The sequence below is a fragment of the Epinephelus moara genome, chromosome 21 (assembly GCF_006386435.1).
Source record: "Epinephelus moara isolate mb chromosome 21, YSFRI_EMoa_1.0, whole genome shotgun sequence".
NCBI classification, from domain to species: Eukaryota; Metazoa; Chordata; class Actinopteri; order Perciformes; family Serranidae; genus Epinephelus; species Epinephelus moara.
The window spans coordinates 12,169,290-12,241,378 of record NC_065526.1 but is presented as its reverse complement, the minus strand read 5'-3'; the positions used below and the strand labels follow the sequence as shown (position 1 = coordinate 12,241,378).

The 72,089-nt window shown below is 43.3% G+C and overlaps 1 protein-coding gene across 1 annotated transcript; it reads right to left on the bottom strand.

Annotated features, from left to right (window-relative positions):
* Positions 1 to 20,134: 20,134 nt before the first annotated feature.
* On the bottom strand, positions 20,135 to 68,427 carry LOC126382555 (potassium/sodium hyperpolarization-activated cyclic nucleotide-gated channel 2-like). Its single transcript, XM_050032485.1, has 8 exons — positions 67,238 to 68,427; positions 62,947 to 63,370; positions 59,376 to 59,537; positions 44,692 to 44,910; positions 25,256 to 25,402; positions 24,675 to 24,915; positions 24,410 to 24,574; positions 20,135 to 22,852 (listed from the first exon to the last, which is right to left on the bottom strand). Exons 1-8 carry the CDS (start codon positions 68,425 to 68,427, stop codon positions 21,903 to 21,905), a joined length of 3,498 nt encoding a protein of 1,165 aa, XP_049888442.1. The 3' UTR covers positions 20,135 to 21,902.
* Positions 68,428 to 72,089: the final 3,662 nt, after the last annotated feature.

Genomic DNA, 72,089 nt, shown 5'->3' with positions numbered 1-72,089 from the left:
CAATTGATATAAAAGTGTAACAGCTGATTCAGTCGATAAGGAACTGAAGCCTGTCCTGTGCAATCAACCTGCAATAACCAATTTTTTGGGCCACTTGGGGGAAGTGGAAATAAGTCGCACACACAACGCTGACATTTAAGCACCTTTTAATGCTGCATTTCTACTGCATGGTACAGTACGGCTGTACTTAACTCGCTCTTCTTTGGTTTTCCATCAGCAGAAGTTTTTTTGTTACCACCTTGGTTGAGGTTCAAGTGAGCTGAGCTGATATTTGAAGGTAGGGTTAAAAGGTTGCAGCCCTCTGATTGGTCTCTTAAGTGACACACAACAGCGTGCACAAACCAAGTCCCAAAGAACATTGACATAGTGGCCAAACAGTGGATTTACGGGTCCAGCACGTGTTGCCATGGGGCCCAAAAAGACTTCCAGTTGCAGACTTACATTGGGAAATATGTGAATACATTTTTGAGCATCACAACCCCCATGAGATGACTTATTTGAGTGCTGGGAGTTAAATGAAAATGAAAAATGTCCAAATTTCTCAGCTGGTCATATTGCTTTTGGGGAAAACATGCTTTTCCAAATTGATTTGAAGGTGCATTTACTTGCCACTCCTATCCCAAGTGACTGAAACAAATGGGAGGGGTTTAGCGTCTTGCTCAAGGACACTTCAACAGGACTCTTTGTTATTGATGGACAGAGTAGCTGTGGTGGAGATGTAATCTGACACTGTCTGTTTACGCAACCATGAGGCGGCCACCTCAGAGGACACAGACGTTTGTGCTTTTCCTCGTCACACTCTGAGAAATGATTTGAGCTTTATGCTCCCCTGCTGTGATAATAGACCGTGCTGACTGTATTGATCACTTCAGAGGTGTTACTGCTTCTAATGTTGATGTCAGTTTATTTAGATGAGTAACAACGCTGTGTTACTCTCTGTAGTCTCTCCAGCGAGCTACTGGACTTAGTGGACTCTCTATCTGTCTGCCCACGCCTTCTCTCCCTTGTTCTTCAATCCTTTAATCTCTGCATAAACCCACTCTGACTTCATAGCCCTGAGTCATACTGTATCACATCAGGCTCTCCTCTCCTCTCCTCTCCTCTCCTCTCCTCTCCTCTCCTCTCCTCTCCTCTCCTCTCCTCTCCTCTCCTCTCCTCTCCTCCCCTCTCTCGTTTTTTTCCACAGTATATTTTTGTGTTTCACGATATGTGTGTGATCTTCCCATCACTGTTACACAAACAGCAGGGGGTGCTGCTCTATCTATCGATTGCTCACGCTGCTTGCTGATTCCATAGGAGCAAATCCAATGGCTGTATATACAAAACCCTTACTCTTTAAAACACCAAAGTCACGCAATAACACAAGTTAACTAACTGATTGAGGCCGTGGTGGACCAGCAACTCCCGTATTCAGCAAAGTGACATTAGTCCATCCGTCCATTTTCATCTGCATATCTGGGGCTGGGTCGTGGGGGCAGCAGGCCAAGCAAAGCACCCCAGACGTCCCTCTCCACAGCAACGCTTTCCAGCTCCTTCTGGGGGATCCTAAGGCGTTCCCAGGCCAGATGAGATATGTAATCCCTCAAGCGTGCTCTGGGTCTGCCCCGGGGCCTCCTACCAGTGGGACGTGACACCTCCATTGGGAGGCGCCCAGGAGGATCCTGATCAGATGCCCGAACCACCTCAACTGACTCCTTTCGACGTGAAGGAGCAGCGGCTCTACTCTGAGCTCCCTCTGGATGTCCGAGCTCCTTACCCTGTCTCTAAGGCTGAGGAAACTCATTTCAGCGGCTTGTATCCGTGATCTCATTCTTTCAGTCACTACCCAGAGCTCATGACCATAGGTGAGGGTTGGGACGTAGATGGACCAGTAAACTGAAAGCTTTGCCCTCCAGCTCAGCTCCCTCTTCACCACGATGGTCCGGCACTGCACCTGCATCACTGCAGATACCACACCAAACCACCGATCCATCTCACGCTCCATTTTACCCTCACCCGTGAACAAGACCCCGAGATACTTGAACTCCCTCGCTTGAGGCAGTAACTCTTTCCCATCCCAGAGGAGCCAATCCAACGGTTTTCCGGCAGGGAACCAGGGCCTCAGATTTGGAGGTGCTGACTCTCATCACGACAGCTTCACACTCAAACTGGAGTTTTCTTCCCAAATTCAATTTAAATGGGGGTGAGTAATTGATATACAAATGGTCTTTTGGGGGTTAAGTATTCCTTTAAGTACAGTATTTGAGTAGATATACTTAGTTACATTCCAAGACTGTAAAACCATGGCTTTAAAAAGTGTTGTAACTGCACCAATACACAGCAAAGATTTGTTAGCACTACTCTTGTTTTCATGAGAAGTCACAGTTTGCTGCCGGCCATTCGAACTTAAGCAGTGTCTTTTCTTCCCAGCATGCTGCTGTTGTTATATATTCACTGCTGGCAAGTACTACTATAAATATAATCCATCCTGACCAATCAAATAAATGCTTTCTGCCCACTGAGCAGTGTAATAGATAGGATTATCAAGCTTTGCCAATCACTGATTTGCACACACTAATTTCTGCTCCGGAGGGCTGTAAGCTTTCCAGTAAGTGGAGCATGTGAGTTTGATTTTTAAACCCTGTCTGAGGTTTTGTAGCCACAGCACAACATATGGGAAAGATACATCGATCGAGGCAAATTTCATATGCAACAGCAATGTGGTCAGATCTACAAAATGCCATCTGTGACCGGAGGCTGTGGCTATTAAAATGGCAATACATCTTCAATCTGCTTTTTGTTTCTGGTGATGCTAGAACGAGAAACAATGTGAAGCTCATGTGTGAATAGAAAAAGCCAGTCAGATGATGTCACATGTACGTCATGTGATTGAAAGGCCTGCAGTCTGCTGCTTTAGTTTTTGAATAAATGTTTTTGTTTTCCTGTTTTCTGCTTTGTTTTCATGAGTCCGTATGACGAAAGCAAAGCTGGTAACGATACTGCAGGATTGCCGTAGAGTAACAATATACCTCATCCTCTTTCCTGAGCCCATCGCTCTCTTGGGTTGTGAGTGTGCGTAAGTGTGTATTCGGTGGTGACGGTGGTGGGGACAAGCTGTGTGTCTTGGTGTGGGGCTTGTGGGTGAGGAAGAGACAGGAGGAGGAAGAGAGCTGGTCTGCAGCTTTACCCTTCCAGTGACTCAGCACTTTCAGAGATGATTTTTTTTTTTTTGGTAAATAATCCCCTCTTCTCATTTCTGCTTCCTTCACTCCTTATCCCCTTTGCCCTCTTTGCACCCCATCACCACCTCTTCCTTCCTCGCTCCCAATAATCATTTATGTCTCATTACTTAATTGCTTTTGTACATAAAAATAACATCCCATCACTGTAATGACTCTCAATTAGAGAAAAGAGGGACGACAAATTTGGGAACTCATCCTCACACATCCATTGTCTTATTATCGTTCCTTTCTAGAACGGTAGGAAACATAATCTGGTGAAATTAAAAAAAAAAAGAAAAAAAAGGCAAAGTCATTATTTAGATTCTGTTGGTTTGCGGTAGGATCTTCAGATGAACACCCGTCACTGACAGCCCTCATCTGTTTAGTGCAGAGAGAGACGTCAGTGGCACTTTGCTGAAAGCAGAGAGACGCAGGGACAGAAATAGACCATACTGGGATATCTGAGGAGAGGAGGAGAGGGGAGAGGCCCTGGGTATTCTGCCATCCTAGATAACACCGACTCTCTCCGGCATGGTGGGATGGAGAGACAATGAGGAGCATGAGCGTGCACTGGGTCACACACTGGACATATGTGCGTGTGAGCCATGAGGTGGTCACAGCAGTGGTGGTCTGATGGAAGACAGAGAGAGGAAGGGGAAAGGAAATGAGCTTCCAGTTAGATTAGGAAGAGAGTCTACAAGAATCACTGGAGAATGTTTGTAATGCAAGAGAGCACGTGTCGTGAAAAATGTAAAGTCAGCAGAAGATATTGAGCATTTCTTTAATGCTCATTTGCCAAGTTGGTATCAGTTATCAGCACATTTTGGAGACTGACTTGACGTTTGACTCTTAACCTGAGTAACGTGTTTAGTTTTACATCATTATACAGTTTGACATTGTCTTCTTCTTTGACCGTTTCTGTTCATGAGGGCAGTGACTGACGCATCTTCCGTTTGGTCACAGTTACTTGACGCTTTTAACGCAATGTTTTTCACAGTTGAATATATATATGCCAATTTAAGAGTTATCTCTCTAAGCTGATTTCCAACAACACTAAGAGTCTACAGCCATGCTAGCGGCTCTGTAGGCTGTATTTATAGGTATAGTTGTTGTGGCAGTTCACTTAAAAACAGAGCAGTCCAAATCCACAGGCTGAAGACGAGAAGGGCTGGACATGGCTAGTTATAGTCGAGGCTGGCGTGGTGATCCTGGGACACAGAACCGAGTCCAAAAAGTACAAAAAGACAGAGTGTCAAAGAAGTTAGAGTTGGCCTTGGCATCTGTGCTGCAGAGGTGACTGAATGATCTGGCAGAGTCTGGATGTCTGAGCCGGGGTTTTATAGTGTGGTGGCTTGATTGTAGATGAGCTTCAGGTGTGCAGGTTCAGCAGCTGCTGGCACTCAGGAGGAGAGAACCAGAAGGCCAGCAAACACACAGAGGCAGACTGAGGCCATGTTTACGTGAAAATGATCCTCTGCAAATGGAATCCTTTCTCATTTTCGTTTTGAAAGAAGTTCCACGTACAGACAACGTTTGATAACAATCACCGTGCACACAGATCTGCAAAAATGACCAAAAAGCTGCAGTATACATGCCAGGCCAGTAGGTAGCAGTGTGACTTTGTAATGAAACAACACACGCCTGCACACATGCGCTTCCCTCTACAGAGGGGTGATGTATACACAAACAAAATGGCAACCGCATGAACGTTTGTCTGGACGGACGATGAGGTGGAGTTGCTACAGTAAATCTACACACAGTAAATCTACGCCATTGTTGTGATGATCGACTTTCTCGTACATGCCTAATGACTGGAACCATAATGCGCATGTGCGTTAAGTCTCCGCTTTCAGAAGAACTGCATATTGCAAGTTTACATGACAACAAAGATGATGCTGTTTCAAAAAAATTGCTCTCTGGAACCTGTTTTCAAAACATTGCGTTTTCAGGCACCCAAAATGCAACTAAGGTTTAGCGTTTTCGGTTGAAATCGTTGTCGTATAAACAGGACCTGACAAACAAACACAAGACATTAGGAAGAAGAAACAGGAAACACAAGGGAGAGGCAAGGCCGAAACTCTGATAGTGATGCTTTTAAATAAACGTCAGCGTGCTCATGCTAACATGATACTCAAAGGTAACAGTAACATGCTGATGTTGAGCAGGATTTTCCGATGTTCACCAGCTTGTTAACGTGCTAACATTTACTTATTAGTACGAAACACAAAATACAGCTGAGGCCAAATCCAAATCAATAGGATTTTGGTCGAAACTAGTACTGGACAAATTTGGATCTAATGATTAGGGTTGGGCAATATGACGAGATTATCAGTCAACACGTTGTCGGCTGGCTATGAAAATGGTCCTTGCATGTCCATGATTACAGAAAGATATTGAACCATGTGTAACGAGTGGTATTCTGACCCAATTTAGGCACAAAGGAGACCAGGAACAGTTGGTAATGATGTTTACTGTTGTAATTCAGCAGATACAGGGCAGGACTAGTAACCAGACCACAATGCAGTTCAGAACTCCAACAAAGTCTCTCCACAAAGTCCTTGGCAGCCCGACTGGTTAGGCAGGAGTGAGCGGTGGCGTTAGTCCAACAGGAAACACAGTTCAGTTCAGGAATAGGGAATGGTACCGTGGAGGAGCCGGCAAGGGACATTATCGGGGAGGCAGAAAATCTGGAATCAAGTACAGGTGCACAGTCCAAACACACGAACCGGAAAGGAGCAGGCAGACGGCAGGTGGAGCCCAGGCAGAGGCCAGGTGGAGGGTCGAGTGGCCAGCAGGTAAGTGCTCTCAGGACGAACACACAATGGCGAGTGTGGCAACATGGTGAGGGTCTCTGGACCACAGGAAACCATAGGTAAGCAGACTGAAACACTCATTGTCAGATGGTAACGCCAAGCAGCCACAGGCAAACAGGAACCAAGGATGCAGATGCAGGTCTCGTGGTCGGGAACAGAAAGTTGATGCATGTTTCAGGAGTTGGACAAAGCAGGCAGGTCAAAGGCAGGCAGGGTCGGCAACGGAAAATCAGTCTGGAATAAAGCACTGGAGAGTCTTGCATGAGCGGTGAAGAGCAATCTGGTGACGAGTCACTGAGATGCTGGAGTATAGAGTGTAATCAGGAACAGGTGAAGTGAGTTGACTTGATGAGGTGGGCGTGGGGGACAGGCAGGAGCGGGAAAAGTCTAGGCAGGTGATTGGTTCCACTTACAAGTTTTCCTTGAGATAGCTTGTAAAGAGCACACAAATGAAAAACTCACACATGTGGACAGCAGTTCTGAGGTCTGGAACCAGGCTAACCCGGAAAGTCTTCATGACCACAGCTGTGGACTGTCATGACGACACTAGTGAGCTGGGCTCATACACCCACCCAGCGCCATACAATTGGAAATGATGTCTCTCTGCATTCCCAAAAATCAGTGGGTTTCTCACATCAGCCACTTCAGATCGAACAAAGGGTCACCATGACTGTATTTGACTTTTCCTCAAAGCTCACTGCGCCCAGGACTCACTCCCACTCATTCCCATTACTCACCACTTATTAATACTGGTATGACTTATCACATGAAGGCCAGATATGATTTACAGGACTGTGCATGCCGTATCTGGTTCTCTCTGGATAACATGGGTTACAGAACATGATGACTAATGTGCAAATAAAGTGGTATTTTGTGGGTTTAACATCTCTTTCTCATGTTCGTCATGGCTGGCCTTAATAAAATCTGCTGAGCATGAACACAACCTTTAGAGACATCACTCAATTTTTGAAAGGTAACACATCAATTTGATTTATTTATTAATCTTGTTTGTTTTGGTGTGAGTTGCCAAGTGTTGGAGATATTGACAGTAGAGATGTTTGCTTTCTCTTAAGTATAATGGAACTAGATGGCACTTGACTTGAGGTGCTTAAAGTACCAAAAAAGCAATGCAATGTCAGTAAAGCATATTTTAATGTTATTGCAGGTGGAAATGTGCAAAAAAGGCCACGTTCATCTATAGTTTGACCTTACATTTATGTTTGCACATGTGACTCAACTGTAGTCCACTCCCATGCTTATAGCAAAACACTTGATTCCCCAAACTGGAGTAGAAGCTCCCACATCTTAACTTGTGTGGCTGTGGGTTAGACCAGGGCAGCGGCCTGAATAAAATGTTGGCATTGTACGTTTCTGCCAACCTGAAATGTGGCGCTTGGGCAGTGACTTGCAGCATCAGATACTGTCAGAAAAAGCTGTTCTTTAATGTCAGCATGATATGCGGCCAGTCACTGTTATAGTTTAATGGTGGTTGGCGGCATCAGGGTAAATGTGGCGGGACAAGGACAAAAGTTAAGGCAGCGAAAGTCCGACTAAGGCGGGTGGCAGGGATGGTGGATGGGTCCAACAACCACCTACTTTCACCTGGGAGAGCAGTGTTCACGTCCCGTAAGATTCTAAAGCCAAAAGCCAAGTTATTTTTTCCTAAACCTAATCACGTGCTTTAGGTGTTGGAGGAAATAAAAATCAATTTGCATTGTTGTGCATTTATTTTGAAAGAGACTGTATTCAAACAGTAAATTTCATGTGAAAATAGAAGTGTATTTTGAATGAAGACAATGCATGTAACAGGCAGAACTTGATGCAGTGTCCCAGAACGTCAACAATCAACGCACCCAGGGTACCTTTCACGTCGTATCTGGACGTGGAAAGTCCATGACCAAACATCAAAACAAAAGCAAGTATTTTTTATACTTACTTATACACTTACTTTCCAGCCATGTATTTGGCGATTAACTGGGTATTTTTTTAAGGAGACGTAAAGACATTTCCAGCCCTGTTTGTGGCGACCAAAGCAGGTATTTTAAGCCAAAATATGATGTATTCCAAACCCTAAGCAAGTGGTTTTTGTGCCCAAACCTAACTGCACTTTAACCACAGCATTATCACAACCTAAAATTTAAATATAACGAAACAAAATTTGAAATTTTAACAACTCCATGGTTTGCAGAGACGTACAATGCCTTCATTTATTCTGGCAATCGGGTTGGTTAGATGCTAAAAAAAAAAGTAAAAATCTTCCTTGCAACAAATAAAAATAAAGATGTCATGGTGAGAAACAAACACATGCACCATAGGGCAAACAGAACAGGCTCATTAAACACTGTCTAAGGCACAGAGCCTTTTGGTACATTTCTATTGCATTTGTTTGTCTTAGCGGGACTCACCCGAGGTCTTTTTGTTCCCAGGTGAGAGATAGAGACGAGGGCGCTGTTAGGACCCAGGGGTGCTCTGTGTGAATGTGATGGATGCTGTGGGGTTTCTCTATCCTCCTGACAATTAGACCGTCACTGCTGTTCCCCCCTCACGCCCAGAAACAATGGCCTGCTTGAGATGCCTCAGCACACAGTAATCAGTCTTTACTAAGGCCACTTAAAATCACTACCAGAGATTATGTTTCTGCACAGAGTGCTGGATTCCACTAGAAAATGCAAAGACCCCGCAGCCGTGTATTAGCGATTATGGTCACAGCACAATGACGGAGCAGAACAGACTGGCCCCTGGGCTAATGCTCGACAACAACTAAAAGCCCGACACCGTCAGAATTAAATAGCTCGGGTAAAGGGTCACTATCTTGTTTATAGTTTTCCTCTGTTTTCTGTCACATCCTCTTTGCCTCCCATCACGTCATCTCTTAGTTAATAGTTTTCACACAAACAATGGATCAGTACCAACTTGGAAACAGGAAAAATGGCCCTGCAATTTCTGCAAAACTAAATTTGTGTTGCTGTTTATTTCGCTGTGCAAGTGTGACAAAGTGAGAGAAATGAGTTGCTCCCGTTTCAGTTTGAATATCGTTGAAAATATATTACATATAAAAGCATTTCACCTCAAATTTGACCCATCACAGCCTGCATTAAAGAAAGAGTCTGGTATATTTCAACCTGGATCTGGAGATTTTTCCTCCTAACAATTTCCAAATGAACTTCAATATTACATAAATCATTCAAACAGCTTGTAGATGCCCATGCAGTCACCTACATTATGCTTTCAATATGCATTTTTATTTATTCATTTTACTTATAAGGGACAGATACATGTTACCATTTGATGAGTTGTACCACAGTGAGAGTAAAGCTTGTTTTCATTTGCCGTCCCTTGACAGGTGATAATTAAGCAGAACTGAACAAAAGACAAAACACACAATACAAAAGAACTCACAGCAGTAGCCGATATCACACACACACACACACACACACACACACACACCATGTCAGCAGTAAGTGTGTGTTGGACAAGTTAAAAGCAGGAATATTTGTACATAAAGCAAAAACTTGGAACCAGACATTTAAATTTGACTTTAAAGCTACAGATAAAACTGCAGCTGCAGCTGGTGTGGTTAGCCAGATAATTTCTGTGCTTACTTTCAATAGGACTCACCAACCAGCGTTTAAATTACTTTTTTTTAAAGAAACAGTTCCCCCAAAATTGTACATCTACTCATGGATGAGAGGCTCACGATAGCACGAGATGTAAACATTGATGGCGTCCACCTCCACTGAGCTGTTATGTTAGCTAGCTCAGTATTGCTAGGTGAGCTAGCAGTAGATGCACGCTTCCTTTTGCAAAATGATACAGTTGGTGGGTGAAGTTTGGTAGAAAGAAAATAGTTCCTACATGAAACTGCTCACAACAAGGTCTGTGGATTATCTTGAGTAACCGGGTCATGATTTCTGGGAAGAGATATTGCTGTTGAGATTTTCAGATGTATTTGTGTGGCGCTTTGAGCACCACAAACTGAGTGCCATCTAGTTCCATTATATTGAGGAGAAGGCAGACATCTCTACGGCCGATATCTCCAACACTCAGCAACTCACACCAAAACAATCTAGACTGAAAAATAGGTCGCCTCAGGCCTAACATAGGTTTCAGTGTACTTCCTTCATCATAAACCCTTTGCAAAGGCAATTTTTGGATGATTTTAAACCCTGCATTGTTAACAGCCATTTGTATTTGGGTATTTACTAGCAGTCTTCCTCTACACTGCCTTTTTTGGCACGTTGCTACATCTCTTGGCATGTTACTGCCACCTGTAGATCAGTGGAATAATTGCAGGAACGTGTATCATGTCACCTGCGTCATCGTGCGTATGCATGATACAAACAAATCAGGGACATGCTCATTAAAGCATTGCTCCTTAATCCTATAAGGCCCCAATCACACGGAGCATGTTTTGCAGGTTTCACTGTGAAGTAAACTCAAGAATTGTACCTTTAAATCTGCAGAAAAAGGGCACATGGGGACTGGACACAGGGAAATGGAGATCTGTATAGGTACATGAGATCCTCAGAAAGAGGAGAAATCACAGGGATTACCAAGCTTCACCTGGATGATGATCAGTTCAGGGCATATTTTAGGATGAGTCGAGGACATTTTGACAATCTGCTGTGAATCGTCAGACCCATGTAGGGTTGGAAATGTAAGACAGTAGTTGAGGCTACAATTTGTTCAGATATGTCTTGCAGCTTGCCAGGGGCGATGATGAAAGCTAGCTAACATTAGCATAACACTGTACACTACCACTTGATGTCATTACCACTACAGGAGGCCTCGCTCTCAATTCATCTGATTGAACAACTGGATAAACACCAATGACGTTGGGCGCTTTTTCCACTCTAAGTTGAAGTTTTTCAGCGTGAGGCGTCACGGCGCTCCTGCAAAAACACGAGCCACTCAAGGACATAAAAGCAGTGAGCAAAACGTTTCACTGTCAACGAACACAGTTACAAGAAGCTGCCCCAGGCTGTCTAAATGTGCTCTGTCTGACAAGGTGCCTTTAAATTTAAAAGATACACGTCTGCAATGACTTAATAACACACATATAAAGAGAGTGTGGTGACTTCAGTGGGTGCTATTTCATTCTGAATGTCTGATTGGTTAATAAAAGCTTTGCAATGAGGGGCACACTCGGATGGTGAATATTTTTGTCTGTCACTGTGTGTGTGTGTGTGTGTGTGTGTGTGTGTGTGTGTGTGTGTGTGTGTGTGTGTGTGTGTGTGAGACGCAGCGTGTGAATGTGTGAGCGTGTCTGCTCTGATGAATAGCCACAGTGTCACTGAGTACAGACCTTGACAGAGCAGAACAGATGAGATGATTCAGAAGCCAAAGCATTGTCCTGGCTCTCATCACTTCACTTGGCGGCCCAGAGCAAATATTATCGGTGGAAGTGGATGATGGAGTGAAAACAATCACAGCTGAAAACAGCCTAAAGACCTGGAGGAGATTAAATGTTTTGCAAACGAAACAAAGTGCTCCGAGAGAAAAAAAGGTAATAATATCTGCCAGCAGATTTTTTTTTTTTTTTCATTTTTCTATGAATCATATTTCCTTGCATATCGCTGCTTCCCTTTCTGCAACCTTTTTTTTCTTTCTGCTTCATCCTCCCTTTTGGCCAGAGGGTTCATGGACGTTTCTGGGTCGTCTGTAATGGGAAGTGTTTAGCGGAGCAGATGCATGGAGTGCCGCTCAGGCCAGCTGCTCACAGAGAGCCCAGCAGCCAACAACCTTTCAGCTCCTCCTCTGCTGCTTTTCTCATTTTAAACAAAAGCCGCAAGAGTGTAAACTTCAGAAAAAATAGTTGCTGAATTATCGTTTTACTTCGAAAACAATACTCAGGGACTTTCACAGGAAGCCACATTTAAACGGCTCATCATTTGCATAAAACATTGTATGCATGAGCTGCACACTGCATGCAGGATGTGCCCTTGTTACTGCCGTTGTCCTCCTCCTCCTCCTCCTCTTCTCCCCCAAGAGACACACTGCTCATTACATAATTTGTTGCTGTAAGCACATATACAGTACTCGATAAGAAACAGTGTTAAATTCTCGACTCTAGCTGCCAATTGTACATCACAAGTCTAAATTCACGTCTCACTATTCAGGAACATTGCATAATAGGTTGTGTAAATCGAAGGTGTATGAATTTTAAACCTCTTAAAGGAGATCTGTATGATATTTAGAGCAAATCTATAATGAAGATTGTCTGCACATGGCTCTCAACATGGAGGCTGAGCTGGCAGCTAGCAGCTAACAGTGTTGACAGAGCTAACAGTGTTAGCCGGGGGGGAACTGGAGTGTCAGTGCTGTGATATGAGCGTTAACCACCACATGAGCGCAATACAGAGCAGCAGCAATTAGCTAGCCAGTAGGATACACTCAAAGGACTCACAGGCACTCACATGCAAGCACAGCCAGACTGTCTACCACAACAAAACCCGGATTACAGCACACACACAGAGAGAGTAAGACTTCATTCTCTGCTCAGGACACTGTTACTATACCTGCCAGCCCTCCTGATTTTCCTGGGAGACTCTCCTTCTCATTGCCCTCTCATAGAGTCCCAATTATCCCACATTTCTCCCCATGTGCGACAGACCTTTTTTCCCCTTTTGTCACCACAACCCCTTTCTAGCGTGTAAAAGCCCTACAACTCTAAAAGTCTACTTCTTCCTCCCCATTGGCGCTTCCCCCTCCTTACTCCGACCCCCGGGCTGGAGAGAAGTGCCACTAGGCCTGCTGGAGTCGTGCACTCCGCTCTTAAACGGGGTTTGAGGGCAGTCTTGGGACTTGGGGCAAAGCTGGCTTGACCTCTTTTGCCAAGTTGGGGTAATCAGCTGTCTTTCAAAAAATCTAAGCCTCCAGTTCCGCTTTGCCTCAGCATCCAGGACCCAGGCGTGTGTGGGCCAGGAGAAGACAGCCGACTGTGGGTCCCTGGCACGGGACAAACCTGGCCTGCCTTCCTCCTCCTGGTGCTCTGCTGGAGTACCAGGGGCATGAACCAAAAACTAAACAAATTAATAATATTTAACATAAAACTGCTGCTGCAAGACAGTTATCATTTTATTTCATTCATTAAAAGTCACCAGAATGAAGGACGGACATCCAGACCACCCACTTTGGTTTTAAGGTCTTAGGGTTGGCAAGTATGGCCATGTCTCCCACTATATCTTTACATAGTAAATAGTTATTTGCTTTTGTTTTGTTTGTTTTACAGTTATTTCTATATTCATGTGCTGAAATATAAATCAGTGTACAATGCAAAATTGATGAGAAGTAGCCATAATCATAAGAAATAGGTAATAACAATGGAGCTTGGCCACATTTCAGTAATTGGTTTTAAGTTTAATGAGTTGTTTGTTGCTACAATCTGAGAAATCATATTCACTTCACAAAACAATTATAATACAGCTGGAATTATGTGTACAGTATTTCATACCATCTGTTTTTGACTAGAGGTTGTATATCAGAGTGCACACTAATCATAAATTCTTGAATTACTCAACTCTGTGCCATTTCTGTCTCTTGATGTATGTGTGTAGTAAGTGTGCCTCTGAATGACAGACTGAATTACCACTGGGTTAGGGTCACGTGTTTTATGAGACATGTGTCCTTGGATGAAGGCTACATTGATCAGTCAGAGGAACATCTCCCGTTTTGTCTAAATGAGGAATAAAGTCAAACAAACTCCCTCAGGGACTGAAGATAAGAGGACTAACAAATTAAATTTAAATAAGATGACATAGCTTGTGGAAGACCACGTGACCGTCCCCTCCTGTCGCTTACTGTGTGTTTTTCTCTTGATCACTTCAGCCTGACGCACTTCTCACTTCCTCCCCGGCCCACTGTCCAGCAACTGTGATGTTGCTGAGGCTGCCTGCGGCTGTAAGATGATTTACTGTATCTCTCTCTCCCTCTCTCTTTGTCTCTCTGTCTCACTCACTGACTCATTCATGGACTCAGAGCTTGGACCAAATGCTAATCCTGGCATTCAGATTTTAGCTGTGTTCTCTAGATGCTGCCCGGTGCAGAGAGACGTGGCCGAAGCAGCTTCAGCGGGGAGGAAATGTGAGGGCAGAAGGGCGAGTATTTGTGCCGCTGTCTTCTTTCCAGGCACACACATATACTCTTTTCCCACTGACATTAGTGTGTGCACGTGGGTTTTTTAAATGCATGAAAACCTGTTAAAAATAGGCGACAGACTGCTTTCACATTGCCAGTAGACCAGAGCCATGTATAAGGCTCTGCAGCAGACATGTTGTTTTTTTTCTGGTGTGTCACGTTTGATATCATAGACGGGCCAGAAGTAAACCGTAAAAAGGACCATGGAGGCCACTGAAAATGTTATGGTAATAATATTACTATATTAAGCCGAATATTTGAGGCTTTGACTTGACGCAACAGGACTCAGGTTATGGGGTTATATTCATATATACTGATCAACCACCAGAACCTGACCCAACTTTTATAGGACTTTGCGCTGCTGCATCTGTAAGTTGTTAATAACTCGAATGCTGCGGATTGAGCTGCATCACTAGATACAAAGCAACTGCTTTACGGACAACCGTCTGCAATTTGTTTCACCTTTTCCTTTTCCTCATAGGACAGCCAATTTAAATGCTTGATACAGGCATCAATGACAGCACTGAGGACACTGACCTCATCGGTGTCTGACATCTGCCACCTCCTTCACGTCTTCCGACAGTTTGTTGGTGAAAAAACACACAAATAAAAAACAAACAGCATTGGAATACTGATTTAGACGTCGATTATCATGGCAACAATGGACGCTTTGAAGCATGCAGGTGCTGGCAAAGGGGCTAAAATCAGCACATCTACTTGGGTAACATATTCCTATCACTGACTTTCGGTGATGATTGAAGTTGGAGCCGATAAATACCCATAACTACTGCAGAGTCATTTGTCCTGGAAGTAAATACAGACTGTAACCTTTCCCATTAAATACAACGTCAGATTTTAGTGGGGGTGGCACAGTGGGCAGTGGTTAGCACTGCCGCCTCACAGCAAGAGTTTCTGGTTCAAACCCAGGGTAGGGGAGCCCTTCTGTGTGGAGTTAGCATGTTCTCCTTGTGTCATGGTAGGTTTTCTCTGGGTACTCCAGACATGCAGGTTAGGTTAAGTGGTGACTCTGAACTGACCATAGGTGTGAATGTGAGCGTGAATGGTTGTCTGTCTCTATGTGTCAGCCTGGCGACCTGTCCAGGGTGTACCTCGCCTCTTGCCCAATGTCAGCTGGGATAGGCCCAGTCCCCCTGCGACCCCCAACAGGACAAGCAGTGTTGGAATGAATTATTAATTGAATTGATTGAATTTTTATGAATGAATAAATGAAGATTTTTGTGGGTGTTTTTTTCTGTCCAGTGAGAAAGGGACTATAGTTTCCTGTGCACATCCACACCTGCGACAACAATAACAAGCCGCACCTGTCCGCATGAATCACAGTTGCCGAAAATGCTGATTGTGCTTGGAAAAACCCCGGGGACACAAATGTTTTAGCCTCTAAAAACAGGCAAAACAGGACGTTTACGTTCAGTCAAGGAGCAGTGCAAGGGAACTAGAAGGAGATGGATGGGAGGGGGACGAGGATCCCAGTAAGCAGCTAAATAAGCAAATTGCCCTCTGGAGGTAAACAGCCAGGGGGGTAGTGCGGGAGATGCTGATATGATTAATTGAAGTAGGACAGCCAGGGACACAGTAGAGGACCAGCACTGCAGAGGAAACCAGGTAGAGGACAATCTTTGGCCTTATACAGGATGAAACTATACACCCAGACTACATATAGCTTCACAACTTGGTGTAGTATCTGCCTGCAGCCACTATCAGTACATTGCTTCCTCATTGAATTACAATGAAATGGATAGAGAGGGAGAGGGAGTGTGTGTGTGTCAATAGAGCGGACGAGAGAGAGGACATTATGTCACGTCAAGGTAAAACTACGTACACGCACTGCGGATGGCCTCACCCACATTTGTACCAGCCGCATGTAGATCTGAGGAGGCAACATGAGTGGTGTAAAGCTCTGTGTCGAAACCTCACCTTGCATGTAATTTTAATCTTTCTATCTCAGTGTGCCATGCATAATCACTGAGGATCCAGACAGCAGTGTGTGAGTGCGTGCGTGTGTGTATGCAGGGAAAGGAAATAGACAGAGAGGGAACGGGTGGGAGCTGCTCCCAGGCTGCCAGAGGAGTGTGTCCTTGGACTGCCCTCATCTCTGACGCACACACCCACCCACCCTTTCACGCACACACACACACACACACACACACACACGTACATACACTCCTGCCACTGGTTCATTTACTCTCTCTCCGTATCAGACAAATACAAAACTAGGGCTTGCATGTGCACGCACGCGCTCCTAGGTACAGGAATAAATACACTTGCTGGTATGCCGTATACACACACACACACACACACACACACACAGTGGAAGCTCTTAGACTGAGCTCAGACATCTCATCAGGGATGCAGCAGAGCCCCTGTCTGCAGAGAGAGAGATCTCATCTGATGTGGGGTAGAATGAGGGTGGAGGGGTTGCTGGCTGATTTACAAGGTTGAGGTGTGTGTGTGAGTGTGTGTGTGTGCAGGTACCGATGGTACGTTAAACGTTCTGTATCCAATGCAGCATGCCGGCCAACAAAGACCCACCAATGAATAAAAGTCCACACACAGAGGTAAGTATGCCAATGCGCTCATCTTTTTATTGCACAACAATGTATCGTCTTTTTACGAACGCTTAAACGACATTGCCACTGACTGACAGACCAGCTTATTGAGAGAGACCAGGGTGTGGCTCTGTGTTCTCGGCCAGCAGAGGTGGTGGACAAGACAGCCTTTTGGACGCAGGCTCAAATCAGCCCCCGCGCCCACTGCCGCCAGCTGTGCATCTCAGTCTGAAAGGACTGGATGGCGACAAAACATCGCCAGCATCGCAAGTACAGTATCCCCCTGATCCTTTGAGATCGATTTGGAAGTGCTGCGGCTCGGGCCGGGAGCTGATTTGCCCCTGGACTGTAGACATCAACTTAGACAGAGCTGGAGTTCTGAAATACTTGAACCTTTTCATTAAGAGCAGAAGCAGAGCACAGCCTGAGATGGTTGCAGATTGGCCTCCAGAGAGAAAGAGAGAGAGGACACATGCTGTGTCAGATATCTGTGCTGTTGTCTACATGGTGCTGGTAAAGTGTGTCTGGATGCCCACACCGAGCTCCTCGTGCAGGCTGTGGAATGCTACTAAGTCTAGGGATGTGCTGAAGTCTTTTCTAGGAGCATTACAGTGTTGTTGTTTTTTTTTAAAGAACAAGTGAAGTCGTGACCGTGTTAACACTTTTCCAGCTTGTGCTGGCGTCTCTCTCAGCCTCACATGGGTTTCAAACCCCCTAAATGGCATCATATTCTCAAGTGGGACCAACATTATAGAAGGAAAGGCACAGGAACACACACACGCACACACAAACTCAAGCACACAATACACAGAGTCCTGAAGCAGAGAGAAGGCTTAGGTAAGCTAAGCAGGCTACAGTAGCTACGACACAAAGGTTTAACTGTTAGACTAAATAAAATCATTGTACAGTAGTTGGTACACGACAATGTCTAGATTTGAAGGTCCCACTAAGAATTGTACACAGAACTCTGCTTAGATAAGAAAAAACACAAGCATGCACTCTGCTGTTATCTGTCAAGGTAGCTCAACCCGGGAGTCGAGCTCGTGACTGCTGAGCCAAATTCAGCCTTGGAGAGATCTTTTTTATTTTTAATGGTAAACCAGATCAGTGTGCAACCAGCGTCGGAGTTTAAAGACCTGTGCAGCATTATGGTTTGGGAAAAACTATCCAGCATGTGCACAGTTTTTGTTTCGGTATTTATATTGTGCAGGCGTCTCCACAGTTTTCTTATTTTCTTTGTCATTTTTGTGTGCATCAAGCAGGTCATCTAAGCTAACGTCTAGACTGCCGATATCCACCAGAAGCCTGTCAGAGCTCACCCTCTCACTGTAGAAAATGTTTCTTATACAGCAGGTTGTGGTAAAACACAACAATGTGCCCCACAGCTCTGTGTATACCATATGTACAGAACATGAAAGTACAGAGTACAGCGCGCATGGTGTTGGAAGGCTCAAACCAACAAAAATGTGCAATTTTGTGTTTCCCAATCAGGGAAAATTATATATACTGACATTGTCATTTTAATTCAGCAATACTAGTCTTCATCTACGTTTTTTTTTGTTTGTTTTTTTTACATATATTGCAAGTTGAAAATAAAAACACGTATTTGCATTTTTACAGGCACATACATACCACAAAAATAGACTATGTGGAAACTAGATATACTAGGCACAAGGTATATACAGTCCGTGTGCATGGGGCACATTGCAAAAACAATAACCAAACAAAACAAAGTATACTGATAAATCAAAGACACTTTTACAAACAAAAAGAATACCCTGATTTGCTAACATATCAACACCAAGGCATTCGGTACCCTTAATATCTGGTACAGCAAGAATGAGAGGTTTGAAACTTAGAAACTCTCAATAATTGTCAGTCAGTGTCAAACATGTATGAGGGATTTCAATCCCACTTCACAGCAAGGTCCAGAAGAAGAACCATTAAACAATCGCACTTTGAACCCCCCGTCATCAGGCAAATACAGCGCTATATCACACACACAGCTCGACGGTGGCTGGGCGCCAGCTGACTGAACACACTTGTGACACAGACACATAACAGATAACTGACAGAAGTATGTGCTTGGCCAGAGCTGTATCGGCCTCATGGCTGAGGGTTGAAACAAGAGTGGTACTGATCAAAGTGTCTGGGATGCCATCCTTTGAGTGGGAGTGAATTACACACTACAGTATCTTACTGGATGGATGCAATGAAACAGAGACGGTGTCTGATATTGCCTGAAACATTAGCTCTTTAACTCTCTTTCCGTCTTGCTCTCACTGACTGTGGACTCATTCAAATAATATCAGCACAGTCCTGATAGCAGCTTAATAGGGCAAACTCTGGTATTAGCACAAAGGAATAGGGAAGAGGACCAATTGATTGCACTGGAACAGTATTGAAGCACACAACAGCTCGAATGGACTCGATTCATTCACAATTGTATTGGCATTTTGGCATGTACCTTTCCCATAGGAAAAAAAAAAAAAGCAAAACAAAGTTCCCGTGTTGCTGATGGAGCGGGCTGCAGCACTGTGACCCGGGTATGACGAAGAACGAGGTTTAGTGCACGTAACTGATCAAATGGAAAGCGGGGGTGTGGCTGCTCTACAGTGACAATGAGCCGGGGTTTACAAGCCATGTAATGAAGCCCTTGGATAAAAACAATCACTTGCTCCTTGTTTGAAACAGCTCTCAAGTGATCAAAACAGAACGGCAGCGAGTTTTGTTAATAACAATCCGAGGGTTATGACTCCACTCCATAGATCCTCCTTTTTTCTCAGCCAATCAAAATTCAAGGGGAACCTTTCAGCATGGTTGAATCAACAAGTTGATTATGGGAGGATGGGTGAGTCTACATAAATCAATGGACAGCCACGCTGCGGCGATCAATACATCTCTCTGGAAAGGTAGCAAACCTGAGTGAAATGTCCATCGCATTGATTTTACAGTTTGGCTCCGGATCGATGCTGGGAGCTGAAAAAAGTTGGACGCGGTGTTTATTTAACACGTTGAATCAGCTGCCTGTTTTCTCCCCCAATTGGATTCACTTTTCGTCCTTTAACCGGATAATGGGTCCAGGATGAGTACTGTAACCGTTTTGAAAGAATAGAGCATCGATTTTCATTTTGATTACAAGGTCGAAGTGCAACACAAGGTGCTTAAACTGAATGTCCTCAGTGCTCGCTTTGGACCGAGGAGTTCAAAGTGGTTACGACTCGCTCCCGTTCACGCCCGCCTCAATAAAGAAACTAAAAGATAATGGATCCTCTCTTGTGATAGATCTGGGGTGTGTGGGGGGGGGGTTGTGGAGAAGGGGAGGGGGGGGGGGGGTAACATATAGGTTAAATACAGCAACGTTCTACCCAGAGAAGCATCATCAAACCTAAAAAGATCGCACAGACACTCAGCAACACATACAGCAATGCCCACAACCCCCTTGCATCATAAAAGCCTCTTTAAATCTCTGTCCATTTATTTACATGGCAGTTTATATCTGATTAGCTGTCTTCCTTCTCGTATGGCATACATTCAGCAAGAGAAGGCTTTTAGGTTCAACAGGATCAGAATATTTAGGACAAACCAAGCCTCAACCCAACACCGGAATTTGAACAATGGGACTGTTGTGAATCGAAACGTTGAGACATTCGTGGGTGATATGGGGCACAGAGACTTCGATATGGAGCAAAGACTTTTTACAGGTGAGGCATTCTCGCCCCATATTGCCCACCCCCGTTCATCTTACAATTTAACACCTTCAAATGGGCTTTAAAGTGACGTTTTTGAGGATCTGACTCTCTGAACTCAAAGCGTGGATTCCTCCTGCGGCTCCGAACCAGTTTTGAGCAGTTTGTCCCGTCAGTTATTACGAGAATGACACGTCCTCTCATTCCCTCCCAACATTTTTGGTTAAGGTAACAACATGGTCACTGGATTACAATACTTCAAGTGAAGCCACAATAGCTGCTGGATTCTTTAAGATTTCACATTAAAAAGAAAACAAAAAGGAAAAGTTTTCCTGTACAGCATATGTATAGATATTTATATTCATATATATTTATATATAGGCGGGGTAGAGTATTGCAGAATTATATTGCATGTGTTAATCAATAAACCTAGACAAAAACAAGCAAGTATACAGTATGGGTTGTTCACAAATGTTTCCTTTCGATAAAGCTCAGATTATTTAACCACCTTTGCCTTCAGGGTTACAATCAGCGCGCTGACCAAACAGCTGACCGCCTCCCAGATGTTTCGTGAAAACAGGTCAGTGCCACCGTCAGCGTGTCGAACCAATCGCGCTTGACAAAGCAAGTGTAGAGAGTGTGTGAGTCCATTCTCTGAAAATAGAACCGAAACGTACCAACAAACTCACGCGCACAAACTTACACCCACATATATACATACACACGAACCAAATATATGGCTTCTAACGTTGAATCAAGGCAGTTAAATAAATGGCATTTTCTTCTATGTTTCTTTTTTAGTTGATACAGACACAACCAGACTTTGTGTTCAAGCTCAACTTTGGTTTGGGTAGATACAATGAATATATAATATCCCTCCGTACTTTTTTCGTCAACTATTTACACATCGATGTAAGATCGACCAGCGGTCTAAAACACTATTTTCACTACTATTTTAAACAATATGAAGAGCAATGTGTTCTTTTGCTACGACAGCTTATACGGAAAAATTACACTCAAAACACTTTTTGAACGCTTAAAATGTTCATTGTCATTTGATCTCAAGTCCCTGATTTTCATTTTTAAGTCCAGCTCCTGCTAGATTGCATTGCATGGATTCTACACAGTATGCAATAGTTACATGAATCATACTTTTCTTCATATCTTTACAGTAAAGACAGCGATATACAGTAGGTGTTTGGAAGCAGAGTGTAAGGGGTGATACTAAGACTAAAGGTGCTGGCACAGTAGACTAGACCAGTTCAACCTTAAGTTATACTAGTTTAATTGTATAGACTCCTCCTAGCCAAAGTGTCTCAAGACTCTGAGTTGCTCTTTTCCTTCTGCTGACACCAGCACACAGTGCATCCAGGCCGAATGACTGGTGGCGCCGGCGGTAGCTGATTGGTCATTTAGCAGGCTGACAGATCAGCTGGACTGACCTAAAACAAACAGATTCTCCTACAAAAAAGGCATCTTTCCTGAACTCTACCAGGGTCACAAGTTGGAAGACAGCCGGGATCTGGCAGAGTCTAGCTCTGGAAGGCTGACAATTGAATCTTTCTTGGGAACTCCAGAGTCTGGAGGTCCTGATCCAGCAGCTGCTGCTACTGCCCCCATTCCAGCAGGTCCACCAGGAGGGGGTGTGGAGGCAAAGGCCACCCTCTGCTGAGCTCCTGCTGATCTCCCCACCCCTGAAGGCCCTGGCAGGCTGGGGTGGGAGGACTGAGGGGGACCAATGGAGTTGTTGGACGTGCGGGTGGATTGTGGAGGGCTGGGGGCTGCAGAGGCAGCTTGTGGTGTTCCCTCCTGGGGGAGTGAAAGCTGGGAAGCAGACAGGGCCCGGGTATCCTGGCTCAAGCTACTTGTATGAAGGGAGTGGGTGCTCTTGTGTGATGCAGGCCTCTGCTGGGTCTGTGTGGGGCTGGGTGCATGGTGCTGTACTAGGGACAACTGGGAACCAGAGGGTCCTGCGCTCGCCATGTACTGGAAAGTCCGTCCTGAAGCTGCGAGCGGACTTTGGACAGGCGGGCTGGAGATTGCAGATCCAAACGCCCCTCCGAACGTCTGAGGAGGTTGAGACTGAAGCGGAGACATTGAGACTGGGCTGGCCAGGTTCTGCATCACCTGGAACCTTCGCACCATACGAGGAGACTGAAGAGTCCCCGGACCCACCAGGGGACTCGCCATTTGAGGACAAAAGCTCATGGCCACAGCCTGCTGCAGAGTGGCGATAGCGGAGCCTGTCGACGGCTGGCCAGGGGGAGCAAAGATACCGCCGATGGAAGGGGTCATGGACATGGCCCGCGGCCGCTGCAGGTCCACCCGCTTCACCATCTCACGGTCATACTTGACAATCTCCTGGATCATTTCGTTCTCCTGGTTGTTGAAGACACCAGAGTTGAGATCATGCTGGACCTTGTGCATCAAGATGGAGTTCTTTTTACCTGCAGAGAGAAAGAAATAGATGGATTATTAAAAAGCTACAAACAGAGACGAGAAAGGACGGAGCAGAGAGGACAAAAGGCAGAACAAAGCAGAAATATATGGGAACAAGAGGATTGGGAAAGAAAGAACAATATGAGTTAGATATAGCATGTGATGCCCTTCACACCAGGTACATCCTCTAGCAGAACAAGCCCCGAGGAAAATGAATGTGTCACCCTGTACTCTCATCTACTGTTACAGTGTCCCGTGTCATTCTGAGGGAACAGCACAGCTCATTTTACTGCCTATTTCAACATTAACATTATGGAAACATTTCATAAGCACAATATTATTTTGTTCTCTGTACATGGGGTTCATTTTAGAGTCTTTTTTATATTTAAAAATGAGTTGTATGCTAAGACTTACAATAATGCAATACAAATGTTACATGCTTTTGAACTGCTGGTCATATGTTTGACTGCAACGTATCCTAATAAAGTGGTTCGTATGAGATCTTATGATCATGGTGGAACATGGTTGGGGTTGTCACATTAGTAATGTACAGTTACACAGGATAGGTTCAGTAAAGGTATCATAGTTTGGCATTGTTACGTTATGTACTTAATGTAAAGTTACGTATTTAAAGAAGTTCATCAATGCTGAAAAGACAGCCTTTTAATAAAACTAGGATGTCTACACAGTAGAAAGATATTAGTACTTTTGAAATTGATGCTACAGAACCACAGAAAATATGGACGCTTTTGCTCAGGAGGGAGAAAACTTACAACTACCAGAATGCACTGTGCAGCACCAGACCAATAAACACTCCCGCCTGTGGTTGACGTAATGCGAACATGTGTAGCACTGACATATGTTTCTAAAAACATTATAGGCGAGAAATTCGCAATGCAGTAACATGATCTTGATATATATTCAATCACCACTGCCTAGTTTTACCGTCTCTTGATCTGCTTCTATACTCTATCTGCTCTTGGTGGTGGCATGGGTTGCAAGCAATAGGAAAATGCGGAAGTACAGGCTGTAGCCCGAGAGCCAGCGAAACTCTGTTACGTCATCCAGTGGAGTTTTGCTGGGGGGCTAAGAGGGATATCTAGGCACTGGTTAGATGGAGGAAAGTTTACCACAGTTCATTTACACGTACTACTCACATTGTTTTGATACAAAGCTGGTCGGAAATCACAAAAGTACTCTTTTAATGTAGAATTATGTAGGTAGGGTTACGAAAAGAATCATGGTTGGGTGTCATCACGACAACGATGTACCTTAAAATAACTCAACGTTCACTTGGTTTCACATGGGACACAAACGCCGGTCCCCTGGGGAAATTTCGTGTGTTTGTTTAATCCATCTACCCACCAACCTGCCTCCTTACACGGACTATAATTCTTTATACTTTAATTCTTCATTCCTGTCACTGCACTCGTCAAGTGATCACAGCCTTCACAATTATGTGGTTTACATACTACCAGTACATGAGAACACCCTGCGGACTGCATGAATGTACTTGTGTGTGATCCTCTAATCCTATGTATGCATGCACAGGAGGGACTTATTACCTATACGGTCTAGACGGTCGATGGCAACAGTCTCGAAGGCGCGTCTCATCATGGGATATTCCTCTAGCACCTCATTGAAGTGGTCGACAGATAGAGAGTAGAGTCGACAGTAAGTCTCTGCTCGCACACTGGCTGTTCGCCGACCCCTCGTCAATAAGCAGATCTCTGAAAGGAGTATGGAGAAAATGCATCAGCTTAAAAAAAGAAGCAAAAGATGGCACCACCAGAAAAACTGTAAATGTGTAAGCCACAAACTTTTTCCTACCTCCAAAGTACGAGCCATCAGAAAGTTTCATTGCCAGAGTGCCTTTAGTGATGACGCTGCAGACTCCGTGCTGAATGAAGTACATTTTCTTCCCAATGGTGCCTTCCCTTATAATGTAATCATGTGGCTGGAATACCTCGAAATGCAGCTTGGTCAACATGGCCGTCACAAAGTTTGGCTCTGCGTTGGCAAACAGCGGCATGGATGCCACCAGCTTGCGGCAGTTGAAGTTTACAATTTCCTGAGAAAAGACACATAGTTTGGTAAAAATATCTGTCAAATATTAAACTGAAGCAAAGCGCTGCAGTCAAGTGCCTCCTTCTGCATGCATCAACAGTGAGTTCAGGGATTTCAGTATCAAAGTTCATCTTATATAAGCACACATCAAGTATACGTGACGAATAAATTACAATATAAAGGCGAAAAACAAGCACTGTGTTTCAGTACTTTCAAAATCAAACATACTGTACATCACTAAAAGGAAGATCACAGTTAAAAACCTGAAGTATTTCAAACACAAAAATAATCTTAATAATTTTACATGTGGTAATTGTGTGTCTTATTGTGCGTTTATGTGTCACCTCTCTGAGGGGCTCGCTGAGTTCTCCCAAGATGCTCTCCTCATCAAACATCTTGCCCTGGTATCTGTGCTCATAGTAGTCATGGATTTTCTGTCGGAAGTCGGCAGGCAGCTTGTGGAAGGACATATATTGCTCCACTTGTTTGTACTGAGAGGGACAGAAATAATGTTCTGTTAATACAGTGCACATAACAAATCTGACAGCATCTTGTATACTTTTTTCCGCTTTAACATTGTTCAGTTATATTGTTGCTGTTAAAGGGAGAGTCTGGTGATATCCTGTATTTTTCTTATTGTCAGAAAAATCCCATGAAGAGGATCCAAAATCAACAATGCATTGATCCCACCAACAAGTACTGTGTGTGTAGCCAAAGCCTGATACAGCTCACTCGTCTGTGCCAACGAGCTCCACTGTTGTCCAAGAAATATTAAAAACACATCAATGAGCCACACTGTTGCTTTGGGTGACATGTTCCTTCATTATGATGAAAATGGGCACTGTAGTTTAATTCAAGTTAATCCCACAAACACCGTCCTGCTGCTGGTAAATACAAAAGAATCCAGTGTGTATTTCTCCACTGCTGAAAATAGTCCACAACTAGGGCACAATTTAATCCTGTTTTAGTTACATTTGACAAAAACTACAGCGCCCAGCTGTTTAATGTAAGTATTTAGCCTTTCTTAAAAAAATAAAAAATAAATAATTATATGATAGCTAAGAGCTATCAACAGGGCAAAGAAGCAAACTGAAGAATCAAGAAACAGACACATTGGGTGCTTTCGGACTGGAGGAACTTTTTCATAGTTCTAAGAACCTCTCTTTTGTTGTGTCCACACTTTAAGACGTAGGAACAATTGTTATGATCTTTCTTAGCTCCTGTTTCAAAGTAGGTTCTCTCCCAGCACAGGAGGAACCATGAGTGACGCAAGCGTGTGGCGACTGGTTGAAAACAGCCAATGCAGCACCAGCAACGGCCCTTTTTAAAGACCCAATAGCCATGTAAACAACAGCTTGAAGAAAATGCTGACAAACAGACCGGCAGTGAAGTCAAGGCTTTACTGAGCATATATGCACTGGTGGAAATACAACATGAATTTGACTCATCATAGCGAAACTGACGTTGTTATACCAGTGCTATGCCATTGTTGCTAAAGCCCAAAATTCCAAAGCCCAATTAGTCTGAAAAATTTCCCCATTTCTCCTATAGCGCGTTGTCACACAAACAAACGCCCTTTGCTCCAAAGTCCCGGTTTTCCGAAAGCACACTCCCTGCAGTTAGTTTCAGTTTCCCTGAGGTGCTTGTGCCACTGATCCCTGGTGTTTTTCCTGACTCTTCCCAACATTTTACAGTGGTGTCTGAGCCACCACCAACAGGTGGTTTTACCGACGTTTCACAGCTTTTCCCCAGCGACTTTTGTGCCACCAGACGTGGTTGTTATAAGCCAAACATGTTTTCCTAACCATAACCAAGTGTTTTTTGTGCCTAAACCTAACCACACATTCACCACAGTGTCGCTCACAAATGTAACGTATCGCTGGTTTACAGAAACATACTATGTAAACATTCGGCCAGTTGGGTTGTCTAACTGCAGGTAGTGTGCATTTTCGGAGAAAGAGGACTATGAAGCAACAGCCTTTGTTTTGGGGATATGGGACTGTTATAGAAATTGGCTTTCAGTCCAATGAGACATTTTTTGGACTACTCAAGCTTTGGAATTTTGGGTAGTCGGAACAATGGGAAGTCCCTGCTACACCACTTCAGTGTTCTTATTGGCAGCACGAATGCAAACAAAAAAAGGACCTGGAGGTACGTAGTTCTCAGTGGAGCTTCCTCGTGGGCAGTTCCTCTCTGGGAGGCCCCAAAACTGGTTTGGTCCAAAAACGCCTTGTGTTGGTTTTGGCCTTTTCATGGAATTTGTTGTCAAATAACAAATACTATACAGACTATTGCCAGCTTACCCTCTACATAGACTAACAAATAAATAAATTATAATTTAATAAAAGCTATGAATAAAAGACAAGGTCACCCACCAACCCTGAAAAATACTTGTAAGGTTATGATTCAAAATGTTTTAAGGCACAAGGGATAGCACGTCCATGTCTTTACACTTTTTTTCTGTCAAAATTCACATACAGCAATTTTGAAGAAGTCTTTGGATGTTTAAATGCGGCCACCTCAAGAGCACAGCCAAATATATTCTTTGATGTGACATTTAGAAAGCAGTTACACATTTATTTTTTGGACTACAGTGATTCCTACACTCAGTTGGCAGTCGAATGCAACAGCCTGGCAGTAAATCTTACCTTCACGAAGGTTATAATGTTCAGTTTATATTGAAACTGTTTTAGAGAGGTGCCTGATTCAAATTTATGGCCATTTTGGAGGCCGTAGTTCATGATGTTGTTGAATTGTATTGCAGTTTCCTCAGAGGTTTTTCTATTATTTTATTTTTGGGTGGATGAAATATTACAGTATAAACACCTCTCAGTGTAAAGCAATGCTACAGAGGCCCTGAGAGGCAAGTGAGAAAAGAATCTGGTGATCTATTTCCTAGGCATGATCTCAACTGTTTTCTCTCCTGTGTTTGTCTTAAGAACATGTGAAAATAAATGTTTTGCCAGGATGAACTTTCCAAGTTTACTTCTTTCTTTTTTTTTTTTAAATCTGTGAAAACAGGTGGGAAGTCCTGCCAGGCGGAAAAAAAGTTTTGCCAGAATAATTTTTCTAAGATGTTTTTTTTTTTGTCATCTGTCAAAACCAGAGAAGAAAGAAAACTGGAGACAGTGTCAGAGGAGAGGTCCCAATCTTTCCAATGAAAAGTTTCTCAGTGGTGCATGAAACCAAAAAAGTTCGACTTTGCAGGTGTAAAATTACTCAGATCTTCCGCTTCACTGGGCCCATAGAGCAGCCGTGTGACAAACTTTGACGGCCGAGTGCCTAGTTTAGTCCTCTGCTATCTTTAATGGGGATGAAATGATTTAATCATGCAGCTCTTCCAGACTTTCAAAATGTTATCAAACCGAATGGACCAAATCTCAACAGTGAATAAGTAATTTCATGGGGATTATGATGCACAATAGCATCATGTGATGGACCTGGAAGCTGCAGTCACTATGTCAAGTTGACTTCAAAGTCCAGTGCATTTCCTGGGGGCATGACACTAATGCAAACCACCTGCTAGTAATTATAACGTATACCAGGGGACACACATCCCCCCCAATATTCAAATATGCTCAAAATCTTTCCCTGTACATAATAATTGAAGAAATAAACATTTTTTGCACTGCTATGACAGGTTACCTCACACTGCTGTCCAAAATGATTATTATGTAACCATTAAGTAAACCAACCCAATCTCACTCCCAACTCATCAAATACCAATGCTTGAGAAGTTGCCACTGGCGTCACATACCAACACACTGAGGCACAGTTAACATCAGTATGAGACACACTGGGTAGCGTCATTTTTTAACGCTCTGAGCATCTGCTGTAGTATATTCTCCACTGCATATCTCATATACTTGCTGCCTGAAATAGCACTCAGTCATTAAATCTTTGAGAGCATTTTGAAACAAAATTTTTGTTTCAAAATATTCTAAAATAGTCAATGTAGCTGTAAAGGCCCTGACACACCAAGTCGTCAGTCAGCCGGTCAGTGTCAGTCAACACTGGGCCACCGATGAGCGTCTGTTGCCCTAGTTTGTGCAGTGAATCCTACACCATTGCCAGTCTGCTGCTGTGTGATTGTGTTGTTCATATGCTAACTGGCTAACTAGCATCACTTTGGTATTCTGGTTTCCCTTTTTGAATGACGAATACAGACTACTGCCGTCTGCTGGTGTGGAGGGGTATTTCCTCTCACACAGGTGCAGAACATACATGCTTATTGGTCGTGTGGGCTGTAGCCTTTGCAGTGTGTTCATGTGCAACATTTTGGCTGAAACATAGGCTATGTAGGGCAACGCAGCAGAGGGTTTTCATCACAGCTAGTTCTCTGAAGTTGGTGGTGTGTCTGGGCCTTTTAATTTTCCTTTTAAATAGATGATGACAGCCCTGAAACTAACATTAGTTATGTGGTTGACCTAACCTAGAATGAAGCTGTTGATAAGCCGTGAACAATATGTTTTTCACTTGCTAACTAGCGGGCTAACAGCATATCTTTTTCACCTGTTTTTAAGTCATAAACACAGGAGAGAAAATCATTTAGATCACACTTAAATGGATCACCAGATTTTTTCTTCTTACTTGCCTCTCAGGGCTTTTGTACAATACGATTCAACAACACAACCTGCAGCCTCCAGAGAGGATGCAGCTTACCAATGAAAATAAACAAGGTATCTTTGTAAGGATGATACAACAGCTTTTTGTCTGTATTTCTTCCACTCAGTCAACAAACGCAATACAAACAACCACACAAGACAGTGTACGCACATGCCCTTCAGCTGTCAACTGAAATGAACACACTCGCCCTTTGATCAATGCTGCCTAGAAGTTAATCAATGTCAGATCAATACAAAGTAAAGAGTCCAACATGGCAACAACACAAACAATCAGCTCCTATTGTTGAGATATGCTAATCACAATCCATCCAAAATGACCACTGAGAGCCCAAAAAACTGTGGCCAGGCTGCAGAGAGGGGAGTGATGGATGTGGCGATGAACAGAACAGACAGTAAACTGTTGAGAAAAAGATTTCTCCTTGTAGTTTGCTGTCAGACTGTGTGCACTTCAACCAAGCACAAATGGAAAACCTCAAAACAGCTCCACCCTGCACCTATAAAGCTGTCCAAAACACAAGCTTGAGAGGCAGTGACAGCTCGGCGGGCGGGCGGGCACGTGCTGTATACTCACAACTTTCAGGGACCGAGGAAGTCATCACCTAAACTGCCTCTATCCCATCGGTCCTGAATCTGTGCGGTGGATGAGCGCCACGGAAATTGTCAGATGGCATCAAATGACATCTCCTGACAATGTCTTTCAGCAGGTTTGCTTCAGAGCAGCAAGACCGCCACACAACTGGAAGGTCCCTGCTTCACTTCTGGTGATATTACATCAGCAGCCATGTGTACTATCAGAGGCCCCGAGCAAAACAATGAGGTCCACCTGCTCACACACTAAAAGCTCTGGATCCTCAACAGCATCAGATAAATGCCTGTATTGGAAATTGTTTGTACTCTGAGACAGACAGACTGGCTCCCTGTTTCCGAAAGAGAGACATATTTGGCAAACAAGGATTTCTAGTTGTACATAACAGAATACTTGTGTACACAGGATGAATCCTGCAGCACGGGGCAATGAAATCCCCACATTCTCGACAGCAGTACACTCACTCACTCACAGATAAAACGCATCCTACTATAATGTAATACAGCTGATATTGTCTTTCCATCTGAAACACCAAGCAGACCTAACTATATAAGTACAGTTTCAAACAACCAGGGTCACATTAGCAGCAGCGACTAAATGATCTCAACTGCAGAAGTGACTTACAGCATTTACAGTGCAGTCAGACAGTATTACAGTTTGTTGCATTGATTTGAAATAAAAGAATATGTTGAGGTTAAAGTGCTGACTCAGTCTTGAGAGTGACTAAATCCACATCAGATAAACTGTGTAGGAACTGCAACGTTCTTTTATCGACAGTCATTCCATTTCAAAAGACAGAAAGTAAGTTAACTTGAAAAAGGTTTTCGTATTTCAGATTTAGGTGCAAATCTTTTGCTGTCAATGGCTGGCTGGACTCTATGACCCGAAGACATCAGCAGACACTTGGCATCCTCCCTGGTGATGCTCTGCCAGGATTGTACTCTTCAGTTCTTGCTTATTTCAGGTGCTTTTTAAAGTCCAGTCTGGTCTTCAGTAAAAGAAACACGTACTCTGGGAGATTGAGGTGTGTGTGGGAATATTATCCTGGTGCACTGCCCTAAAATTGGGGGACTATAAAGGATTGTGAGTCCAATATTGCTCATCCATTATGGATGTGAACACCAACAAACACACCATCAACACCTTGTTCGGGGGCGATCAGTCTAAAGTAAAACAAATAGACTGTTTGTGATCATGAGACCCTTGCGATGATTTTTGACACAGTGTTGTCAAGGATGTAATATTGTGTTGAACTGTCAATTTAAATGCTTTTGTGCTTCTAAGGTAGGTAAACACCATATCATTGAAAGGGTAACTTTGGTATTTTTCAACCTGGATCCTATTTTCCCATGTTTTTGTGTCTGACTAATGATGACAACAGTGTAATTGGTCCAGTATTGAGCAAACATCCTGCACTGTAATGTTAATGGGCAATTGTGTACTGTCAATTTACATCCACTAAAAGTACTTGTTTTGCCACGGACCGGCTCAGATTCTTATTCTAAGTGTCTGAAAAAATTATGCAGGGGTGGGCAACCTGCAGCTCCAGAGCTGCCTGCGGCTCTTTAGCCCCTCCCCAGTGGCTCCCTGTGGCTTTGACAGAAAATTATATGGAAATGAATAACCATTATTCTTACCAACATTTTAATTTTCATTTAGTGTTGTAGTCCTAAAGTGATTCGTACATTCTTCAACTGTAAAAATGCATAGCCTATACACTGATTGAGAAAAATGTTTTAACATTTCGTCAACTAAAATGTGCGTCATACGTCTCTGGCCTGGCGCTTTTTCCTATAAAAACATCACTGGTGATGGCTACAGTAGTCTTGAGTCTCCCTTGCTAGACTAGCTGTGGATACCAAATCCAAAAAAAGTTGAGAATTTAACAGTGCGTGGACAAATTTGTTTGCTTTTATCAGCAATGTTGCAAAGTTAAAGAACAAAATAATAAAAAACAGCCCTCTGCAGAGTAGCCACCTCGTGCTAAAACATATTAATGAATGCTCATTTAGATTAGTGCTGCATGATTTGATAAAAATGTGCGATTGCGATTATGGTGGACAATATCGTGATTTGCGATTGCAATTGCAATTACAATATAATTACAATAAAATATAATAAATAAATGGTATCATGAGTCTTTTTGCTTGATTCAGTGTTTCCCCTACATTATATTAGGGGGGCACTGACCTGACATAGTTATTGTTATGGACAAACAGTGTGTCAATGACCATCAACAGACTGAGCACAGTCAAACACGCTGCTCACACAGCAGCTAGCACGGAACTGTACACACAGCGGAGCGAGCCTGTGTTGCGTTCAGGCGTTGTCACGTAAATGACAAATTCCAGCACGCCATAGCACAACACAGCAGCATGTCAAGTGGGCCGAAACCGAGCAAAATTGCTCAATTTTTCATTTGTTATGGAGTCCATGATTTCCCTGTGACACTTACAAATGTTTGCTTAACTGTGCTTGGATGTTGTTTTATGAGGCTCTGGCGGCTTTCAGTTGTCTCTTTGTCTTTAACGTTACACGGCTCGGCTTTCTCTCGCATGCACTCTTCCTACTTTTCTCTGTGCTGTCTCAAGTGCTGATATAGATTGGTCGTGTTGCCGCGGGACGTGGCGACTTTAACTTTTAAACTTTTACACAGCACGTCTTTCAGGTACGGCGACGTTGGACAGAAAGATGTGCTGTGTAAAAGTGTAAAAGTTAAAGTCGCCACGTCCCGTCTCAAGTGCTGATATACATTGGTCTTGTTGCCGTGGGATGTGGCGACTTTAACTTTTACATTTACACAGCACGTCTTTCTGTTCAACGTCGCCGTACCTGAATCCAAAGTATCGCCATGTAACAGACGTTTTTTTCGCCACCAACTCAGCCTGTTCATGGTCGAGCTCTTCTTCAGCATCTGTGTTGGTCACTGCTGCACGCCGGCTGCACGCACCATGATAGCTTGTGGGCGTGATGTCAACAAACTCCACACACTACAGGAGAGGCAGTCACGTTCACAGGCACACACGTTAACATTTATTTAGCTTACATTAAATCGCAAATCGCAGCCTTTCATGCGGTTATGTAATCGCACAGCCTGACATCGCGATTGCTAAGTTACCTTTTTTTATGAGGCTCAAATATGTATTGAGGCTCCAGACGGATTTTTTTGTTGTTGCCAAAATTGCTCTTGTGATACCAAAGGTTGCCAACCCCTGACATTATGGAAAGGATCTCTGTAGAAATAGACCTTTTTGTCAAAGAGTAAGATCCTTTTGTTTAACCAGAAACAGCCCCAAAATCTGTATCGTCAAACCCACCAGATTTAAATAAACAGCAATTTCATCATTGTAAACACACACATTAATCAAAGTCGACAAACAAAATTAAACTCATAGAAACTGTCTCAGTTCGTCTTTCCACTGTTCGGACAGTAATCAACTCTGGTTTGGTTGAAATAAACCCTTAATTCACCCCATTAGATGTGAAAATATGGCGTGTCTATACGCGCTAAAACTACTGTTTACTTAAATGGAGTCTGGTGTGTTTGGCGACTTTGGGGCTGTTTCTGGTTAACAAAGAGAAGCTTACTCTTAAACATAAAGGTCTATCTCTGTTGGAATCCTTTCTGCAATGTTGTCAGACACTTAAAATAATAATCTGAGCCTGTCGGTGGCAAAAACAATCACTTTTAGCGGATGTAAACTGATGGTGCGAACATGCCCTGAGTGATACTGTGTACTGCTGCCTGTGTCGCCGCTGCCGGCTGCAGGTGTCTCACTCTGGATGTTGTCTCCATTGGTCAGTTAGATACAAAAACATGGACAAAATAGGTCCAGGTTGAAAAATACCAAAGTCACCCCTTTAGGGTTTTTGTTAGGGTTACCATTTAGCTCAAGGTACAACTGTGCAGCTACACATAGCTGTAGCTGTGTGTGAGTCTAATCCACATAAAGTTTCATAATACTGGTTGTCTGTAAAAGTTCTTACGCTAGCGTCGCATATGGGGAACAGTAGGTGGTAAAATCGTGTAGACTCATTGCTTCAAATCCGCTGTGCAAGACTACAGAGCCAAAACAGGGAAACAAATACTGTCTGTAGGTTTCATACTACCACATACCGTCTCTGCACAGGGGATGTTGATATAAAATGACCCCACACTGGTAGGCATGAAAAGTATTGTCACTCTGCCCAGAAAGAGCGATGCATGTTGCTGACTGATACCGTCACCCACGCTGCCTCCTTCTGCCATAAAACATAAACATAAATACACCAAACATGCAACATTTGAATTATTCAGCATGTGGTAAAGTCTCCTGACCGGGGTGGGGGGGTGGGGGGCGGCAGCTGCACGGCTCCTCTGACGGAGTAACACAACACAAAGTCTCACCTGCATGAGTGACTCTGCTTCCTGACATCTGCAGATGGAGAGTGGCCTGAAGAAATGACCCTGTGTCACAACTCTTTACCCGATGTGTCAGAGCTAACGCTGCAGCTGGTGAGCCTTTCATAGAATAGAAGTGCTGATTGTGAACAAAGTGTAGGTGCTGGGCGGTGTGGCAGCGAGGGAAAACCTCACACTCCCCCTGTGGAGATGCAGCGCCCGAGCAGCTGTGCTCAGATTGTGACTCGGCTAAAGTCTGAATGAATGAGGCAGCAAAAGCCTATCTGATCGAGCTTAGATGGTGGCATTTAACGACGTGACTTTGAGGGGCCATGTCACAGTGCGCCGTATCGATCGTCACCAGACCAACCTGAAATCTCTCCTGTGTCACAGAGGAGAGGGAGCAGGCACTTGACTGGTGCGTCACAGCACCCACAGGGGATTGACAAACACCCAAATGAGAGTGAAAATGACATCCATTTTCTGTGTCACTTTGTTGACAGTGTATGCGGCGGCAAAACGCTCCACTGACATTTTGTCATCTAAACTGCTGCTTTCGAAACTCGTTGCATTTTGTGATTTCTTAGTCAGATGAAAATTTATGGAGAGTTTTGTTTTTGACTTTGATTATATCTTTTCCCTTTTAAGCCCATTAAGTACAGACCCAATATAGCCATCAGCTTTGTTATATTTCCTTCTCATTCTCCTTTTTTTTCTGTTCCCTTTTCTGTTTCCCCTCCTTTTCTTTATTTTCCTTTCCCATCTTCTCCTTTCCCTAACTTCTCCTCTCCTCTCCCCTCTCCTATCATCTTCTCTCCTCTGCCCTCTCCTTTCTTCTTTCTACTTCTATACTTTCCTCTCTCCTCTTCTCTCCTTTCCTCTCACCTCTACTTTCCTTTCCTCTTCTACCCTCTCTTCTCCACTCTCTTTTCTCTCTTGCCATCTCTCCTCTCCTCTCCTCTCCTCTCCTCTCCTCATTCATCCCACAGCCTCTCTCCATTGGAAATTCTAATTCAGGTTCATCCCAAACGGCCATGTGGATGTATAATTCATTCACTTAATTCCCTGCTAAATCGCCTCATTATATTATGCAGCACATTCACCAAAGAGAAGAAAATCAGATAGCGGGTAAGTCAGAGCTTGTCTTGTCTTTCTTCAATTCAGAGATGTGTACACAGGGAGGAACAACACACTGTGGGGTCTCACATAGTACAAAGTCTCATTAAATGAAATGAGGCTTCTAAGGAAACACTGAAAATCCTACAGTTCAGTCAAAGGGAGTGACGACCAAAGGAGACTGATAAGGGTTTGTTCATCAGACGCACTTTCTACTAGAGCACTGAATATCATTTGGCACGACGAAAGGGACGCTGTTTTTGTTGTAGACGTTGGCGTAGGAATCTCTTTGGCCACTATCTCTGCAAAGTCAGCCTGGTTCTGGATAATTGGAGCGATCAGTGGCAAGCAGCCTGGCTAAGAGAAGACAGATGACTGTTGTTGATGGTGGTGGTAGCACGGAGAAGGAGCGGGGGAGGAGGGGGAGAAGGTAGAAAACAATCTTGTATCCTGTCTTGTGCCACATCATGGCAGGGAGCTCAGACTTATGTCTGCTCTCTGTCTCGCTGACTGAGATTAGTCTCTGCGACTACAGGAGAGGAGAGCTGATTCAATGTAAAACCCCCTGTGAGGCCATTAAGAGCTGATTATTGATGCAAAAGGTGGATATGTGTGGAGATATATGACTAGTCTTCTGTCTGCTGCTTGGCTTAAAGGCACAAACTGTGATGTAAAGAGAAGCCTGATTATCTCTAACGGTTTAATAAAGACAATAATGAAGACATTTTGATGTGTCACATTATGAAAAGTCAACACGTTCTCACTCCCAGCTTAAATACGGCAGCTTGGTCAGTGGCCCTATGCTTTAAACTATGATCCCTGTAGCGCCAGTTTTGGACATGTCAGTTTCTTTGTCAATTTCCATTCATTACATGGCACAGTGTCTGTCAAAATGATCTTACGTCATTAGAGGTTTGTACGTTTCTCCACCAAAACTACTTTAGGTTTAGGCAAGGAAACTACTGGGTTAGGTTTAGAAAAATGATCATGAAACGACTATGTTATGTGACGCATGCCGAACATAGTACATAAATATGTTTCGTGGTTAAAAAACTCAACTTGACTTTTGATTTCACACAGTACGTGAACACCGGTCTCCTTGGTGAAAGTTGAGTGCATGTTTGACCTATCAACCACCTCTCCCTACTCGGATTTTGTCGCTCTGTCTACCACGTTACTGCCACGGACGGGATTATACTGTAGGTAGTTGAAAGCTCAATGCGTCTCACACAGACGCTGTAGGGTGTCTTGTCAGTGACAGAAACCAAGGGCTTCTGACCAGGCTGCCGTATTTGACGCCCTGGGAATAAGGACAGGCTGGAAAAGCACAGGTGTAAATAATAAATGTGATGATCACTGCATTCAATTAAGCTGCTTCAGCTTCAGGGTCCTGTAGCATGCTGGCTCGTTAATGACATGAGTAACACCTGTTCTTTTCCTGCTAAAACAAGTAAAAATTTCTGCTATGAGAAACGTGCTTTATATGTACAGCAGCATATTAATCAAAACCTGAAGTGATGTAACTTTTTCTAAAGCAGCCGCTTAATGAATTCAGGAACACTCTTAACTGTCCACTGCTGCCTTATGGATGCTCTAATGAAGGTCTAATTGACCAAAAGTTCAACAATAAGTAAAACACTTCATAGATGTCAAATGATGTAATGCACCAACCAGATATCCAAATACCTTGAGCTGCAGTGAGACCAAAATTTGTGTGGCCAAAAGCAGGGCTGACAGGAAATAGCGTGGGCAGGGTTGTAAACATAAACTGCTGGAGCTAGCATGGCTAGCAGGCTAACAACAGCTGTCCAAAAAGTTGTTAATTATGCAGCGTTTTATCAGATATTTTACTGTCATTAACCTCTGACACTGTCCTTGCAGTCACTGCAGTGTGGCAGCAACCTTCCTTCACTGCTTCCTGCATTATTCTGCAGCGCAGGCATAAAACAGGAATATGAATAAACAATATTTTCCAACTGAGAGGTCAATCACACCCCCTCTCTTAATCCGGCTGGACACTGGGGAGCCCCATGGTTCAATCAGATTAAGCTCTGAGTGAAGGGACTGCAGATGAAAATTAGTCTGTGTGGATAAATCTGGCACTTGACGGACTCAAATGCTCACGTTAATTAATGTGCTTTGTCCCTTCTTGAATAAAAATAAACATACACATAAGTGAAGGAGGCGGGTCAATTCAACTGGAAGCGAAAGTGTCTCCCAGAAAAAAATGAATAGGGAGCAGAATCCAGTCTGACTGCACTGTAAGAAGTGACTGTTAAAGGCCCCGCACACCAACACAGGTGTTTTAACTTAGGGTGCGTTCCAGGCAACCTGTAACTCGTGTTTTTACAACCTTCTACCCGTGAAAGTGCACTGGAACGGCAGTCAAACCCATAACTTACGACCCGTGAACTCGTACCAGATCGATGTACTCCCAGTTATGCTTTCTGACGTCACACAGCCTTCTAAACCAATTACCTTACTCCTTTAAACAACAATGGCAGCGGTGTTGATGCAGGTGATACACGGTGAGAAATAGACATAAAATAACCCTAATGTTAACGCATTATTGGCAGCCGCTCTTAAAGCTGGTTTCCAGTGCAAGAATAAATCAATACAAAATAAGTTTCCAAACACACAGATAACGTGAAAATAAAAAGTATAATAGCATCTGTGACCTTATGCGCTGTTTCTCCTCCTCCGTTTTGCTCAAATGAGCAAGGAACCAGCACCTTTGGTGACAGAAGTGATCATAAACAAACATAAACCCTGCACAGTCCGCCATGTTGCTTTGAGAGTTTGGCGTGACTTGCCTGGAATGCTATGAAGTCGTGAGTCGTGACTTGAAGTGGTGACTTAAGGGCTCAGAAACTTGCCTGGAACGCAGCATTATTCTGGCTTTTAAGATCAAACTTTGTGAACCAATAAGAATTACAGGTGCATCCATTCCCACCCAAACAGCTGTATAAAAACTAATTCAAGGGTCTGATGTCAGTGAGGCACAGTGCTACATGCCCACACAGTCCTCATGCCACATTCATGTCATACTGTTTAACCATATTACAAGTAGCGTAGCGTAGAGTCTGAAAAACTGTCAGTCTCGGAGTTGGAGATATTTCATAAAATTTCTGATAGTGATGATGACACTTGGTGAAAAGAACTAGAAGAGACTGTTAGCAAAATAGCTGCCTGCACAACCACCATCGCTGTGTGTTGCATATAAATAACATCCAATATTGACACTAACATAATAGACTCACTTGATTTAAAAGGCGCTATTCACAGTTTCTTTGTATCTGATTTCACTTATTGAATATATAAAACCAGAGAAGTAGCAGTGGGGGTAACCGTCTTGGAATACCATGTGGACATTCAGGTCGAAATAACGGGAGGTTTTCATGTTCTTCTTATTACGCCAGCAGTGTGTAAATGCAGCATGAGGCAATCAGGCAAAACAAGTGAAAACACCTGTGTGGGTGCACCATGGAGTGTGAAGGGCCTTCACTGCTGCATTTTCCAGTGACCTCACACCGGATTACATAAAGCAGGGTAATGTCAGAATCACAAAGTCAAAATCACAGAATATAATGTGGCCAAAAAAAGAAGTGCCTCTACTGGACCAACATACAGTCAGATATCAACAGACACGAACTCTGATGTGCAAATTTCAGAGAGCTGTAATCATCACAAACACATGCCTGAATGTGTCATTGTTTTCAAAGGTGCATTAAAGGAAGACTGCTTCTTTCTAGGTCTACGTGCCCCTCTGCTGTGTGTCAGTGTGCACTCTTACTGCGTATAAATAACTCATGGGTCCCTGCACCAAAGCCACCAAGCCAAATTCTCCCTAAATTTAACCAGCATGCGTTGTGAGTCTGATGACATTACGGCCGGGCTGAAATGGAAAACCTCCACACAATGCTAGCTCGAGCCTCACTGGGGCTGTAAAAGACTGCCAGCAGACTTGTTTTGCTAACACTCTCCAAATGATAAAAATGTCACTCACAGTCCTATCTGGAGGCGTGGCGAATTTGCCCAGCAGCATCGGCATCAGCCTCACTGGCATGGCTGGCACTGTACGCATTTTTTTTTTTTTTTTTAAATAAACACGTCTTCAGCTCAAATGCTAATCCTCATAGAGCAGCGGAAAAAAAACTTAGCAGCAGGAAAACAGAAAATCTGACAACTGGTCAGAAAAAGGGTTCTGGGGAAATGCACTTCACTGCCCTCAGCAGAAAAAACATATATTCTGAGATGAGGTGATGATGCATTAGCAAAAGATGAGTCTAAATGTGAATGCACAGAGCACACTGCATTATGAACACAGTTCTGATGTGGAAGCATTTATGATTCCTACTTCTCAATTCATCCTTAAACTGAGTAAAAATACAGGCTGTTTGAGGATTATACACACTTATACAACTCATCACAGCTCTTAAACACACAAGACAAGACTGCTTGTGATGCAAATTTAACCGCATATTTAAAACTGAGGTGAAAACTTAAAGAGACAGTTCATCTCAAAATCCAAAATACATGTTTTTCCTCTTACCTGTAGTGCTATCTATCTAGTCTAGATTTGTCCAGTGTTGGAGATATTAGCTGTAGAGATGTCTGCCTTCTCTCGCATATAAAGGAACTGGATGGTACTCGGCTTGTGGTGCTCAAAGCGCCAAAAAGGCACAACTGAAAAACTCATCAGCAATGTCTCTTTCCAGAAATCATGACCCAGCTACTTGAGATAATCCACAGACCTTGTTGTGAGCAGTTTCATGTAAGAACTATTTTCTTTCTCTTTAACTACACCCATACACCCATGGATGTGAGGCTCATGCTTGTGACTGCACGAGATGTAAACATTAAAGGAGATGTGCAGTATTTTGCACTTTGAGCCCCATTTCTGGGTTGTTTATGATTAAATAGAGTGGCTCCGATTTTTATGTCAGAACATCAACGAACACCACTGACCACTCGGTGAGTTTCACGGCTTTGAAAACGAACGTTTATGGTGGTTTTAGGACAGGTTCACACATGGCCACAGGCAGCACTGTTAAGCCAGGCAGGGGAAAGCCACATTTTCCGAAAATGAGCAAACGTCACTATTTTGGTCTTAGCCACTCTATTTCATCATTAACAACAGCTAGCTCAGTGGTGCTAGGTGAGCTAGCAATAGATGCACATTTCCTTTTGTGCGGTATGATACGGTTAATGGATGTAGTTCAGTAGAAAGAAATTAGTTCCTACATGAAACTGCTCACAACAGAGTTAGGGCTGTGCGATATGCACAGATCTCATTAATAAATTACTCTTCTTGGCTTTTTAATTTGCGAAGCTTTTACGGCACTTACAGTAACAACGAGTTTATATAACTCCGGATTAAAATGTGCTATATCGTGATATGTATCGTTATCGGGATATGAAATGACCTATATCGTGATATGATATTTTGGTCATATCGCCCAGCCCTATCTTGAGTAAGTGTCTTGACTTTCATTTAAGGAATGTCTAAAAGGCACCGTCTTCAACACGCTTAATTTAAATGTCCAGATTTGTTTACTTACATTGGTTGAGTACTTGCTTGAAGGTCCGGGTTGGTTTATAGATGAATGAATGAGTACGTGGGGTGAATGAGTGTGTGTGTGTGAGTGCGCTCTATCAACATCCAAAAAAGATACGTATGCATGCATGCATCAAAAATAGCACTTATCAAAGTATTCTAGCATACAAAAAACATTGCTCAAGTATCAATGAATAAATAATATATAACGTGAAGCAAAAGGCTCTATACACACATCATTTATGAGCGCTTGTAGCGGTTGAAAAACAATTTCTCTTCTCAGCGTTCACAGGTCTCACACACCTGTGCCTATTTCTATTAATGACAGACGTGTGACGATTACGTCATCGACTGAACTCAAAAATGCGACGCCTTGTAGTTGTTATACAAAAAACAAACAAACAAAATGGCTCCTGCAATAAGCAAGTCATGATTTCTGGAAAGAGACACTGAAGTTTTTACAACATATAGCACCACAGGCCATCTAGTTCCATTATATTAGAGAGAAGGTCGATATCTCTACAGCCGATATCTGCGGCAACTCACCCCAAAACAAGCTACATTGATAAATAGCACTACAGGTCAGAGGAAAAATATGTATTTTTGAGATTGCCATGAACCGTCCCTTTAAAAACCATCAGCCACAGGAAAAGGGGGCAGAGTAATGGTCTTTTTCTTGGACAGGTTGCTCATTTATGTGACCACCACTGTGAAAGAAACCATTCCTCGCAGCTAAAACACAATGGGTTTCTGTGTAGCCTTTTAACACCCATCATCCAGGACACACAGTAAAGACAAGAGCAACAGTAAGCACTCAACTTGCTGAGTCGTTGTCTTCTAAGGCATTTATTGGAAATGATTTATACCCGAGCGTCCAGCCGCATGGCTGAAAAAACCCTTTGGGGAGTTCCTCACAATGCTAGCCAGACAAAAAGCAGACAAAAACACTCTAACGATGTGAGACAGACACTGTTCAGATATCTTGCAGTGCACCAGGACTCGTGTCGACAACAAGGCCCTACCGTCTCCCACAGGTTTCCCCTCCCCCCCTTGCTTTGCTCCCAGTAGCAGACAGTTAGCAGTAGCACTGCACCTCTCAAGGACACCACCACCAGAGAGGATACAGAGAGGGAGGAGAGGAAGAAAGAAAGAGATTCAGATCAAGAGGAAAGGAGAGAGATAAAGATAGAAGGCAGATGGGAGACAAAGCAGAAAATCAGGTGGAGATACGTAAAAGGTGGAGGGGAAGAAAAGAAGGGATGAGATGTAAAGAGGGATAGTTAAAGACGCATGACAGATGATTCAGAGCGCAGGTAGAGTGAGAGCCAATGAGTGAGTGATCAGGAAGAGAGAGAGGAGGGAGGCAGCCATGGTTGCTTACGTCACCTTCAGGATGACATTGGCAGGACACACAGGTCTGCTGCCTCATCAATTCTACTGCTGCCCAAGGGGACATCATATCACACACACACACACACACACGCACCCACACCCACACACACACTCTCTCTCTCTCTCTCTCTCTCCCACATCAGCCCCCCCCAACACACGCACACACATACGTCCAGCCCCTGGCGACGTGGCTCTACCTGGCCGAACACACCCGCAGCCTGTGATTGGCTGCTGAAAGCCAGCAACACTCCCCCTGCTCCCCAGCCAGCGAGACTCTGCTTGGAAACAGAGAGGCTGCGCCGTTACCACTACAGGCCACTGCTGCAGCACTGTTCAGCACTGCTCTGATCCCCATGCTTGTTTCAAAAGATGTCTGATAGGCAAAGAAAAATACCACCTAATGGCAAAATGAGTATCTGACAATGTGTGATTAAGGTCTTAACTGAGAGGAAGGTGGTCTGACCTGATGCTGTTGCACCACATTACAGCTAACAATAATTTCCCACTCATGTCCATGGTTAACAACATGCATTACAATTAAATTCATGTGTGAGGCTACAGTATGATATATATTTAATTAATCAGGAGCAAATATTCAAACCTGTAAAATCAGCTGCAGACAATGACTAACAAAGAGACAGGAAGAGAAAGAGAAATAATGACGAGTACCATTTCTTTAAATTGACCTCTGCGGGAGCTTTTCAATTGCACTGACCCACCAGTGAGTCAATCAGTACAAAGCTCACACTGCAGCTGCAAAGCCGCAACCTCTAGGGCTGAAAAATTAAGCCAGCACGCAAGTGCCAAAACCTGCAGTTCCTCTAATGGCCACTTGAGGCTGGCTCCAAAACAGAGTCAACCCCCATAGAACCCCATGTTAAAATGCCCAACATTACAGCAGAAATAAACATGTGTACAGTCTGGTGCATTATACAGTTTTGGTCTCTGGTGATAATTTCCCCCTGTACTGTACAAGGGAGTGAATATTTACATCACCCGTTTACAGCTCACCCGTTTACATTTTATTAAGGCCTAAAGTTATGCATAATTAAGGGTGTAATCGCTTTGAGTGACAGGCTATCTGAAGATAATTTCCTCAGGCTCTCAGTCACATCCACCTCTTGCTCCTTTACAGCTCCACCCTCTCATCCAAATCTTGTTCAAACATTGTCACTTCTGGCTCCAAAAATCCAAAGTGATGCCATAAACCAAGTCTATGGCAGCCACACACAGTGAAACCGATCCAACTGTTTTCTCCCCTGATACAGATACTCAAACTAAAGGTATCAGCCGACGCTAACAGAGTACCGCCCTGACACCAGTGATCTTCTTTTCCCAAATTTCAACTCTAAAATTCGTCTATGTGTATGGTAATGTGAGGCTGTATCTACATATCATTTCCTAACTATGTGAAACGTTCATACAGCTTGAGAGGTCTCCCTTGTAAAAGAGATCTTTGATCTCAGGAGGATATACCTGGTTAAATAAAGGCTAAAAAAATCTTTTTAAACTCATTGCCATTGTTAATATACTGTAATATAAAATCAGAACTTGTTTTCTGAGCCTCTCTCTTTTATGAAGCTTTGTTAAACGTGTGATAAATTCCTACCTGCAACCTTTCAAAAAGACCTAAATCTAAATGTCAGTGAAGATTCTCAGTCATCCAGGTCATGGTAATCTTTAGTGCTATATCGTAGGCTTAAGTTCTTTGTTAACACTCAATAATCATGCATGTCACTGTGTTGACACTTTCGGTATCATAGTAAACACCTATGTCACTGGTCCTGGCCAAGATATAGTTCAACACACACTGTGGTGTCCATACGGATTAAACAAACAAAGATATTATGTGTTAGTTAAAGAGTTTTAGAGGTGGTGGTAGGTGGATTTCCCTGTTTTAAAATCTTAATGCTAAGCTAAGTTAGCCGGCTGGAGATGGCAGCTTCTTATTTACTGTACATATGTGAAAGTTGTACTGATTCTCCTATCTAGGTTTCAGCTAGGAAGCGAAAAAAAATTAAACTTTTCCTTTTAGGGGAAATAAAGTGTAAAACTGGATGTTAATAGAAAACAGAAAAACTGTTGAGAACATTGGACACAGGTGATCTGATGTAGCTGCTCACCTTTTCCTGATACTGCCGTCTGGAGGAGTCCAGGGATTGGATAAGAGCCGTTGCATGGCCAATGAAAACAGCATAGCAAGTAGCTCCTACAATCATACTCAGCATGGTAAGCCAGATATCTGATAGACTCTCCGGGGCCTGCCGGCCATAACCGATGCACAGCATGTGGCTCATTGCCTTGAATACAGCAAACGAGTACAGCTCTGACCAGGTATCATTCTGTGGAGAGGGAGAGAGAAAAGGGAGATAAGCAAACAGTTAGAGACATCAGCGTTACATAAAAAGGCATGTTTTGAGAGAGAGTGGTGGCAGAGAGTAGGGAACCAGAAGAAAAGCTTTGGGGAAAGAGGGGTCGTGGAATAGCACTTATACAAATGAGAACTCCAGGGAAGGAGTTGCATTAGAAGGAAAGAGGGAGGAAGTGGAAACGACTTCAGGGGAATCCTTCGAGGCCTAATCAGTAAAGTAGAGACGGTTTGGAAATTATTTCCTCGGAGAGGAATGATAATGAGAGGTCATTAAATATGCCCTTTCAGAGCTGTGTGAGTAGGAATGTACTACAGGCGGTGACAGCCAGGCAGCGGCCACCAGGCTGCTTGTGTTGAGATTCATGAAGGGCTAAACCTCTGGTCGTAAGTTGCAAAAACATCAAGGGGCATTAGTCATGTTGTCAGATCACTTTGAGAACATCTGATCAGCACTGAGTATGCTTTTCTAAATGTAAATAGCAGCTCTGTATTTTTCCACTGTAGCTTTATGACAAAACTCCCTTCCTCACAAAAGAGACGGGTGAATGAGCAGTCCGAACAAGCTCCATTGATCTGATACTTTTGTCCACCAGCTCCCTTTGTTTCCCTTTTCTCTTTCATTAGCTCTGAGTGGTGACTGTGGTGACCTCGACCTTAACAGACTGCTGATGCCAATTAATTCAAGGTAAAGCCAAAAGCCGGGGTTGGAGCCCAGTGTTTTTTTTTTTTGTTAAATTTAAATCAGTCTACCCGGGGAACTAGTTTCCTGTGTAATGAAACTGTATTATTAAAGCAAAGCTTCTGTCCACAGAAAAATGAAGTTAAAAACAGCCTCCTGAAAACCTCTTAGAGCCAGGCTTCAAGGGCACAAAAAACATTTTCTATCATGGTTCCAGACACACACACACACACACACACACACACACACACTTCCTCTCTAAATTCGTAGCAGGCTACACGGAGGTTACAGTCTGCACTCAGCAGGGCAATCAACTATATCCTCTCTTATAAACTTACAGAGGTGTATTAGCAGTCTATTAGTGCATGTGCCATCACATTATAATTTCCTTCCCTTGTCTTATTTCAAACAATTAAGTTCGCTCCCTCACTGTCCTGTTAATAAATCCATACATCTCCAAAATGTCAACTTCTTGTGTGCTGTGAAAAGTCATCTTATCATTTTTAATTAGGTTATTTTAGGGTCTTTAAAGGGATTCAACAACAAAACTATATCAAAACATCTGTTTAAAAACGCACATCAAAATCACACAACTCCTGCAGTATAATCCAAGTCTTACTTATCCAGTTGTATGCTCAGTCCTTCCCAAACTCGTCGTTATACTGCACGACTTGTATGAGAGTTTGTTAACTGATGTTTTGGTATAGTTTTGCTGTAGTTAAACAGGAAGCCCTATGACTTTAATCCCTTAAGAATTTCCTCAGTGATTTCCTCTTGAAACAAAGCTTTCTCTTACAAATTCAACGTGACACAGGGGGAGTAATTGATATACAAATGATCATTTAGGGAGCGAAGTATTCCTTTAAGTGTAGGTCTGCCAATCACCTTGGCCTCTGGGAAAATGTAACAGCAATCTTTTAAAATCTTCTGCAGTTATATTGATTAAATGATAAACACGTCAATGAAAAAAAAATGCAAAAGAATAATTAATCAATAGTTAAATTAATCATTAGTTACAACCCTTAAGAGGTGAACTGTAGAGCAAATGGACACAGTCCATGAACAATACAACATGTCATGCTGTTGTATTCTAAGATCTGCTCTCGTCTAAGAGACAAGACATTAAAGGGCCAAGCAGTCATAGAAGGTCTTCTCCGTCACGAGCAGAGAGAAAATGAAGACTCCAAAAATAAATACAGCTCCACCAAGTGGGCTGAGGCTAAATGGTGTATATGTGAAAACAGAAAGAGAAACAGTGGAGTGAAACAGATTGAATAATAGATGAACGATGAGCACTTTGATTCTGAAATAGCACAGGGAAGAGAGAGGGAGAGAGACTCCGTATCCTTATAAGTCTCAACAGCCCTCCCCAGAGATTTCAGTTTGGGAACTATCCGTTGCTTTGTTGGTAATCACCGTCTCCATTAGCTGCAGATAGTCTGTTTGAAGTTTGCTGATAACGCAAAGGGCTTTAAATTTATCTTCCAGTGTCCTAAAACATCTCTTTGTATGAGCTGCTGCAACCTTGCCGTGCAGCAGGCCTCATATCTCACATATATACTCAAACGTAAATTTCAGCCGCCAAACAGAATGACCAGGTGTTACTCATGTTGCTTCCAACAGTGACAAAATGTACCAACATTTGGCTTTAAAAATAGTTTATGGCCATGCTAGCAGCTCTGTGAGGCTGTAATACTCACTGTGGAGAAAACAAATGCCAGGTAGAAATATTAGTTTTTAATCTTTAGCAGTGAAGTAAATTTAAAAACTGGACAGAGGGTGATGCCAGAATGAAGGTCTTTGGTAACATAAATCAGAGGTTCAACAAAGGTTTGTCACGAGAATTTAAGTGTGAGAGGGAGCCTATGTGTTCATTTTCCAGTTTGCTCTTGTATTTTGGGTTTCTACTGAAACATGCTTTATATGTCAAATTTTTTTTAAATTCGATTATATTGTCTGCTAGAACATCTGTGTTCACCCTCTGTCTGAACCACTTCATTTTAGTGCCTGCTTCTTCATGACCAAACCCAGTCTGCTCTGATTGGTTTGTGTTTTCCCTGGTCTTCCTATTTTTGCTTTCAGCGTATCTGCCAGGCCCATGGGAAGTGCAGCAGGTTTTGAAGCCAATTTTCACGGTGGCCAAACATTGTAATAACATCTGTCACATGATGCCCTGTGGCCCTGTGTATCCCCAATCAAGTTAGGAGGGCTCCACTGGAAATAGGCAGCCAAAGTCTCCACTGCGCTTGCTCTATGGGCCACATCATGGTCCATCATCCAGGTAATTTCATATGCAGCAGTTGAAATGTTTACGCTTCATGTCTACTGAGCAACTTTCATTGGAATGAACAGGGACGTGCCTCCAACGTTCTATCCAGTTCTCTTTATACATCCAGTACCGTCATTGCAGCCAGGGAATGACTGTAACAGAGTATTGTGGTACTTTCTACCATAAAAAATCACCAATCAAAACCTCTATTCACAACTGGACATGTTTCAGCTGGAATATGACCCAAAATCTGTGAAAAATTAACAGTGTTGGCAAGTAAGGTTACATATTTCCCTGACGTTACATGTAGCAGTGTAACTGCAGCCAGGTAATGATTGAAACAAAGTATAGCGGCACTTTCTACTGTGAAAACCTCTAAACCAATATCCGCACAACCAGTCCAGCAGGAATATGATCCGAAATCAAGGAGTAATTTACAGCATCAGCAGCCAAGATTACATATTTCCCCGACGTTAGCATGTGTAGTGTAGGCCATGAAATGTAAACACTTGCAGTAACGTGCTGGAGGAGAAGATGATCATATAAAGAAATTCGTCACTATCTGATGTCAACTTGTCTCGAAAGAGAATTTAAAATGGTCTAGAATGGTTTTAGTGTCATTATTTGAAACTTGAGCCACATTTTCATGAACATCTGACACAGTAATATTATATGACAGAAAATGAAGAAAAGCAGGGTAAGTGCGTGGCAGTATTACAAAGTTCACTTGGGTGAGGGTGGCTTAAGCAAAAAGGTGAAATTTCATGAAATCTGGTCCAAATTGCATGCTAATGCATCTAATGGTTGTTGTGACATTTCACTCTGAACCACAATGTCAATCTCGTGGTGGCGCTAGAGGAAAGGTCAGGGGATCACTAATGTCATTGGGATCCATCCTCTGGGCACCAATGAATATTGGTAAAAAAAATTTACAGCAATGCATCTGATAGTTTTTTCAGTCTGGACCAAAGTGTGGACCAAACCCACAACACTGCCATCCCTTGAGCTAAAAATGGTGAAAGGTGCACCCAGAACAGATGAACCTTTGCCCTGTTACCACTCTCATCAGTTCCCAGCTCCCTGGCTGAAGGACTGAGGCCATGTAGGACTGATAGGTGCAGGGATGGAAGAAATGACAGAGACAGGGAAGAACCTGATAATGGAAAATGGAGTTATATCAGACTAAATGACCGATCGCTGTGTGTGTCCGACGGCCGATAAACTGGACAAATATCAAAAGATAATCGACACACATGTAACAAAGCCTCTGCCCTGGCCCTGTCACACACCCACCAGGTTTAGTTTACAATGGCTTATTGGAGTTTATTGTACAGTCAGCTCTGTCTCCTGCTTCCTCTCACTCCCTCTGTCTCTTTCTTCTGGTCTGCCTCAGTGCGTGTGCGTGGGGTGGGCAGTGAAATATGTTGCTTGTGAATGTGGAAGGCAAGGCATCCTCTGTCCCCTGACAGTTCATTTAAAGGCCAAAAGAAAAGTGGCCCTCAGTATTCAATCCGTCAACATGAACACCATGTGACGGCTGTCTAGACTGGTGTAGATGGTTCCATTAATTTAAACCGTAATTCATGCCGTTTAAAGTTCAACATTTTGGGAAATATGCTCATTAGCTTTCTTGCTGACATGGTAGGATTGATACCACATGTCTGTGTGATAAGTATGGAGCTAGCCAGCTTGCTTAGCTTAGCAAGACTGGAAGCTGAGGGAAACAGCTTGCCTGGTTAGTTCCAGCACAATTTGTCGTTTTTACATTTCTGTTTGTGTATGGATTAATCCAGGCTGTTCACATTCACTGTTCGGTCTTAAACCGAAGAAAAGTAGTGCACTATTATGCGTACATAACCCATGTAATCGTGAGCCAGGAGACGGTCTATAGGAGTGATCTATGTGCTGCAGGGTGTCATATGACGGGAGCAAAGTAAGAGGTCAGGTCATGTTATAGGTGTGTAGATTTGCACATAAAAGCCTACGCTACTAAAAACCTACTCCGGATTCAGGAACGCCACAGGAAAAATTTGACAAACGTGTGTGTGATCATGAATGCCAATCCATTGTAAAGTGACAGCGCACTCCCAGTAATCAGCAATTAGCATAAATCCCCGCCCATGAATAGCCAATGACCACCATATAAGGAGGTATAGGTATATCCAGTCGACCTGTCAGTCATGGCGCAAAGAAAGAAGGAGAGAGAAAGAAAAAAGAATTTTTCCGAAGCAGAGATCGAAATAATTTTGGGTGAAGTGGACTTAAGAAAAAACTTTTTATTTTCTTCAGTTAGTAGTGGTGTGACAGGGACAGGCAAAGAGAAGGCCTGGAGGGAGGTAACAGATGCTGTTAATGTTGTCTCTGTAGTACAAAGAAACATGTCAGAGGTGAAGCGTAAATGGTTTGATATGAAACTGGAGGCAAAGAAACGCGCACACACACAAAAAAAAAAAATACAGCGGTCACCAAACAAACAGAAGATTCATTTGTGGGGTTTTGAATGAAGTGGGAACGGGAAACCAGAGATGTTTTGTGCATAATGGATAAACTCTAAATCAGTGATGGCTGTCGGAATGTAAAACTATTTAATTTATTTTAACAAATGATACGGATAACATATAGCCTACAGCAGTTTTGTATGCATTGTCTTCAAATTATTTGAATCTTAATAGCTTAAAGCTCTGTTTTATACAACGTAAATTAAACATTTTTCAAATCAGATTTATTCATTCAAATGATCGAAAAGCCACAAAAAACAACAAAAAAAAAAAAGTGTTGTCTCAAATAATTCTTTCAGCTGGCGCGTGCTCCTTCGTGGCTCCACCACCTGCTGCCCCTGCTGCCCCTGCTGAACCCAGGCACCGAGGCTGAAGAGGCTGTGATCCGGCTGTCTTTACGGATATTTTTATTATCATTATTCAACATGTAGAAAGAACGTGTAATCTATTGAGTCGATTTACATAGATAATTCACAATCATGAAATCATGAACCTAATCTGGATCTTAAACCTGCTAACTGCCAACTAATTTAACTAAATGTGTTATATGTATTTTTAATATTTTGTCATGTTTAGATTAGGTGTTTCAAAGGCATCTGTGTATTGTGTACATAACAGAGAGCAATACGAATTAAAATTGTAATTTCCAGTAGTGACAAGCAATATTTATGTGCTTTACTAAATTTACACAAGCACTACGAGTGGTCAGGAGCAGGAGTAGATTTTGTTAGTAGCTACGAAAAGATCGGAGCTACTAAAATATTGATGAATGCGGACATGCACGTAAATTTCCGTCTGCGAACAGTTTACACACAAATTCTTTCTGCTCACGTTTCATGAATGAGACCCACTCTGTCTCTGTGCCCTTGAAAGATGGCACAGAGTAGACACAAGAGTAGCACCTAATGCCCGACCTTGCGTTTTCCACGCAGTACACATGTCGCAAAGACGCGACATGTGTACTGCCCCTCACACAACTGCTACAGCTGAAAGCGAACATGAAACTGTAAAAGACAGCAGATATGTAAAGTACAAACAGGGACGCAGGAGAGAAACTAAACTACTGAGAGCTGACCGCACACAGACTTTTAAAAATGCCTGGCTGTCTCGTCTCCTGCACAGACAGGAGTTGAGTCTTGTAATACACACTTGCTTGATGGAGACTTAGAAGGAGAAGAAGGTCATCAGGGGTTGGCTGTGGTCAGCGAGACATCACCGCTACCTGCTTGAAGGTGGTCCGGCACGCTTTTGTCTCGACTCTGGAGATGGTCCATCTCAGATGCAACTCAGTATGTTTAAACTAACGAAATCGGCGCAGCATGATTTGACTTGGGGCGGCTGCAAGTACTAATGGAACAGCCCTAAAATGTTGACGTACCGGTATCAGTCTATGTACATCAGACAATAAGTAACATTGACTGTATAATAAGAAACCAAACTATATCAGTATGCGATTCCTTAACTCATAGTTTTCAACTAGCCTATATAGACTAACATTGTAATCAAATTCCTGAAATTTAGTTACGGCTTCCGGTTTAGGTGTGCAACCCCAATATTTTCAGTGGGCCCATCTGGTCACCCCATATTCCTGGGCATAGCGCAAAGGGGAGGTCAGGACTTTATAAAAAGGTGGTGACCAGGTGCCAGATCGTAAGCAGCATGCATCCAAGAAGAAGAACCAAAAATTGCAGACACAATGCTGAAACACCGCCCACGAACAAATATACCGAGGCGAAACACCAAGTGGGGTGAATCTGGGGTTGGCTTTCACTTTCTCTGTTGCTGGCGATACTGTTTACAAACAGTAACTTACAATTAATTCATAGTATCCCTTTAAGCCTCCAGTTCTGTTGTTGTGGGAGTCTGGAGTACCACTGAGTTTGCTTTGAACATCATTTTTACTTTGAAGAAAATTTCTCACTAAAATGTCATGATGACTGCGAAAGTATCACTTAACTGGAGAGGGCTTGGTTGGCAAGATGGATCCATTCTGAAATGATTTCAATCATGACGCCACTTTTACAGTGATCATACGTAAATGTCTTTAAAACAGCAACATTTCTGCTTGAGTAGTTTTCAACACAATGAGCTTACTGATGCTTAAGTAACGGTTAAGTGCAGTAACTGTGCTTCCTGCTTGGGTCGGATATTGCAGCGCTGCTTGTCCTCAGCACAGTGAGATCCTTCAGAACAAAAACACCTGAGTTCCACTGGGACTGAGATAATCACATCCTTTCTCTCCTCGCCCAGGAAACAAACACCACCTAATTTCTAGTCCATTTACAGAGGTTAGACAGCAGCTTTCACTTTTCATGTTTATATGCTGTTACAGGCCTACTGAGGAGTTTAAATCCAATTTGCAACGTCCAGCAGCAGACCTGTAATACCGTTTGGTCAAACTAGGTGCTGTGAGTAAATAAAGTGATTTAACAGCATATGTAGTAATTACCGGCTTATCTCCTCCAAGGGAGCAGACCACTGTACTGCAAAGCCCCCTCCTGCTGATGGCAGTGGGGGATAATAAGAAAGAGACGTCTCTGTGATGTGGATACAGTAAGGGATGGGTACACACACGGTTGTAATTACAGAGTTGAAACTACACACCCTGTGTCTGTCAGTTAGCGCTGCTGTCACTATTATTACCCAGTCGCCTCCACTGATGCAGCGAGGCTCTGCCACCAAGCCGCACTCGACCGTGGAGATTAAATATGTGGCTGACAAGGCTGCATAATGCTAAATATAAAGCGAACAAAATTAATGGACGGAAGTTGGGGTGCACTGCAAAAACAACCTACGTTCCCTGAGGTATTACAAGTTCGACTGAGTCCAATTACTGGTTGGTGGATGTCATCCAGAGTTACAGTGTGTTCTCAACGCCCTCCATGGGTCCTGCCTCTGGGCCCCACACCACCGTTGCCACTGTAGGGTGCGAGGCATGATGGATGGCTTGCTGCAACACAATGGCTAATGTTACAAGTTGTCAGCCACTCAATAGGGGGGTGGTCTCAGGTGGCTGTAGGCAGCCTGTACCATGCCAGTGTGGCCCCTTTAGTTTGAGAGTGACGGCTCTCTGGAGACTGACTGTCTTTGGTTATACAGCGATAGAGAGCAATGGAGGAGTCAGTGGCCTGTCAGCCTCAAACTTCATCATCCTGGAGTTCAAACTCTGTGCTGCACACAGCACAAGGTTGTCCTCTTGAGTGGCATGTAAGTTTATAAAAGCTTAAATATTCAAGTTTCCCTGAAGTTAAGGTTGTTGTGCTTACAGTGCATTATGGGGAAGGTCAGCATGGTTTATGTTACTTCTACATTATACATTCATTCATTCATTCATTTATTTTACGTAACCGCTTATCCTGTTGGGGGTCATGCCTGGGTACACCCTGGACAGGTTGCCAGACTATCACAGGGCTGACACACAGAGACAGACAACCATTCACACTCACATTCACACCAACGGGCAATTTAGAGTCACCAGGTAACCTGCATGTCTTTGGACTGTGGGAGGAAGCCGGAGTACCTGGAGAAAACCCACGGTGACACAGGGAGAACATGCAGAATCCACACAGAAGGGCTCCTCCACCCCGGGATTTGAACCACCCACCCTGGGTTTGAACCAGGAACCCTTGATGAGGTGACAATGCTTTTCACTGCACCACCGTGCCACCCTATATTTTACATGCATGAATAAAAAAAACAAATAAAATCCTTATTTACAGATTAAGTGTGTCTGCATATCAGTATACTTAAGGTTATTATAGTTAACTAAATCTAAAATAAAAACTAAAATTACATGTTAAAAAATATTTTAGTTCACCATAAACAAAACTAGACTTAAAAAAATGATGTGTACTTACAAAACTAGCTAATAAACAATAACATATACATAAAATAAAGCATGAGGAGGCATTGGTGCATAGGTTTTGAGAATGAGATGTCCCCCTGACAAATACTCCTCAATAAAAAGACTAAAAATAATACTGAAACTAAAAAAACTACATTCTGGAAACCGAACTGAAAAATAAATTAAAAATGAAATTAAAGTAAAAACTAATGAAAAACACAAAACTATAATAACTCTGCCAGGGCTGCAAATAACAATTATTTTTGTTATGAATTAATCTGCTGATTGTATTTTCAGTTATTTGATCGATTGTTTCACGCACAAAATGTAAAAAAATAAATTAATAAATCAGAGCACAAGACGGCATCTTCAGATTGCTTATTTCATGTTACTAACAATGATGATTAATCGATTATCAAAATAGATTTGGATTCAATTTGTTACATACAGAGTTGCGTGTGTGTATGTGTGGAGTTAAGGACTCAGTTTAAGGCAATGCATGATGGAGTTTACAACATCAAAGACTTGGTTTGATTACGGCGGAGAGTCAGTCTGAGGGAGAGTGGACACACCTGCTCTGCCTAAAGTGTCTCAACATCTGCGCACGTCTCAACACTTTAGTCATCGTAACACTGAGGGACGTGCAGCGTAACTGTTGTGTCTTATTATTTATTTTACACTGCGGTGTTGTTGTGAATCTACTTTCTGAACTTTTCTCGATCATGTCATCATCAACTAATTCTGATTAAATATCACATGGAAGCACCATTTATCAAGCCCAAATTATCTCCACATTATTGATACAGAGTTCCTGAGTCAGTATTGTAATGTATGACTTTGTCAATAATGTCCAGCTCTGCAAAATAGTGCTGTTAAGGCAGCAGTACGTCTCAGTCTGACACATTAAACAAAGACAAATTAATTTCCTTTCAACAAAATGAAAGAAAGAACATTCATTTTCCTCGACACATTAACTTGTTTTGCTTTTGTACAGTGATTAAAACAAGAGCAACCTCTGTCAATACTTTGAATCTTAAATTTACAAGTAGTCCTGGCAGGCCCTGCCGATGTCAGGGAGCTGGACCCAATTTGTTTAAAGCCCCATTTGGACCTGTGCCTCATGTCTGGGTTAGCGTGGCCTCCCCTCACTCAGTAAAAGGCTGGGCTCACAGACAGGACCTATAAACAACCAGCTTTTATCTCTCTGAGAGAGACATGGCAACAAAGAGCCCAGCTGCCAGGCCATATCCCCCCATCCCTCTGTTTTCCCCTTTTATCTTTCCTGTCATCACCCCACCACACTGAAGAGGAGGCACAGAAGGATCTAGAGGTGTGCTTCAATCTCTCTGGTTTCTTTTTCACAGCTTCTTCATTGGTATCCTACGGTTGTTTTGTCTGGCACATCGACTGAATGCTGCTGCAGAGGGCAGTGATATGAGTAATTTCCTTGATTTGTTGGAAAAAAATACTGACTTTTCCTCCTGAATCAGTAATAGCATAATTGCAACAAACATTACTTAGGATAATAGTGGTTCCCTGAGCAGTGCAGTGTACAGTTTTCAAAGTGGACTATATTGATCCAAATTATAGTATATAACTATCACCACTAACCTAGAGGACCCTTCATTTTTAGCCACGCTAGAAGCATGGAAATGTCGGCCTACCACTTTAGTTCAGACTTCTTTGCTGATTTTCAACCTGCTTTGTATCATAACGATGTGGGTGGTGTGTGTAAATGAACTGTGTTAAACTTCCCTCCATGTTGCCAGCGCCCAGATCTCCCTGCTCATTTTCCAGTGAAATTTTCTCTGGCACACAGGCTGTTGCTCAGACTACAGATTGTACTTCCTCATTTTTGTATGACCGCCGACACCACAGACACTAAGAGTATAAAAGCTGATAGAGAAAGAGCCGCCACTCTGTCTGCCTCTCCCAAACTCAGAACAAACAGTAAATCCAGACAGTTAATACACCAACCATAAAATGTTTCCACAAACATATTGTAGTTCACTGTTTGGCCATGTTTAAAATATTAAATGGCAAGGCTCATCCACCACTCAGTGCTTTTACTAAGCTTTTACCAGCTCCTTCAGCCAATCATGCTTCTCTGTCAGAGCTTCTAAACTATGGAACGATCTCCCATCTGAGATGAGAAACTGTAACACATCTATCACACCTTCAAACGAAGGCCAACCTGGTCTTAGGACAATCAGACGTGAACATTTCTAATCAACGCAGTACATTTTTCACCAAAACAGTGCTGTTGTTATTTCTGGCTTACATGCTGCTAACTTGCTTTACATTAGAGGTGTCAAACACACGCCCCGGGGGCCAGAACTGGCCCGCCAAAGGGTCCAATCCGCACCCACTAGATGACTTTGCACACCTCATATTAACACACCTGTGAAGGCTAACCCGTGTCAGGTTTAAACAGTGAGTAGATACTTTATGTAAAATACTGCCTCAGAGGCTTTTCCACCCCAACCAGAATACGGCTCTCTGAAATAACAATTAATACTTTCTGTGGTCAGATTTAAAGATATTGAACATTTTGCAAAATATTGTCAACCAACAGCTTCAGTAAAAAAGAATCTGTATCAGACTTCTATCTTAAAACAATACGGGAGGAGCCCTGTTCAGTGCCTGATGTTGCGTTCACACCAGGCACGAATAAAACAATTCCTGCAAGTGAATTACTGTACATGTAGAGTCAATGTAAAGACGTGATTAGACGTAAATTCCCACCAGGCGGCGTGATGGACACAACGCGACTGACGCAAAATACCTGAATGAAGTGAGTAAGCAGGATTTTGTGTCATACGCTTATTCACAAGAGTTGAAAAATCTGAACTTCAGCGACCCATTAGCTCTGTGTTAGCCAATCAGCATTGGGATCCTCCGGGGACATATGACGGTGAAGACATAGAGATGGTTCATTCATTGATGCAGCGAAGCAACACAAAATATTTTAGCATTCAAACTCTCAAAAGTAAGGCGGTGTTGGTGTGAACACAACATTACACTGACAAAACTTTAGACTGTAAATGGTTAGTAATGCAACAGATAACTTAACCTGCTTCTTCAATAGCTTCCTCTTTAGTGGGAAATTATGAAAAAAGATCACGTAATGAAAGTGAGTAATAGTCTGACAGAATGTGGAAAAACTTACTGTCGAATTTGCACAGATTTTCCTGAGGATATTGTGGGCTGTTCATCATTTGATTTGTAAATGGATGAACGTTTTCAGAAAGAACTTCTTTAAACTAAAAAGGGATAAAAAGGGGTTGTTATTTATAGGTTATTACGTAATGGTTTTCCTGGTTCAACTCACTTAAGATCAAAGTGGGCTGTATGTGGCTCCTGAACTAAAATGAGTTTGACACCCCTGCTTTACGTCCTCGCCCGTTGCCAGGCAGCCAACTCTGCATGTGTATGTATACACTATCTATTTCATTAACAGCATGGCTAACTTTATGTCGCATGGCTTGTGTGTAAGTGCACATGACCATATTGCTTACATGTTACTACATGTTTTAACATTTTATTAAGACCTACATAACGACTATTGTATTTTATCTACGTTTACTTTCTACTGCTGCTCTGCATGTCTGCCTGTAATGCTAATCTGTGTGTTGGTGCTTCATGTTGCATGCATGTCTGATTGTGCTCACATGGAAGGGAACATGAAGTGAACAGGAAGTGGGCGCTGCACTGTTTCCTGTACATGAGATCAAACAGTAAAACTAGGCAGTGCTGATCAAATATGAATCAAGATTCTGTTACTGTGTTGCCTATTTCTGACCTCAAATGTTTTCAGAAACAAATGTTAGCTTATTGTGTAACTGTTATATGAGATCTTTTGTTACCAGCCGGCCGCCATATTGTTTCGGACAGGCAACTCACATTAGTCGCCCATCAGCAGAAGAGTTTATTGGTCTGGTGCAGTGCTGTGCATTCTGGTAGTTGTAGGTTTTCTACTCTTGAGCACAAGTTAATGCCACAGCCCTTTTCCTCTGTTTTCTCTGGTCGTGTAGCACCAATTTCAAAGGTATTACATTTACATTTTCTATCATCTTTTTCATATACGTTGACATTCTATGTATTTGTCATGCAGATTGTCTATATTGTCATTTTATCATCGACATCTATTGTACGTCTGTTCAGCCAGTAAGAGAGATCCCTCCTTAGTTGCTCACCCTGAGGTTTTAAACGTTTCTCTCCCTCTTAAAGGTTTTTTGGGGGTGTTTTTCTTTGTCGGCTGCAAGAGTCTAAGGACAAAGTGTGTTGTATAGTACAGATTGTAAAGCCCCCTGAAGCAAATTGTGATTCGTGATATCTGGCTTTATAAATAAAACTCACTTGACTTGACCACAGCTTCACAGAGCTGCTATTGTGGCTTGCGGCAATAGCTTAGTTTATAAGGACTTGAATTATGAACCAGAGGGTCGCCAGTTCAAGTCCCTGTCCAGACCAAATATGGAGCGTGGACTGGTAGCTGGAGAGGTGCCAGTTCACCTCCTAGGCACTGCCAAGGCACCCTCAAAGAGGCAATGCATGTCTTGGTCCTGTTTTTGTATGTGTGTGTCTTTCAAGCCTGTGTATATATGACAACAGAGTAAAGAAACTGAATTTCGCCTCGGGATTATTAAAGTACATTGTCTTCTTCTTATTTAGAGTCTTGTTTCAGTGACCAGAACCTACATTTATCATTGCTTTCCCTCGTAAAGGAAGACTCAATCTTTAACAAATTTCCATCGCTGTTGAATGTCCCATGTTCCTCCAACAGTACAACTGCCAACAGACTTGCTTTTGTGGCAAACAAGATAAGTTGACAGCAAATTAAACCAATTTTCTGGTCAATAAAATTAAAATAAAGCTCTTTCAAACAATCACACACAGATTTGAGGCTTTTCTCTTTCCTTACAGGAGCACTGTTTCCCATTTTACTAAAGACAAGAAAGAGTTCATCATGGTCACAAAGTACTGATTGACATTCAGCCAATATTTTCTGATGGCAGTCAAAAACTTCAATCAATATTCTGTGACCTCCGTTAGCTCTTTCCCAATCATCTCAGAATAAAAGATGCAAATCCACTTCGGGCTGATATGTGCAGCTTATGCGCAGACATGATTCTCTGTCACATACCTCCATCTTGTTGAGGGACACCCAGCAGTCTGAGGGGAAGTCCTGCAGCATGGGAACGAGGAACTGTAGGCAGCCGTCCCAGTGACACAGCAGCAGCATCATACCAATCAGGTTAAAGATCCGCATCACCGCACTGGCCAGGTCATAGGTCATATGGAAGATCTGGAGACAATAAGACAGGGAGGGGAGTTTAAACATGGCTGAGAGGTGGAGATAGAAAATATGTTGGATTATGAATATAAACTCAGTGAAGAGGGTTTCATAATATTGTCAAACACTTAAGACCTTGAATTCCTATCACAGTGACAGCACTGGCTACCCACTCAGCTCCACAGTCTCCTTTGGATTATACCAAGTTTGATTAATGAGCAGGGGAGACCGGTTCCCATCAGTCCCACATCAAACACAGCAGGAGCAGGCAAGACATTTGTTACACAGGGACACATGACATCAATCAGAGGCTCAAACATGCACGCAGTGTCCAGTCGCACACACAAGACACTCACGCAAGCCCGCAGGCACACTGATACACTAACAACACAGACAGACATGCCAACACGTACACAAATTTAAACACACAGAGTGATGGACAGGGACCATCATGATCCTTAACAACTGATAGTCCATGTCGTCTCACACATCAATCATTCTGAGTCACTGGACAGTCACTTAGGCCAGTCATCTATCACCTGACTGAGTTGGAGAAGCCACCCTTTGTTGGTGCTTAATGTCTGTGTTTAATACCACGATAATCTTTGTAAGGTCTAAATCTGTGGAAATAATTATTATAGTAAGATGTGTAGGAAGGTCCAATAAATGGGTCATTTCTTACTCAGTGCAGCTGAGAGAGGAGTGATACTCTGTGATGGGAGAGATGAGGAATGAGACTGGACATGAATCACATGTGCTGATCTTTCTAAATGCCGCTTTAACCTTTATGGGGTTTTCACTGTCAGTTTTTATCAATCAGTAGCTGACAAAATAGAGTAATTTCTCATACTGTGTTCACTGAAGATGGATGAGAACAACTGTACTGTACACGGTCATGTTGTGCCGGCTGGTAGGGATGTTCAGCACCACGGACAGCTCCAAGAAAGTTACAGGAGCTAAAAGAAGCTGAAGGCCCAGACCAGGGGTCTATGTATGGACAAAGGCCAAAAATAGCGTGTGCCAAAAAATATTAGACAAATTCCACAATCAGGCTTCCACCTCACCATCTGCGTCGCCTATTTTCCGTCTCCAAAATGTTCATGAGCATGGGTCAAAGTTTCTCCCAACAAGTCTGTTTTTACAGATCATAACTTTTGTGTGGGAAGTGGCGTATGCCTCTTTCAGGCGTCGTTTGTGCATATGCAATGTCTATAAATGAGAACCCTGGCCCCAGGAAGTGCACCAGGCTTTGAAGCCAATTTTTGTAGTGACCAAAGAGTGGTATTGCAATTTCACATGATGCTATTAGGCCCAAAAAGACTTTTTCCCATAGACAAACATGGCGAAAGAGACATCTGTAAATCAGTGGATACATTTTTCTGAGGTCAGAACCCAGTGAAATGTCAATATCACGATTTGATCCATTTGGTCTGATAACATTTGGAGAGTGTAGAAGAGCCACAAGATTAAATAATTTTATCCCCATACAAGTTAGCAAAGTGCTAATCTGGAAGTCAGTCGCTCAGCCATCAGAAGTTGGTCGCTTGGCTGCGCTCCGTGGCTGTAAGTCTCCAGTGCGCCTGCTCTATGTGCCCCACAATGCAGAAAATCTGGGTACTTTCAAACTGCAGATATTAAGCATTAAGCATTAATGCGCCTCTGAGCAACTTTCATAGAAATGAAAGAGGTCCTGTATCCAGGTCTCTTAATACATCCATGACCCTGACATACCAAGCCAAGAGTCGGCAGTTGGTCATTGTCGGGCTGTCAGTAGGCATTTGTCGCCCTAGAGCACCCAAGACCAGTACAAGACAAACCCACCAACTTGATGGTGATTTAAAAGCTGCTACAACTTTATGTCGTAGTGAATACATATGAGGCCAAACAGAGCAATAATCCATTTTATTCATTTACTTTAGTCATTATACATTAAGACATGATTCCCCTTAAGTAATGAGATGTAACCCTTATCTTACCCTAAATATAACCTTAACCACCGCTCTATTATTGCTCATAGCTTCTGGACCAAAGAGCGACGGGGGCTGACTGTATTAATATGGTGGTCGAGTCATGTAGCTGGTGGGCGGATCACGTAGCTGCTCCAGCTGCAGTTTTACCTACTCGGCTACTATGGAGAGTTATTTCCTGTCATGAAGGCGCAGAACATAAATGCTAGTTGTCTGTGGCTGTAGTCTTTGCGGTGTGTTCCTGTGCAACTTTTTGGCCAAGACACAGGCGACCTGAGGCAATGAAACAGTTGGCCTTTGTTGTCACAAGTTGTGATGTTGGTCTAGTGTGTCTGGGCCCTAAAGGAAGCTGAGGATTGAGTTTCTTGGATTTTCAAAATAAACTGACACATAAAGTCAAACAGACTGGGCTTCTGAAACTGGGAATGTTCCCTGTCAGTGTCTCACTCTCCACCACATCTCCACTCTCATTCTCCATGCATGCCAAGTATCACTTCCCATCATGCATCACTGCGTGTGTGTGTGTGTGCGTATCACATCATATCTTCAGAAATCCAATTATCCAAAGGTCAAGTTAGCAGCCGAGCCCCACTGCGCTGCTCTCACCACTGCAAAATGCCAACACCGGGCTGCCAATACTGGCATAAACGAAAAGTCGAGTGATCTCGTGACATGGCCGGACCTCCTGTCTCCCAGGCTGCTCTCCTTCCATTTGAGGAAGGAGTCCGGTGGAGAGGCTGGAGCAGGGCGCCGACAAAGTGCATCCCTCGCAGAGTGAATAAAAGCTGAGTGGCCAGGAAGGGCAGGACTAGGTCATTGAGTTCAGTCTACCAGAAGTGGGGACTCTACCTAGCAACAGCACCCAGCTTCACATCCAGAGTCAGGCCTCTGGGGGAAATGCCAGCCTCTCTAACCTCTCCTCTCTCTTTAAATGAACAATTAATGACATATATAATCGCAGTCAACAGCCCCCTAGTGCTGCATATTATCTTCACCCTCTACCCCACCTGCTCCTCCTCTGGCGCCTTAATTGATTAACTGTGTTTGCCCCGGTAATAGGCTGCTTATTAGACCGCCTGATGCCGCCTGTGGGACTATCAGGTCAGGCAGGCAGACAGAGGGGTAGGGGGGGCTTGTGTGACAATAACAGTAATTAGAATACAAAGTTTGTTAAAGCTCAAACATCCTGTTGACATTATACATTTCTCACCAGGTGGCAGGTGAGAACATTAATATCAAGCCTCCAGGCGGAGGAGAGCGGGCCGCTCGGAGCAGACAGGGAGGCAGATTGCTGGTTTGGTCACGAGCCAACATCAGCATATTGGAGGCAAATCAGTGACCTTTTATCACAGAGACTAGATTGGGCGTTTCTTCCTCTGTGGCTCAGAGTTGTGTGATTAGAGTTAATGTAATATTTACTCAGACAGGGACGGTCACTAAACGTGTGCTCTTACCTCTTCCCATTGGTGAATGTAGCGTATTAATCTGGAGAGCCTCAACAGCCTCAGGAGACTCAGGATCTTGGTAAAGCGGACGATCCTCAGGGCCCGAGCCGTCTTGTACACCTCTGAGTCGATCCCCTTCTCCACTATGAGGAATATGTAATCCACTGGGATGGAGGAGATAAAGTCCACAATGAACCAAGTTTTTAAGTACTTCTTCTTAATGGTTTGAGGGTCCAAAATGATGTCCGAGTTGTCCTCAATGATGATTCCAGTGCGAAAGTTGAGCACCAGGTCCATGAGGAAGAAGGTGTCGGAAACCACGTTGAAGATGATCCAGGGCGTCGTGGTCTCGTCCTTGAAGAAGGTGATGCCCACGGGGATGATGATCAGGTTGCCCACCATAAACAGCAGCATTGTGAAATCCCAGTAGAACCTAGCAGGCGTGTGTGTATATGTGTGTTTGTGTGTAGTTGTGGTGTGTGTACATGACAGTGTGTTATGTGTGGAGTACAGGAGGGGGAAAGGAGGGGGAGGGAAAAAGACAAAAATAGAGTCAGATAAGAAAAGGGAGTTGCTGTGGAAAGCCAATAGGCACAAGAGACTTCTTAACTAAAGATGGGAAAGTGTAAACGAAGAGCAGGCGCTACACTTTGCCTGCCTGAGCATGCAGAGAGTAATGAGATGCTGAACTTACTTTTTCCAAGATTCACATACTATAATGATAACAATTTGTGCATACATTCTATATTCTTATAATGTAAGAAATCGAATTTTGTCTCTGCTTATAGAGACAAAAGGATAATTCTACATTTTTTCTCATCTATGATGGTGGAATGTAACTAAGTAAATTCTCTTAAGTTCAGTTCAGTTCAGACAACTTTATTTATCCCAGAAGGGCAATTCAGTTTTACAATCTACCCAGACCATACACAAACTCACAGGCAGAAACAAGCAGCAATCAGCAAGCAGCAATCAATAGTAGTAATGTGTCAGAGAGATCAATATATGGGCATATAATCACAGTACCGTGTTAAGTACAAATTTAGGTGCAAATTTGAAGTACTTGTTCTTTACTGGGGTATTTCCGACTTTATACTTCCACTGCACTACATCCCAGAGGTAAATATTGTAGTTTTTATAGCACTACCTTTGTCTGACAGCTTTAGTTACTTTTCAGATTTCATTTTAGTTTTCATACCCTTCCTGTCCAGTAAAAATTATTTATCTACAGATGTGTGGATTTTGAATGTTTCTGGTAAACTGAAGGAAAAAGTGTTCCTTCGTGAGTTGAGAAAATTCTCCTACATCTTCAACTAAATAAACTTTTTTTTAATTCCTCTTGGATCAGCTGGAAAATTAATCGCCACAAAGCTGAAAACAGGACTGTTTTTTTTCTGACACCATGATAACAGATATGTGGTCTCGCAGGACAGCCACGCTACAAACATATGATGATCCTATAGAATATGATGCATTGCTGTAGATTCAACTACCCAAGAGTACATAGAGAAGTTAAAATGAGCACCACCTTATACATCTACAGCAGTAAAATGCAACATTCACATTAATTAAGCAGCAATATTAATCCAAAACCATTGTATATAATAGTAAAAAAGTGATATTTTACTACATTATCAATACTATTACTGTTGATACTCTAAGCACATTTCGCTTTAAGTAAGGTGTTGAGTGCAGGACATTTACTTAGTGTGGTATTAATTCTTTAACTGCAGTAATTAAAGGATCTGAATATTTCTTCTATCACAACTTAAGTGAATTTATTTAAAAGTACATATTAAAAGTAATATGTATTTTCAAGGACAGTGGGTTAAAAGATGGAGGCAACTTTCAACGTCCTTTCTGTGTTGATGACATTAGCTCAACTTAACGTTACCCCACTAATGTAGTGTAAAAGCAAATACAGGGAAATATAATTGCAAAAATGTTTACCAACATTTGTGTCATTTTCCCCCTTTTCTTCTGACCTTATCCAAACCTTATATGTAGAAAAGTACTGAAGCAGTAATTCCTCCCTTTGCCCCAAACTGAGCTAGCTACATTTTAAGGACTACTTTGCCAAACGGCCGCCATTTTTTTCCTGTATTGTAAAAACGGAGGCGGAAAATACTGAGATTAAACGTTCAAAATAAGCAATGCTAATGAAATATAAACCAATATTATGTCACTGTGTATCCTATTTTTGCCTTTAGTGTTTACAGAGTCATATTTTAGCTTACCATTTAACTGTAATTCTCATCGTTTATTGCCGCCTGGCCACCATAGTGTTTCCTGTGTCACGCTACGTCACCTACCGGTGCATCGAGGTGCATTCTGGTAGTTGTAGGTTTTTTTACCTCTTGAGCAAAAGCTCAAGCTTATTCCTGTTTTCTCTCGTCATGTAGCACCAATTTAAAAACATTTTTTGCATTTTTTAAACTGCATAGACAGCCCAGTATTATGTAAAGACATTTCCAGCGGTGGAATACTATTTTAATAAAGATGGCAAATGTTTTTGTTTTTTTTGTTTTTATCTCATTTGTTTCATGTTTTCTCTATTTTCCTGTTGCGCATTGAGTTTACCTGTGTATGAATTGTGCCTCACAATAAAATTGACTTGACTGATGTTTGGGGTTAATTAGGCCTCTTATGAACAAACTATTGCACACCTTTAATAAGATCTCAGAAGTTGCATAAAGAGTATTGTAGTATAATTATTGAGCATATCCATCTAAGTCAGGGTCTCTGACACTTCAAACAGAAGTCATTTTCTGACATTAATAAACCCATGTTAAGTGGGTTTCTTGAGCTGTTAAAGAAGGCCCAAGGTCTCCAGGACCCCAAACTGAACATCAGGTTTAATTTATCAGACTGTATTTGGAGCTCTTATCGACCTTGCACTACACATGGACACCAAGAATGTCTGTTATTCAGTGGCAGTGGTGATGTGGCAGTGTGGTGAGTGGGACAGACAGAGTAGGGTAGTGAGGTTTGAGCCCGTCAGAGGAAGCTCTGCAGGACAGGTGCAGCGCTGAGTCATTACACTGCGACTTATGCAACAAGCTCTGACTCCTCCACTTCACGGCAACAACAATAACCGCCCCGACGATATTGTTTGAGGCAACTTTGCTGCTTTGACTATGCATTAATTAGCATAAGAATCAACGGAGGGGGCAGCTGCAGCTTCACGCCGTGTGGGGACTCGCACGGTAAAGGAAGGTGTCCTGTCGTCAAATTACATCTCTGCTGTTGAAGACATGTCTCAAGTTTAGGCTTTAGCGATCAACTGACTCGGCGTTATGTGATACAAATAGGCCAAACATGAATGGCGCTGTGACGGGGGGGTTGAAGGAAGCGCTCAAACGTGTTAGACGGGAGCTGTCCAGCCTGTGTGGTGCTGAAAGCAAGCTGCCCAGCCGAGAGGGAAGCCTACTGATTTTCTGACCCAAATGCAATTCAGGGGCTGATACATGTCGAGGGGGGAAAAGGCTAATTCATAGCCCGAGTCACGAGGAGCCTTCTTGTTTTCTCTAAATATTTTGTCAGACAAAATAGCTGCTGGATGTCTAGCTGGGTTATCGGTGTTTGAGCCGAGATAAACAGAGCGCATCCGTCATTAAAATGCAGGATCCGGGGAGTCGTACAGGCGGATATGTCTCCAGTGAGCATGCTTGAGGTTTTCGCACACTTGGCTCAAGGTGACATTCCATTACTGAGTGCATCGCATGCACACATACACACACACACACACACACACACACACACACACACACACACACACACGCATAGCCTACATCCTGTCAGCACGGCTCTTGTCGCAGAGCTCACACTACAACCAATATTAGCCAGATCTTTGAGACATAGCGGCATCTTAAATGAGGCTGAATAAGCGTCAGAGCGCTGTCCTCTTTGTTAAATGTGAGCGTGCTGCAACGGAAAAGTGGAGATGTGTTAGCAGGCCGGGCTTGTTGAGCATCCCAGACATGCTACTGTACATGCAGACTGGAATAGGATTTGTTTACAACCTTGAGAGGACACTCTTTGCTCAAGTCCATTTGCCTGACAACAGGTTGTTTGGGGGATTAATGGCAGCACGCTGCAGTGCATCGATTAAAATCTCTACAGATTCAATCATAAGGGAGGAAATTAATATTCAGCATGTAGCTTTGAACAATAACCATGCATGTGTTCCCTTGGAGTCACAGTGGTTACTCACTATAAAGTAAGTTGTAGGTGACAATGAGGACCCATACGGGCCCCTCATGACTTTCAACGTGCAACCAATGGCAGCCCCAGCTCTTACCTGAAATCGCTGTAAGGGTGGATAATCCAATTTCCAGCTGATTTTACCCTCTCCTGCTCTCTCTCCACTGCTTTTTGACTACCATACATGCGTAAAGAGAATTTGTTAACTCCAGGCTGCAGCATACTACTAAACTGCCGCTGCATGAAGCTGGCTTGGCTGCCCTGAGGCTCCGCATCCTCGGCGGGCACAATTGGCGGTCCATCCTCCTGCTTCTGGAAAGTGACAGAGTTCCTGGGCTGCTGGGTCTGAGTCTGAGTCGGGCCGTGCAGCGAGGACGAGGCTTTCCGGCTCGGTGCGTTAGAAAAGGACACCTTGGAGTCCTTTTTCTCGGGGACACCGCTGGACACGGGGGTAGTGCCAGGGTTTGCGCTCTCTCCTCCTTGCCCCCCGGTCAGGGACCCGCCTGGTGTGATCGAGCCGTCCATGCTGGCGGTGGTCGAGTTACAGGCTCCTCGCTTGGCGCTCCCACCGTCCTCGGCCCTCCCCGACCCTCCTGTCTGCTTCTCCTGCTTGGAGATGATTGAGCGCAGGCTCCCGGTACCCGAGTCCCTCCTGCATTCTCCGTTTTTGTTGCATTTCATGCTGGAAATTGGAGCGACGCTTTTGCAACCATCACCCGCAGTCGCGTTTGAAACCTCTACCGCGACCGCTGATTCCGACGCCTCCGCCCCAGATGCTCTGCTGGTCTCGCCGCGCTGGGCAGCATCGCCCGGACTGGGTGTCTGGGTCTCGGTAGCTCTGGAGGCAGCAGTGGGCCGTGGAGCGGCTGGAGAGTCCTCTGTGTGCGTATGGCAGGGCTCCTTGTTGGAGTTTCTCCTGGAACCCGAGGACGCGGCTCCCCCTCCTGGCGTAAAGTTCTTCATCCTGATACTGCCGCCTCCTCCTCCACCTCCGCCGCTGCCGCTCCCCCCGGCTCGGCGCAACCGCGGATGCTGAAACTTGGACTCCTCTTCTCCGTCCTCCGTCTCGTCCATCACGACGTTACAGGCCGCACCGGGCTGCTTACCACTCGGTGTGCCGGGAGAACCGGAGTCCAGGCAGTTCTGGCTGCTGTTGCTTCTTGTGCATTTGGACGCAGCAGCCTTCTGTGCGCCGATGTGGCTGCATCCACTGCCGCCCACCGCCTTCTTTTTCATGGTGGCAGCAGACGCCGGTGAAACCTCATTCCTGTCCATGACATTGAGCATATCAAATTTTGCCTCCAATTATCTTTGGAGAAAACCAATCAGAGACAGAGGGGAGATGGAGGGAAGAAGAAGGGAGAGGGAGAGAGAAAGGAGAGAGGGACAGAGGGAGGGGTGGACGTGACTTCTTTGCAAACTACTGCGCTTTTACTTTCACTAGTCATTGTGTCAAAGATGCTCAAGCATCAAGCTAATTGAGCCCTTTGACTGCGTGTCAAATATCATTAAATGAAATTAGCTTATGCTGCTGCTAATTCAACTCAAGCTGCTTCCAGCTGAGGCCTCAGTCATGACCTGAAGCTGCAATTGCCTCAAGTAGCTCTCTCCGAATAATCACACGGAAATAGATGCTTAACGTGTCAATCACAGCATATACTAACATCAGAAGTTTAATTACCACGTGTAAATGGAAACTCAAATGATGTCATATGTTTTAGAAGGTGCTTTCAATGACAACCCCTCTGAACTGGTGTTGCTCATAGTTGGCGTTTAGCGCGCCCTAGCGGCCCTACAGGGGTGGCACATAAGGTGGAAGGCAAATGTTCAATGTTAGATGACTCTGACACAACAGAAATGTTGAATTTTGTAGGCAGAAACATGAACAGGTTTACAGTTTAGGTCAATTTCTCTACAAAAAGGTGCACTGATAGTTACACATGTCGCCTCAAAGGTGCCTGATCCTTTGGGTGCCTGTAGGTGGGTTCATGCCCCTGAGGGAACACGCTGTACCTTCCCCTTCTCACATGGTGCATTTTTTGACTTTTTGATTTATCCCCATTGCAGTCTGGTCCTGCTGGTGTGGAGGCACGGAGGAGGAGACTCCAAAAGGGTTTTGGTGCATTGAAAAGTACACAATCCAAGCGACAGAAATTGGTACTGTTTTGGCACTGTGTGAGCACAGAAACACCAAAGATCATCATTTTCTACAAGTGTGAGTATGAGAAACACCAAAGGAGCATAAGGGGTGATCAATTAGCTGGTCACGTCAGCTCAGTCAGCTACTGCATAATCTGTGCAGGTACAGGGGTCAACAAGTACAGCAGAGGTATTCATGTAATGCACACACTGACAAAGGGATGCTGCTGCAGTCTGATGCAGGTTCAGCATCACTCACAGACTTTTTGGTGCTCTGTTTTTAGCTGCATGATGATTACACTTCCATTCACATGCATGTTGGAAGGAATCACACACATATTTAAGACAGACTGAATGCATGTTTGTGCCTGTGTTCAAAGCTGCAGAGCTGCAGAGCATCACCCCAACACATCCAGGATATGGGCCATGATAATGGAGTGCTTTGTCACTTGAGATAAAGTAGTTAACCTATTTTCTTTGTTCTAGTTTTGGTTGAGTCTAATTTTGGTCACATGTGTGAAGGATGTTTTACACACAAATACTCACGAGGGCCTGCTTAACAACATAACTGGTGCCAATTGTTACACAACACCCCTGCTACATTCTAACTTTTCAAATAAAAGTAGCATTGAATCTTCTTCCTACACGTTTCTTACCTTTTGACATCAGTGCTGGGAACTCATAAGCGTCATCACTCCCTCCCCCGCCCCTCTCCTTTGTCTCTGTCTCCCTCTCTCTGCCATCTTCACTCCACTTCATTAGACAAAACGCTGCATCTGCACCAAGGTTCACTTTAATTTCCTGGTGGGATGATGCGACGGTGTGACGCTCTCAAACTGTTTTTAACAGCTGACTGAGATCAAGAAGACGCAGTGATTCACAGAAATGGCAATGCAGTTGAAATGAGTGTTAAACAAACTCTAAATATGCTGGCAAGTGGTGGCATGAATGGCCTAGAAATGTGTTACAGTACCATGCAGGGGCTAAAAGGGTTTTATCCATTAATCAAAATGAAGAGTGTTAACCTATATAGGGAAGATGAAGTATTGACCTTATTGGTCCGCAGCAAAATAAACACAAATGCCCTGAATTAAAAAAAACAAACAGGAGGAAAAATTCTCATTCCCACAGTTTAACAACTAATTAAGTCAGCACTGCGCCTCTGTTCTGTCAAGGTCATGTAAATAAGCTATTAAAACCAACCTAACAGCTTTTCCTATTTGCAGTGGGTGGCAACACCTCGTCTATTTGCTTTGGTAACTTTGGGACCATCAGGAATATTCATTTAATTTGTTATTTGTATTCATTTGAATATAAAAAACCTTTGGTCTGGTGACTCAGCTGCCACCTGCTTGTTAATTATTGCAAAAATATTCATAGGCTCGCTGTGACTGTCTGACAAATACGATTGGCATGATGCCTTGTTCCATGGAGGTACTTGAAGGCTTTTGAGTAATTTTTATCGACATTCATTTTGAGTTTTGTCAACACCATAGCAACAAAGGGCAGACTTACACTGCCTGTAAAACGTATTCAAGCCCTGTGGAAGTTTTCATGTTTTTTATCACTGACTTGGAAATTTTCTTGTATCCTTCCTGACTCAGAGTTGCTCTGCATGTTCCTGTGTCTTCATGGTGTACATTTTGCCTCAGTACTGACTCACCAAAAGTTAGAGCCTCCTTACAGAAATGCAGCTTCACAGATTAGCCTCAACATTGATCATCTCGTACAGTATAACACTCTGTTGGGAAACCTTGTGTCCTGGCATACATGTTGATGCTACTTCATACACAACCCACCAGCCCATGCACACACACGCCTCCCAGCAGGACAATGCGCCATGCATTACTGCAAAAACTGCTCAGGAATAACCCGAGGAAGGTGACAAACAGCTCAAGGCATCAACCTGCCCTTCAAGTTCATTAGATCCCAATCTGATCGAGCATCCGTGGGATGTGCCAGCACCCCAGAGCCAAGTCGGATCCACCTTGAGGCCTCCTTGGATCAGACTTGGCTCTGCTCTTTCAAAGCATGGACACAGGACCTCTGGGGGCATCCTGTGATGTGTGAAACCAGGGCGTTAGCGGTGGATCCTTTGAGTCCTGTGGTTTGTGAGGTGAGGTACAAACACATCCCACATATGCTCAAATCAGATTTGGGAAATCTAGAGGCCAGGTCGATGCCTTTAGCTTTGTCACGTTCGGGAGCATTATGGCTTGGTGCATTGTCCTGCTGGGGGGGCCATTGTCATCGGGGAGTGCTGTTGCCATGTGTGGGGGTACTTGGTCTCCATCTGCATTTGGGTGGGACTGGGAGGAGCCTGTCAAGTGGCATCCACATGCCAGGACCCAGCAGAACATTGCTTTTTAACAAGATGATCGAAGATATTCACGTCACCTGTCAGTGGTTTTGTTGTGGCTGATACAATCAATTGGTGATTTTGGTGTGTCCTTGAATGGGGGTAAATACAAACAAGCATTTTATAGATACTCATAATTCAGATAACTTTGTAACATATGCTCTCACTTTGACATTTAAGGGGATTTTTCTGTTGATCAGGGTCAAAAAAGCCACATTAAATCCACTGTCATTTAATGTTATAAGGCAATAAAACATGAAAACTTCCAGAGAGGCTTATCTTTTAAAAGGTGCCGTAGATTTCAGTTAATGGGAATAAGGTCAAAGTTGGGACCTGGGCAGAAAACAAGTGCTACTGCTGCTAATAAGAGGCTCTAATCATCTATCAATCAGTTTACTACTTTATCAGTTAAAGGTTTCAAGGAGTAGACAAGGCTACCTTTCATTAAACA

What these genes read in the sequence shown, in the direction of transcription:
- LOC126382555 (XM_050032485.1), bottom strand. Translation starts at nt 68,427, where the DNA reads ATGCTCAATGTCATGGACAGGAATGAGGTTTCACCGGCGTCTGCTGCC. An exon ending in GACGGCAGTATCAGGAAAAG is followed by an intron (nt 25,403 to 44,691) that starts GTGAGCAGCTAC and finishes TGTCCCTCTCAG; the next exon opens with TACAAACAAGTGGAGCAATA. An exon ending in CGACCGTCTAGACCGTATAG is followed by an intron (nt 22,853 to 24,409) that starts GTAATAAGTCCC and finishes TTCTCTCTGCAG; the next exon opens with GTAAAAAGAACTCCATCTTG.